The sequence below is a fragment of the Salmo salar genome, chromosome ssa08 (assembly GCF_905237065.1).
Source record: "Salmo salar chromosome ssa08, Ssal_v3.1, whole genome shotgun sequence".
NCBI classification, from domain to species: Eukaryota; Metazoa; Chordata; class Actinopteri; order Salmoniformes; family Salmonidae; genus Salmo; species Salmo salar.
This window is the reverse complement of record NC_059449.1, coordinates 25,522,559-25,578,051: the sequence shown is the minus strand read 5'-3', so window position 1 is coordinate 25,578,051 and position 55,493 is coordinate 25,522,559. Positions and strand designations below refer to the sequence as shown.

At 42.7% G+C, this 55,493-nt stretch overlaps 1 protein-coding gene and 1 long non-coding RNA gene across 2 annotated transcripts; both read right to left on the bottom strand.

Moving 5' to 3' along the window:
• Positions 1-9,497: 9,497 nt before the first annotated feature.
• Positions 9,498-34,140, bottom strand: LOC123744258 (CD209 antigen-like protein C). Its single transcript, XM_045723111.1, has 2 exons — positions 34,128-34,140; positions 9,498-10,385 (listed from the first exon to the last, which is right to left on the bottom strand). Exons 1-2 carry the CDS (start codon positions 34,138-34,140, stop codon positions 9,715-9,717), a joined length of 684 nt encoding a protein of 227 aa, XP_045579067.1. The 3' UTR covers positions 9,498-9,714.
• Positions 34,141-34,299: 159 nt separating this feature from the next.
• On the bottom strand, positions 34,300-43,638 carry LOC123744247 (uncharacterized). Its single transcript, XR_006770842.1, has 4 exons — positions 43,604-43,638; positions 43,244-43,380; positions 36,017-36,126; positions 34,300-35,583 (listed from the first exon to the last, which is right to left on the bottom strand). It is a non-coding gene; the product is annotated as an uncharacterized lncRNA (long non-coding RNA).
• Positions 43,639-55,493: the final 11,855 nt, after the last annotated feature.

Below are 55,493 nucleotides of genomic sequence, written 5' to 3'. Positions count from 1 at the left end.
TTATCCCAGATAGCAATAAATGTCCCCCGCTTGCTGTTTTCCGATGGTGTAACGTCCAAGGCTATAAATTCGTACCGCCAGCGGTGAGTGGAGTTTGTCTTTCAAGACCTGATTTGCATTCAGGGGACCGCTATAGGCCCTCGGGAGACCGCTTTTGCATCTCTGGCGTTTAGCCTCCGCTCAGAGGACAGCTGTAAGGCCTAGAAAAGCCATTTAGCCATGAGTCAATTTGAAAGACAATAGCCAAGAATTTCTCTAATATCAAATTCGGCCTTCCTCCTTCCAGCAAATCACAGCCAGCCAGAGTCCGCAAGCTGTTTTTGTTGTTTCTATAAATATCATACATTTGTTGGGATTTTAGTTTGATTTAATTTATTTGCTCATTTAAAAACAATACAACCACATCCATTTACAATCATTGCCGATGACACACAATTGATAGGCCAACATGTAATCATTTAGAGTTTAAGTAGATTAATGATATATTGATTATGCTCCAAAATAGCCTACATTTTACCATTTCATTTAATGTAAGATATTATATATTTGAGGCAGTACAAACGGTTCCCACCCAGCAATAAATGAATAAACTCCCTAAACCGCCTCACCCACTTCAGGAAAAGCGCTGATGACAAAGGCCAGTAGGTGGCGCCACCGCTTAAACAAAAGCTGAAGAACATACGCACATCCAGGTCCTTTCCTCAGGTGCTGGAGTTGTAGACAAACTCATGGAAGAAAACAGAAAGGAAAAAACACAGAACACTGCTCCTCGTGATCCCAGGTGATTTATCATAACAACGGTTTCAACCCTTAGCTTGAATATAGGACCAGGTGGGGGAGGAAGGTCCTATATTAAGGGGAAGTACTCAGTGACATCACTTCCTGAAACAGGAGGTAAAACATATATAACATAGGTTGACAATAATAACATTGAATGTAATATAACATTCATAAACCCATAGAAGCCTTAAAACCTGGATCAGTACCGCTGCAATATATGGACAGGTGAGACAACAAAACAAACAGTTGCTGTTCATTTTGTACACGCTGGGACATTCTGTTACTTCTACATTTACATTAACATTTACGTCATTTAGCAGACGCTCTTATCCAGAGCGACTTACAAATTGGTGCATTCACCTTATGATATCCAGTGGAACAACCACTTTACAATAGTACATCTATATCTTTTTTTTTTTGGGGGGGGGGGTTAGAAGGATTACTTTATCCTATCCCAGGTATTCCTTAAAGAGGTGGGGTTTCAGGTGTCTCCGGAAGGTGGTGATTGACTCCGCTGTCCTGGCGTCGTGAGGGAGCTTGTTCCACCATTGGGGTGCCAGAGCAGCGAACAGTTTTGACTGGGCTGAGCGGGAACTGTGCTTCCGCAGAGGTACGGAGGCGAGCAGGCCAGAGGTGGATGAACGCAGTGCCCTTCTTTGGGTGTTCTTTGGGTGTTCTTTGGGTCTTCTCTGAGACATATTGGAGCAGAAATGGTCATGATGTCATGGAGGGGAGGGGACATTGAGAGGAAACTTCTTCAAATGGAATATTTCTGAATCCACAGAGCCAATGAAAGCCTTAGAAAATGTCACGTTACACCAGAGATGCTGTATTTTTGTTAGAGATGCCCTAGAAGGACAAGAAATGGTCAGACAGGGCACTTCCTGTATAGAATCTTCTCAGGTTTTGGCCTGCCATATGAGTTCTGTTATACTCACAGACACCATTCAAACAGTTTTAGAAACTTTGGAGTGTTTTCTATCCATGCATATTGCTATATGCATATTCTAGTTTCTGGGCAGGAGTAGTAACCAGATTAAATCGGGTACGTTTTTTTATCCGGACGTGAAAATACTGCTCCCTATCCCAAACAGGTTAAAGTAATGATGGACTGTCGTTTCTCTTTGCTTATTTGAGCAGTTCTTGCCATAATATGGACTTGGTCTTTTACCAAATAGGGCTATCTTCTGCATACCACCCCTACCTTGTCACAACACAACTGATTGGCAAAAACGGCACACCTGTTAATTGAAATTGTAAGGTCTGTCGTCAGGAATGGACCAAGGCGCAGCGGGAATGTGGATACTCATATTTTTAATAAACACAAGTAAAGCATCCACAGGAAAAAACAAACATGACAGGAACAGTTTTGCAGGCACACAAAACGCAAAAACAACTACCCACAACCCCAAAGGAAAACACACTGTTTATAGGACTCCCAATCAGAGGCAACTAGAACCACCTGCCTCCAATTGAGAGTCCAACAACCAATCTACACATAACACAAAATCTCTGCCACGTCCTGACCAAAACGAATACAATTGCTCCCTCTGCTGGTCAGGACGTGACAGTACCCCCCCCCCAAAGGTGCAGACCCCGGAATGCACCTTAAAACAGAAAACACAAAAAATCCCCAATACCCCAACAAAACCAATAAACAATAACACCTAAACAATAAGGGAGGGAAGGGAGGGTGGCTGCCGTCACCGACGGCACTGTGCTACACCCTCCCTCCCCAAACCACCTATCCTGGAGGAGGCTCAGGTGCGGGACGTGGACCTCGCTCCACCTTCGGCGTCGCCCACTTCGGTGGCGCCGATGGCTGCACCGGGCAGACGGGTCACTCGGGCTGACCCGGGCAGTCGGGCCACTCTGGCTGACCCGGGCAGTCGGGCCACTCTGGCTGACCCGGGAAGTCGGGCCACTCTGGCTGATCCGGGCAGTCGGGCCACTCTGGCTGATCCGGGCAGTCGGGCCACTCTGGCTGATCCGGGCAGTCGGGCCACTCTGGCTGATCCGGGCAGTCGGGCCACTCTGGCTGATCCGGGCTCTGGCGACTCCTGACTGGCCGGCGGCTCTGGCGACTCCTGACTGGCGGGCGGCTCTGGCGACTCCTGACTGGCCAGCGGCTCTGGCGACTCCTGACTGGCCGGCGGCTCTGGTGACTCCTGACTGGCCGGCGGCTCTGGCGACTCCTGACTGGCCGGCGGCTCTGGCGACTCCTGACTGGCGGGCGGCTCTGGCGACTCTTGACTGGCGGGCGGCTCTGGCGACTCTTGACTGGCGGGAAGCTCTGGCAGCTCCTGACTGGCGAGGCTGGGCTGACGCACTAGACGCCTGATGCGTGGGGCTGGTACTGGACGTGCCAGCCTGGAGACACGCACCTCAATGCTAGTGCGTATAGCAGGAAAAACCGGACCGTAGTGGCGCACTGGCGGTCTTGAGCGCAGGGTTGGCATCACCCCTGCAGGCTCGATGCTCACTTCGCCCTGGCACATGCGGGGCGCTGGTACTGTGCGTGCCGGCCTGAAAATCCCAGGCCTCACCACAGCCCCTACCCCAAAGCACGGGACCTGTCCAGTCTATCTCTGCCCCACAAGGGTACGGGGAGCTGGCCTGGGGCTCCAATCTCGCCCCGCCAAACAGCCCTTGTGCCCCCCCCCAAATAAATTATTGGGGCTGCCTCTCGGGTTCCCTTAGCTCCCTTAGTTTGTCCTCACAGAATCGTCGTTCACTCTGCCAAGTCCATTCATCAACCCGATGCTCCCTCCTCCTCCGCTGCTTGGTCCTTTTGTGGTGGGTAGTTCTGTAAGGTCTGTCGTTAGGAATGGACCAAGGCGCAGCGGGAATGTGGATACTCATATTTTTAATAAACACAAGTAAAGCATCCACAGGAAAAAAAAACAATAAACACGACAGGAACAGTTTTGCAGGCACACAAAACGCAGTGCAAAAACAACTACCCACAACCCCAAAGGAAAACACACACCTGTTTATAGGACTCCCAAATCAGAGACAACTAGAACCACCTGCCTCCAATTGAGAGTCCAACAACCAATCTACACATAACACAAAATCACTGCCACGTCCTGACCAAAACTAATACAATTGCTCCCTCTGCTGGTCAGGATGTGACAGAAATGCATTCCAGGTGACTCAAATCAAATGTTATTTTTCACATGCACCGAATACAACAGGTGTAGACCTTACAGTGAAATTATGAATACAACAGTGAAATGATTACAAGCCCTTAACCAACGATGCACTTTCAAGAAAAATAAGTGTCTCGGGCCTTAACAACACCCGTGCCAGTATATCCAACAAACACCGGCTTCTCAGACATTATCACTTAAATAATGACCATGGAATCCAATCCACCTTCAATAATAAAAAGTAATAAATATATATCAAAATAAGTGGCGATAGGGAGTAGGCTGCTGGCTTAACGCTGAACAAGACTCTTGCCTTGGACTAGCTGTAGTGTCGCTGGCCAGGAGTCTGGAGGATGATAAGTTGGGTGGGCTGTGTGAGGAAAGTGAAAGGCAGGAGCACGGCTGCCGCTTGACAACGCGACATATCGGGGGCGCTCTGTGAATGAGGCGATGGGCAACAAAGCTGTGGCATGGCGCATGACCACACTGGAGGGACACCGGCCTCCCAATTGCTCATTGCTAACTAGGATATTGCTGCACTTACAGTACTTTATAGTTTGACTAAGGTCTCATGAGTTTCTAAAGGGAAAACAAACAAGTTGGAATGTATTTCACTGTGGCTTCTCAGGGTGGTATGCCAGCAGTATACCACCCTGCATCCCACTGCTGGCTTGTTCAGAACTAGCATACCCACCCAAAACTTCCGGTAAATTGACTAAATTACTCACGATAAAAGTTGACAAAAAACATAACAATTATTTTAAGAATTATAGATACAGAACTCCTTCATGCAATCGCTATGTCAGATTTTAAAATAGCTTTTCGGCGAAAGCACATTTTGCAATATTCTGAGTACATAGCTCAGCCATCAGAGGCTAGCTATTCAGGCTAGCTATTCAGACACCCGCTAACGTCAGGGCTTACTGAACTCAGAAATAATAGTAGAAAAATTGGATTACCTTTGCTGTTCTTCGTCAGAATGCACTCCCAGGACTGCTACTTCAACAACAAATGTTGTTTTTGTTCCAAATAATCCATAGTTATGTCCAATACCTGCGTTTTGTTCATGCGTTCAGGTCACTATCCAAACGGTGACGCGCGAGCGCATATCGAGACAAAAAAAAATCTAAATGTACCTTTACCATACTTTGAAGCATGTCAAACGCTGTTTAAAAGCAATTGTTATGCTATTTTTCTCATAAAGTAGCAATAATATACCAACCGGACAACGTTGTATTCATTCAAAAAGGAAGAGAAAAAATGGCGAGGACTCATGAACGCTCATCTCCAGATTCTATGTCATCAGGCAGTCCACTGACAAAGTGTGCTCCTGTGATCTGCCCAGAGGCAGGAGACGCCTCAATCCGGTTTCTGAAGGCTTTAGAGAGCCAATGGAAGCCTTAGAAAGTGTCATGTAACAGCTTAGATGGTGTAAATTCGATAGAGATGCAAAAGAATGACAACAAATTGGCTGACAGGACACTTCCTGGTTGACATCTTCTCAGGTTTTCGCCTGCCATATGAGTTCTGTTATACTCACAGACACCATTCAAACAGTTTTAGAAACTTTAGAGTGTTTGCTATGCACATCTACTAATTATATGCATATACTAGTTTCTGGGCAAGAGTAGTGACCAGATTAAAACAGGTACGTTTATTCATCCGGCCGTGAAAATAGTGCCCCTAAAGTGAAGAGGTTATTAACAGGCTTTTAAACAGCTTCTACCCCCAAGCCATAAGACTCCTCAACAGCTAATCAAAATGGCTACCCAGACTTTTTGCATTGCTCAATTTAACTCTACCTACATGTACAAATGACCTCAATTACCTCGACTAACCTGTAACCCCACACATTGACTCGGTACCGGTACCCCCTGTATATAGCCTCCTTATTGTTATTTTATTGTGTTACTTAAAAAATGAATAAATGTTTGTTTATTTAGCAAATATTTTTATATCTCTATTTTCTTCAAACTGCATTGTTGGTTAAGGGCTTGTAAGTAAGCATTTCACTGTAAGGTTCTACACCTGTTGTATTCAGCATTTCACTGTAAGGTTCTACACCTGTTGTATTCAGCATTTCACTGTAAGGTTCTACACCTGTTGTATTCAGCATTTCACTGTAAGGTTCTACACCTGTTGTATTCAGCATTTCACTGTAAGGTCTACACATGTTGTATTCAGCATTTCACTGTTGTGTTCGGCGCATGTGACAAATAACATTTGATTTGATTATTCCCCACCACCTGGGACCTGTAACACATGCGTAATACAATAATAGGAGAAAGCTTGTCACTTTAATACCACTCACCTTGAATTAAGAATCATGAAAGTCAGTGAAGAGGACCATGCTTAGAAGACAGAACAAAGAATAAACATGGGTAATGTAGTTGACAAAACCCCAGTGAAAAGAAACAACAGCAAAGTAGGGGTTATAAAACAGCATTTTATTACTGCTACCTCACACCCACAGTGACTTATAACACTTTACTTTAAGACATGGAGTAGCAAAGGGTTGTTATCATCATTCATTTGTAAGCGTGGTTTTTATTCAAGCAAAAGACTTAAAAAGTAAAAGCCACACACACTTCACTTTCTCCAAAGATACATTTAATCTGGAACGTTATATTCCTTTACTACAAAAACATACACAACCTTAATAAAATAATAGTAATAATATAATGTGAAACATACACAACCTTAATAAAATGATAGTAATAATATAATGTGAAACGAACACAACCTTAATAAAATAATAGTAATAAAATAATGTAAAACATACACAACCTTAATAAAATAATAGTAATAAAATAATGTAAAACATACACAACCTTAATAAAATAATAGTAATAATATAATGTAAAACATACACAACCTTAGTAAAATAATAGTAATAATATAATCTAAAACATACACAACCTTAATAAAATGATAGTAATAATATAATGTAAAACATACACAACCTTAATAAAATGATAGTAATAATATAATGTAAAACATACACAACCTTAATAAAATAATAGTAATAATATAATCTAAAACATACACAACCTTAATAAAATAATAGTAATAATATAATGTGAAACGAACACAACCTTAATAAAATGATAGTAATAATATAATGTAAAACATACACAACCTTAATAAAATAATAGTAATAATATAATGTGAAACGAACACAACCTTAATAAAATGATAGTAATAATATAATGTAAAACATATACAACCTTAGTAAAATAATAGTAATAATATAATCTAAAACGTACACATCACCACTATGTAGATGGTTTGTTTGCTCCAATCCACATCAGTACAAGTTATTCTCTGCACTCCGGAACTGCACATCCCACACCAGACAAGAGTTATTATGAAACAATCCAGATATTATCCTACAGTAGCATGGGAGAGTAACCTACAGTAGCATGGGAGAGTAACCTACAGTAGCATGGGAGAGTAACCTACAGTAGCTTGGGAGAGTAACCTACAGTAGCATGGGAGAGTAACCTACAGTAGCATGGGAGAGTAACCTACAGTAGCATGGGAGAGTAACCTACAGTAGCTTGGGAGAGTAACCTACAGTAGCTTGGGAGAGTAACCTACAGTAGCATGGGAGAGTAACCTACAGTAGCATGGGAGAGTAACCTACAGTAGCATGGGAGAGTAACCTACAGTAGCTTGGGAGAGTAACCTACAGTAGCATGGGAGAGTAACCTACAGTCATATGGGAGAGTAACCTACTGTAGCATGGGAGAGTAACCTACAGTAGCATGGGAGAGTAACCTACAGTAGCATGAGAGAGTAACCTACAGTAGCATGGGAGAGTAACCTACAGTAGCATGGGAGAGAGTAACCTACTGTAGCATGGGAGAGTAACCTACTGTAGCATGGGAGAGTAACCTACTGTAGCATGAGAGTAACCTACAGTAGCATGGGAGAGTAACCTACAGTAGCATGGGAGAGTAACCTACAGTAGCATGGGAGAATAACCTACAGTAGCATGTAGCTGAAAAGTCAACTCAGCCATATGGGAGAATAACCTACAGTAGCTGAACAGTCAAGTCAGCCATATGGGAGAGTAACCTAAAGCAGCTGAACAGAACTTAGCCGTATGGGAGAGTAACCTAAAGTAGCTGAACAGAACTCAGCCATATGGGGGAGTAACCTACAGTAGCATGGGAGAGTAACCTACAGTAGCTTGGGAGAGTAACCTACAGTAGCTTGGGAGAGTAACCTACAGTAGCATGGGAGAGTAACCTACAGTAGCATGGGAGAGTAACCTACAGTAGCATGGGAGAGTAACCTACAGTAGCTTGGGAGAGTAACCTACAGTAGCATGGGAGAGTAACCTACAGTCATATGGGAGAGTAACCTACTGTAGCATGGGAGAGTAACCTACAGTAGCATGGGAGAGTAACCTACAGTAGCATGAGAGAGTAACCTACAGTAGCATGGGAGAGTAACCTACAGTAGCATGGGAGAGAGTAACCTACTGTAGCATGGGAGAGTAACCTACTGTAGCATGGGAGAGTAACCTACTGTAGCATGAGAGTAACCTACAGTAGCATGGGAGAGTAACCTACAGTAGCATGGGAGAGTAACCTACAGTAGCATGGGAGAGTAACCTACAGTAGCATGGGAGAATAACCTACAGTAGCATGTAGCTGAAAAGTCAACTCAGCCATATGGGAGAATAACCTACAGTAGCTGAACAGTCAACTCAGCCATATGGGAGAGTAACCTAAAGCAGCTGAACAGAACTTAGCCGTATGGGAGAGTAACCTAAAGTAGCTGAACAGAACTCAGCCATATGGGGGAGTAACCTACAGTAGCATGTAGCTGAACTCAGCATCTACCCCTACTCCCTCAAACCCTCCCATCCTCCACCCCACCAAACACCCTTAGCGTCCACCCCTACTCCTCCACAGTCTTACCCCAGCCTCCACCAAACCCAACAACCCCAGCATCCACCCCTCCATCCCATCAGCACCCCTGGTATTGATCCCTCCTTCCCTCCAACCTTCACATAACCCTTGGCCTCCACCCAGCCTTCCCCTAGCCATCATCACCACTTAACCCCCTGGATCTCAACCCAGCCTACACCTTAGCCCAGAGGTAGGTAACCCTGGTGCTGGAGTGCCGCAGGCATTTCATGTTTTTGGATTTCCAGCAATCAATGAACTGATCAATTAGCTCAGTTGGTCAGGTTTGCTGCCCTTGCCATCCCCAACCCCAACCCTCCCCAACCCCTCCCCTCCCCTGCCCAGCCCTCCCCAAGCTATTCCCAACCCCAGCCCTCCCCAAGCTATTCCCACCACCAGCCCTCCCCAAGCTCTACCCAACCCTCCCCAACCCCTCCCCTCCCCTGCCCAGCCCTCCCCAAGCTATTCCCAACCCCAGCCCTCCCCAAGCTATTCCCACCACCAGCCCTCCCCAAGCTATTCCCAACCCCAGCCCTCCCCAAGCTCTACCCAACCCTACCCAACCCCAGCCCCAGCCCCCCAAGCTCTTCCCAACTCCCAGCCCTCCCCAAGCTCTTCCCAACCCCCAGCCCTCCCCAACCACAGGAAATACTTTTGTAAATTAAACACATTTCAGAGCAGTCAAACGTAACAAATTAAGAGTAAAACAAGAATTTAAGCGATGGAACTGTTAGAGGGAGTGAAAGCGAGAGAGAGAGAGAGAGAGAGAGAGAGAGAGAGAGAGAGAGACAGAGTGGTCAGAGAGAACATTATTTTATAAATGTGGGTCATGCTTTTCTCCAAATTAACTGTTAATGATAGCCTTAACACACCTGCCTTTCACAGATCCAACTATTGTTGTGGTTACATGACACATCATTCCAAGCCAGTACTGGGTCCTGTTGAGTGTTGTCAACCAAAGCGCAGTCTTCTCCTTGCAAATCATTTGGCTCCCCTTTGTTCCAGTAACTTGTGGTCAGTGGTGTGCCGTCCACCCATCTCCAGGTTCCCTCAACTTCTATGTCAGTCAGACCAAACCAGGCTCTTTTGTTGAATGCTTTGATTAAAGCCTGTTCCTCTCTGCTGTCGATGATCACCAGGGTTGCTCCTCTCGCCTGACAGTCCTTTCTGCTCTCATCCCACGTTTTCTCATCAGGGGAGATGTAGTAACAACTGCAGCCAGACTTCTTCCAGACTTGGGGACATATTCTGTATTTATTAATAATGGCCAGTAGCTGGTCTCTCTCTTCAGTCTGGTTGTTGTAGCTGGTCTGTAGCTGGTCTCTCTCTTTAGTCAGGTAACTATAACTGCTCTGTAGCTGGTCTCTCTTTGCTGTCAGTGTGTTATAACTGGTCTGTAGCTGGTCTCTCTTTGCTGTCAGGGTGTTGTAGCTGATCTGTAGCTGGTCTCTCTCTTTGGTCAGGGTGTTGGAACTGGCCTGTAGCTGGTCTCTCTCTGCAGTCAGGGTGTTGTAACTGTTCAATAGGTTTCTCTCTGTGAAATAATACGATCAACAACAAGTTAATCAGTCATTACCAGGGTTGGGGTCAATTCCATTTAAATTCCAGTCAATTCAGGAAGAACACTGGAATTCCAATTCCATTTATCTTCAATGCTTTTCAATGAGGAACATTGGGAATTTGGTTTACATTCTGAATTGACTGGAATTGAAATGGAATTGAACCCTGGTTGTTACACCACTGATGATGAAGAATGTTTGAGTGAGAACATATCAAACTCACGGTAGAGTAAGAGGCCTATGATCCCAGCCAGTAGGAGAACACACAGCAGCCCCAGACACACTGCAGCAGCTAGGAAACGTCTCTTCCACACTGAAGCACAAATTATTATTATAAGAACTTTATCATGTATATGCGTTTATTTGTTAGAGTTGCTCTTTCAAGCACTGAGGAAAATACACAAGCTTGACTTGGTCCACAACACAACAACTGAGTTCCGGCACCTCAAATGTTCTGCTGCTTGAGTTGCAGCCCCTGCTGAAAAAACAGCATAGACCAGCATAGGCTGGTGAACAGACTTCATTGTGTTTTTTCAGGTGAACAGCCTTCGTTGTATTTTTTCAGGTGAACAGCCTTCGTTGTATTTTTTCAGGTGAACAGCCTTCGTTGTATTTTTTCAGGTAACCTGCCTTCGTTGTATTTTTTCATGTAACCAGCCTTCGTTGTGTGATGTTAATGGGATCAGTGTCCCTTCCATGGGATGGTGGAGCTAATGTAGGCTAATGAGATTAGCATGAGGTTGCAAGTAACAAGAATATTTCCAAGGACATAGACATATCTGATATTAGAAGAAAGCTTAAATTCTTGTTAACTACACTGTCCAATTTACAGGAGCTATTGCAATGAAAGAATGCCATGCTATTTTTTGAGGAGAGTGCACAATTTTGAAGATGAAAAGTTATTAATAAACAAATTAGGCACATTTGGGCAGTCTTGCATCAAAATGTTGAACAGAAGTGCAATGGTTCATTGGATCAGTCTAAAACTTTGCACATACACTGGTGCCACCTAGTGGGCAATATATAAATTGCACCTGGGCTAGAATAATACATTATGACCTTTCTCTTGCATTTCAAAGATGATGGTACGAAAAAAATACAAGAGAGCAGTTGGTTTTTTCTTTGTATTATCTTTTACCAGATCTAATGTGTTATATTCTACTACATTCCTTTCACATTTCTATAAACTTCAAAGTGTTTCCTTTCAAATGGTACCAAGAATATGCATATCCTTGCTTCAGGTCCTGAGCTACAGGCAGTTAGATTTGGGTATGTCATTTTAGGTGAAAATTGATTAACCTCTCTGGGCAAGGCGGGACGAATTCGTCCCACCTACGCAACAGCCAGTGGAATCCTGTGGCGCGATTTTCAAATACCTTAGAAATGCTATTACTTCAATTTGTCAAACATATGACTATTTTACAGCATTTTAAAGACAAGACTCTCGTTAATCTAACCACACTGTCCGATTTCAAAAAGGCTTTACAACGAAAGCAAAACATGAGATTATGTCAGCAGAGTACCCAGCCAGAAATAATCAGACACCCATTTTTCAAGCTAGCATATAATGTCACAAAAACCCAGAAGACAGCTAAATGCAGCACTAACCTTTGATGATCTTCATCAGATGACACACCTAGGACATTATGTTATACAATACATGCATGTTTTGTTCAATCAAGTTCATATTTATATCAAAAACCAGCTTTTTACATTAGCATGTGACGTTCAGAACTAGCATACCCCCCGCAAACTTCCGGGGAATTTACTAACAATTTACTAAATTACTCAAGATAAACGTTCACAAAAAACATAACAATTATTTTAACCTGTTATGGCTAGGGGGCAGTATTTTCACAGCTGGATAAAAAACATAACCGATTTAATCTGGTTACTACTCCTGCCCAGTAACTAGAATTTGCATATAATTATTGGCTTTGGATAGAGAACACTCCAAAGTTTCTAAAACTGTTTGAATGGTGTCTGTGAGTATAACAGAACTCAAATGGCAGGTCAAAACCTGAGAGATTCCTTTACAGGAAGTGGCCTGTCTGACCATTTATTGTCTTTCTTTGACATCTCATTCAATTACAAAGGATCTCTGCGGTAACGTGACACTTCCCACGGCTCCAATAGGCTCTCAGAGCCCGGGAAAAACCTGAATGTCGTCATTCCAGCCCCAGGCTGAAACACATTATCGCCTTTCTCAAGTGGCCGATCAAGGTACTGTGGCCTTAGGCGCGTGCACTGGCCGCCCCCGTCTTTGTGTTTTTTCCTCTGTTTGCCGAAAAGGAGATTCCCGGTCGGAATATTATCGCTTTTTTACGAGAAAAATGGCATAAAAATTGATTTTAAACAGCGGTTGACATGCTTCGAAGTACGGTAATGGAATATTTAGAAATGTTTTGTCACGAATTGTGCCATGCTCATAACCCGGATTTACCATTTCGGATAGTGTCTGGAACGCACAAACAAAACGCCGCTATTTGGATATAACGATGGATTATTTTGGACCAAACCAACATTTGTTATTGAAGTAGCAGTCCTGGGAGTGCATTCTGACGAAGACAACAAAGGTAATCAAACATTTGTAATAGTAAATCTGACTTTGGTCAGGGCTAAACTTGGTCGGTGTCTAAATGGCTAGCCGTGATGGCTGGGCTATCTACTGAGAATATTGCAAAATGTGCTTTCACCGAAAAGCTATTTTAAAATCGGACACCTCGATTGCACAAAGGAGTTCTGTATCTATAATTCTTAAAAGGGGCTAATCCTTAAAGCTATTGGCCGATAGCTTGTTGGCCTTGTTGGGTCCTTCCCTGTCTTCCTGATTGGTTCCACATTGCATTCATTGCATTCATCATTCCACATTGCATTCATCATTTACATCATCCCTCCTATCCAGTACTCTAAGATGCTCCTCTCTAGTTCTCTCTCTCCCCCTCTGCCCCTCCTCTGACACATTTTCCAAGCTATGCACTTGGACAAATGCTTTGGCCATCATCATCTGGTGTCCCCCAGGGCTCTGTTCTAGGCCCTCTCCTATTCTCGCTATACACCTGAAACCCCACCTCTTTAAGGAAAACCTAGGATAGGATAAAGTAATCCTTCTAACCCCCCCCCCCCCTTAAAAGATTTAGATGCACTATTGTAAAGTGGTGGTTCCACTGGATATCATAAGGTGAAGGCACCAATTTGTTAGTCGCTCTGGATAAGAGCGTCTGCTAAATGACTTAAATGTAAATGTAAATGTAAATCTCTGCCTTCTCCTCATCTGTTACTGCCACATCCTACCACCTCGTTAACACTGGATAATCCCACTCCCTTCTGACCCCACCCATCCTCTTAATCATCCCCCACACTTCTCCCACAGGTGTCGTCCTTCCAATGGTGTCACAGAACGGACGCCAACACAGCTCCCCTTCAAACCCCTCCTCCCTTTCTCTCCTCGGGAATAGTTGTTACAATAGAATGAGGAAGTGAGGTCACGATCACCAGTGTAAAGGCCACCAACCGACAGATCTACTGGCTCCACCTAGTGGTACCAATACCTTTCAGGGCCTTTCAACTAATCCAATCTGTTAGTAGGACTTATTGCACCCGTTAGTGGAATGTTTTTTTCTTCATTTTAGATGGTTTAGGTCAGGGATCATCAACTAGATTCAGCCTCTGGCTGATTTGTTCTCGAGTGGATGGTCGGGGGGTTGGAACATAATACGAAATCATTTGGAGACTGCAAATTGACCACAAGAAGCCCAAACATATATAATACTTCACTAAAACATAATCAATTCAAAATTTGCTTATTTTTATATTTGATCGCGTGTCTCTCTATTATGCGTGGAAATACTTGGCAACAGATTTCCAGAATTAAAATCACTTGGAGCTGATTTCCTGAAAATGAGAATGCTCAGAAAACTTGAGCGGCCAAATTAAACCACATGCGGTCCAAATTCGTCCCTTGGGCCAACATTTGGGGAAGCCTGGTTAAGACAGTCTCATTCATTCATCATTTCTAGCCCTGGCAGTCATTCTGAAAATAGATTTTAAGAATCCACTCTGGCTGGATTCCAATAGGAATTATACGTCACTTTGCAAGCCAGCATACTGTGTCCAAAACACAGCAGAGACTGGTCACCAGCAAAAACACAATGAAGCCTGGTCGGCCATCATAACACGCTAGACCAGTATCGGACCAGCACTGACCAGCATGCATCAGCTTGAAATTGATGCTGGTCTATGTTGTTTTTTTCAGCACTCTTATAGAATATATATTGGCCTTAACATATGGTGGAGTTCAAGGTAGCAGGTAGCCTAGTGGTTAGAGTTTTGGACAAGTAACCGAAAGGTTGCAAGATCAAATCCCTGAGCTGACAAGATAAAAATCTGTTAAATACATTTTTTTAAATGAGCACCGGCTGTTACCTGAATGTTGATCACTAACTCAATCCTTCTTGCAGGGCATGATGGATCTTGGGTTTGCATATATACAATCATCGATATCCATGGTATTTATTGAATTAGGTTCTTCGTCTTCAAATTGTAACTTCTAGTCTTGTAACTTCTACTCTTGTAATTTCCAATACTGTAACTTCTACAGCAATGATCAACAACCAATTTGACAGAGCATGAAGAATTTTGAAAAGAATAACTGGCAAATATTGTCCAGGTCTACAAAGCTCTTAGAGACTCACCCAGAGACTCACAGCTGTAATCGCTGCCAAAAGGGATTCTAACATGTATTGACTCAGGGGTGTGAATATTAATTTAAATGAGAAATGTCTGTATTTATATTTATATGTGTGTGTGTGTGTGTGTGTGTTTGTGTGTTGGGGTGTAAGTGTGTGTGTGTATGTCTAGCATTATAACAGGATAAACTGTACCTGAATGTTGATCACCCACTCCATCCTTCTTGTGGGGCTTTATGGGTCTTTGATTGGCATATATACAATCATCAATATCCATGGTATTTATTTAATTAGGTTATTTGTCTTCAACTCGTAACTGCTAGTCTTGTAACTTCTGTTGTAACTTCTCCTGCTGTAACTTCTACTGTTGTAACTTCTACTGTTGTAACTTCTACTGTTGTAACTTCTACTGTTGTAACTTCTACTGCTGTAACTTCTACTGTTGTAACTTCTACTGTTGTAACTTCTACTGCTGTAACTTCTACTGCTGTAACTTCTACTGCTGTAACTTCTACTGCTGTAACTTCTACTGTTGTAACTTCTACTGCTGTAACTTCTACTGTTGTAACTTCTACTGCTGTAACTTCTACTGTTGTAACTTCTACTGCTGTAAAGTCTGCTGTTATCTCAGTTGTTGGTTTGTGTCTGTTCTCTGCACAGCTGGAGCCTCTGTGTGACTCAGTCTAATGTAAGAGACAGTTTTAACTGTCAACCTCATTAAAGGGGAAACTGTCTAACCAATAGTATGACACTAACCACCACCATGTGACGACAGACTTATTTTCAGAAAACCACGTTTGTTTCTCACAGTGAAGATTAGTTTGTATATTTAGTTTATATTAGTTTAGTTTACCACAGTGTAGATTAGTGTGTATATTTAGTTTATATTACTTTAGTTTACCAGTGTAGATTAGTTTGTATATTTAGTGTATATTAGTTTAGTTTACCACAGTGTAGATACCTTTTACCATGTGATTAAAGAATTGAAGTGACAATATATTTACATGGAGTAAAATGGGACCCTGTGAATTCACACACACATCACAGAGCATGACTGTAGTTCTGTGAGGTTATGTATCACTACACAGTGGATTCTACTAATCACAGCTTGATGATGAAGAGTTAATTATTATCTTTGTATTGTTGTGGCAAAAACTAAAACATGCAGACCTTGGGGTTCCCAGGACTGAGTCTGGCCAGCTGTGGTCGACCATCAATGACCATGTAGAGTTGTATCATTCTATACTGTCTCCTGTGTGACATGGACACTAGAGAGAATAGTTATTCAGAGATGTCTCTGTCTTTCTCGGAGAGGGCCTGAGGTCTATATTTACTGTATCCTGTGTGACATGGACACCAGAGTCAAGAGTTATTCAGAGACATTTATACACACTTCTTCTTTCTTCTTCTGTGGATGGGAGGAGGGGGGAGGGCTAAATATGTAAGGTTCTCAGAAATATTTTCTCTCCCTCTCCATATCTGTCTCACTCTGTATCTCCCTCTCTTTCCCCCACTCTGTCTATCTGTCCTGTGAAACATTGAGACCAGAGATATTAGTTATTCAGAGATGTCTCTATCTTTCTCAGAGAGGGCCTAAGGACCACATGTACTGTCTCCTACATTCTCTATCTACATCAAAAGAAGTTGGAGAACAATAACTGCACTGCACACTAACATCTCCCTGTTTATCAAAGACTGTATGGTGTCACAAAGTACAGAAGTGATAATGGGTATAAGAACAGCTATCTGTCACATGTTTCTTACTGGAAAAAAGGCAAACCACTTACTGTAAATTGCATGTTGATCATTTGCATAAGACCTGGCTCAGAATAGAGCACTACATTTCTCAAGGGCTGTGTCTGGGGAGTCCTGTGTGTAATTCCTCCCTTCCTTCACCAGTAATAAGGGGTGTGTCTGAGGAGTCCTGTGTGTAATTCCTCCCTTCCTTCACCAGTAATAAGGGGTGTGTCTGAGGAGTCCTGTGTGTAATTCCTCCCTTCCTTCACCAGTAATAAGGGGTGTGTCTGAGGAGTCCTGTGTGTAATTCCTCCCTTCATTCACCAGTAATAAGGGGTGTGTCTGGGGGAGTCCTGTGTTTGCATTGACCTCAAGACACCGATTCACCACCTGTTATGATAGTGGACAGTTAGTTATTGATCCTGTCATCAGATAGAGGACAGTTAGTTATTGATCCTGTCATCAGATAGAGGACAGTTAGTTATTGATCCTGTCATCAGATAGTGGACAGTTAGTTATTCATCCTGTCATCAGATAGTGGACAGTTAGTTATTGATCCTGTCATCAGATACAGGACAGTTAGTTATTTATCCTGTCATCAGATAGTGGACAGTTAGTTATTGATCCTGTCATCAGATACAGGACAGTTAGTTATTGATCCTGTCATCAGATAGTGGACAGTTAGTTATTGATCCTGTCATCAGATACAGGACAGTTAGTTATTGATCCTGTCATCAGATAGAGGACAGTTAGTTATTGATCCTGTCATCAGATAGTGGACAGTTAGTTATTGATCCTGTCATCAGATAGTGGACAGTTAGTTATTGATCCTGTCATCAGATACAGGACAGTTAGTTATTGATCCTGTCATCAGATACAGGACAGTTAGTTATTGATCCTGTCATCAGATACAGGACAGATAGTTATTGATCCTGTCATCAGATAGTGGACAGTTAGTTATTGATCCTGTCATCAGATACAGGACAGTTAGTTATTGATCCTGTCATCAGATAGTGGACAGTTAGTTATTGATCCTGTCATCAGATAGAGGACAGTTAGTTATTGATCCTGTCATCAGATACAGGACAGTTAGTTATTGATCCTGTCATCAGATAGAGGACACTTAGTTATTGATCCTGTCATCAGATACAGGACAGTTAGTTATTGATCCTGTCATCAGATACAGGACAGTTAGTTATTGATCCTGTCATCAGATAGAGGACAGTTAGTTTTTGATCCTGTCATCAGATAGAGGACAGTTAGTTATTGATCCTGTCATCAGATAGAGGACAGTTAGTTATTGAGCCTGTCATCAGATAGAGGACAGTTAGTTATTGATCCTGTCATCAGATAGAGGACAGTTAGTTATTGATCCTGTCATCAGATAGTGGACAGTTAGTTATTGATCCTGTCATCAGATACAGGACAGTTAGTTATTGATCCTGTCATCAGATAGTGGACAGTTAGTTATTGATCCTGTCATCAGATACAGGACAGTTAGTTATTGATCCTGTCATCAGATAGAGGACAGTTAGTTATTGATCCTGTCATCAGATAGTGGACAGTTAGTGGACAGTTAGTTATTGATCCTGTCATCAGATACAGGACAGTTAGTTATTGATCCTGTCATCAGATACAGGACAGTTAGTTATTGATCCTGTCATCAGATACAGGACAGATAGTTATTGATCCTGTCATCAGATAGTGGACAGTTAGTTATTGATCCTGTCATCAGATACAGGACAGTTAGTTATTGATCCTGTCATCAGATAGTGGACAGTTAGTTATTGATCCTGTCATCAGATAGAGGACAGTTAGTTATTGATCCTGTCATCAGATACAGGACAGTTAGTTATTGATCCTGTCATCAGATAGAGGACAGTTAGTTATTGATCCTGTCATCAGATAGAGGACAGTTAGTTATTGATCCTGTCATCAGATAGAGGACAGTTAGTTATTGATCCTGTCATCAGATAGAGGACAGTTAGTTATTGATCCTGTCATCAGATAGAGGACAGTTAGTTATTGATCCTGTCATCAGATAGAGGACAGTTAGTTATTGAGCCTGTCATCAGATAGAGGACAGTTAGTTATTGATCCTGTCATCAGATAGAGGACAGTTAGTTATTGATCCTGTCATCAGATAGTGGACAGTTAGTTATTCATCCTGTCATCAGATAGTGGACAGTTAGTTATTGATCCTGTCATCAGATAGAGGACAGTTAGTTATTGATCCTGTCATCAGATAGAGGACAGTTAGTTATTGATCCTGTCATCAGATAGTGGACAGTTAGTTATTGATCCTGTCACCAGATAGAGGACAGTTAGTTATTGATCCTGTCATCAGATAGAGGACAGTTAGTTATTGATCCTGTCATCAGATAGAGGACAGTTAGTTATTGATCCTGTCATCAGATACAGGACAGTTAGTTATTGATCCTGTCATCAGATACAGGACAGTTAGTTATTGATCCTGTCATCAGATAGAGGACAGTTAGTTATTGATCCTGTCATCAGATAGAGGACAGTTAGTTATTGATCCTGTCATCAGATAGAGGACAGTTAGTTATTGAGCCTGTCATCAGATAGAGGACAGTTAGTTATTGATCCTGTCATCAGATAGAGGACAGTTAGTTATTGATCCTGTCATCAGATAGAGGACAGTTAGTTATTGATCCTGTCATCAGATACAGGACAGTTAGTTATTGATCCTGTCATCAGATAGTGGACAGTTAGTTATTGATCCTGTCATCAGATACAGGACAGTTAGTTATTGATCCTGTCATCAGATAGAGGACAGTTAGTTATTGATCCTGTCATCAGATAGTGGACAGTTAGTGGACAGTTAGTTATTGATCCTGTCATCAGATACAGGACAGTTAGTTATTGATCCTGTCATCAGATACAGGACAGTTAGTTATTGATCCTGTCATCAGATACAGGACAGATAGTTATTGATCCTGTCATCAGATAGTGGACAGTTAGTTATTGATCCTGTCATCAGATACAGGACAGTTAGTTATTGATCCTGTCATCAGATAGTGGACGGTTAGTTATTGATCCTGTCATCAGATAGAGGACAGTTAGTTATTGATCCTGTCATCAGATACAGGACAGTTAGTTATTGATCCTGTCATCAGATAGAGGACAGTTAGTTATTGATCCTGTCATCAGATACAGGACAGTTAGTTATTGATCCTGTCATCAGATACAGGACAGTTAGTTATTGATCCTGTCATCAGATAGAGGACAGTTAGTTTTTGATCCTGTCATCAGATAGAGGACAGTTAGTTATTGATCCTGTCATCAGATAGAGGACAGTTAGTTATTGAGCCTGTCATCAGATAGAGGACAGTTAGTTATTGATCCTGTCATCAGATAGAGGACAGTTAGTTATTGATCCTGTCATCAGATAGTGGACAGTTAGTTATTGATCCTGTCATCAGATACAGGACAGTTAGTTATTGATCCTGTCATCAGATAGTGGACAGTTAGTTATTGATCCTGTCATCAGATAGAGGACAGTTAGTTATTGATCCTGTCATCAGATAGAGGACAGTTAGTTATTGATCCTGTCATCAGATAGTGGACAGTTAGTTATTCATCCTGTCATCAGATAGTGGACAGTTAGTTATTGATCCTGTCATCAGATAGAGGACAGTTAGTTATTGATCCTGTCATCAGATAGAGGACAGTTAGTTATTTATCCTGTCATCAGATAGTGGACAGTTAGTTATTGATCCTGTCACCAGATAGAGGACAGTTAGTTATTGATCCTGTCATCAGATACAGGACAGTTAGTTATTGATCCTGTCATCAGATACAGGACAGTTAGTTATTTATCCTGTCATCAGATACAGGACAGTTAGTTATTGATCCTGTCATCAGATAGAGGACAGTTAGTTATTGATCCTGTCATCAGATAGTGGACAGTTAGTTATTGATCCTGTCATCAGATAGTGGACAGTTAGTTATTGATCCTGTCATCAGATACAGGACAGTTAGTTATTGATCCTGTCATCAGATAGTGGACAGTTAGTTATTGATCCTGTCATCAGATACAGGACAGTTAGTTATTGATCCTGTCATCAGATAGAGGACAGTTAGTTTTTTGATCCTGTCATCAGATAGTGGACAGTTAGTTATTGATCCTGTCATCAGATAGAGGACAGTTAGTTATTGATCCTGTCATCAGATAGAGGACAGTTAGTTATTGATCCTGTCATCAGATAGTGGACAGTTAGTTATTGATCCTGTCATCAGATAGAGGACAGTTAGTTATTGATCCTGTCATCAGATACAGGACAGTTAGTTATTGATCCTGTCATCAGATACAGGACAGTTAGTTATTGATCCTGTCATCAGATAGTGGACAGTTAGTTATTGATCCTGTCATCAGATAGAGGACAGTTAGTTATTGATCCTGTCATCAGATAGTGGACAGTTAGTTATTTATCCTGTCATCAGATAGTGGACAGTTAGTTATTGATCCTATTATCAGATAGAGGACAGTTAGTTATTGATCCTGTCATCAGATAGAGGACAGTTAGTTATTGATCCTGTCATCAGATAGTGGACAGTTAGTTATTGATCCTGTCATCAGATAGAGGACAGTTAGTTTTTGATCCTGTCATCAGATAGAGGACAGTTAGTTATTGATCCTGTCATCAGATAGAGGACAGTTAGTTATTGAGCCTGTCATCAGATAGTGGACAGTTAGTTATTGATCCTGTCATCAGATAGTGGACAGTTAGTTATATATCCAACCTTGATGGCCTCTCAACGTGTGTGTGTGTGTGTGTGTGTGTGTGTGTGTGTGTGTGTGTGTGTGTGTGTGTGTGTGTGTGTGTGTGTGTGTGTGTGTGTGTGTGTGTGTGTGTGTGTGTGTGTGTGTGTGTGTGTGTGGAGAGAGAGAATAGGAGTGAGAGAAAGAGGAAGTGAGGTTGAAAATGTGTGTGTGTGTGTTCTTAGTTACCATCCATGTCTCAGTCATATCCCTTTAACTAGCTGTTATCAGGGAAGCCTCTAGTGGGGGGTAAAGGTATACATTACAGTCCACAAACCTCACACACTCACATACACACACACAGATATGAGCCTCCTGTAACGGTTGTCGTCGGGAATGGAGGACCAAAACGCAGCAGGAATGTGGATGCTCATCTTGTATTTTATTTTAAATAAAGAGAACACCAAAATAACAAACGAAGAACGCACGAACAACAAAACAGTCTTGTCAGGCACACTCAGCAAAACAAGAAACAATCTCCCACAACACTACACCAAACAATTACCCATATATAGGACTCTCAATCAGAGGCAACAAGAAAACACCTGCCTCCAATTGAGAGTCCAACCCCAATAAACTAGACAAAGAAATACAAAAGACTAGAGACCACAGAAATACAAACCTAAAACATAACCCCAAAAACCCGGAAATAATAAATCAAACACCCTACTACATAAAACACCACCCCGAACCACATAAACAAAATACCCTCTGCCACGTCCTGACCAAACTACAATAACGAATAACCCTTATACTGGTCAGGACGTGACAGTACCCCCCCTAAAGGTGCTAACCCCGGATGCACCTCATAAAATAAAAAAAACAAAACAACAACAACAATAACAATAATCCCCCTAAACTAAAGGGAGGGAAGGGAGGGTGGCTGCCGTCACCGACGGCACTTGTGCTACACCCCCCCCCTCCCCAACCCACCTATACAGGAGGTGGTTCTGGCTCCGGCCTACTGTCCTCCAGAATGCAGACAGACTTGATCAGTTTCGGGCCGTAGGCAGACTCCCATCGTTCCAGATCGTAGGCAGACCTCTTCCGTTCCACACTGTAGGAAGACTCATTTGATACATAGTTAATCCTATTTAGTTCTGGATCGTCAACAGACTTACTTAGTTCCGGGTTGCTGATAGACTCCCTTGGTTCCGGGTCACAGGCAGACTCCCCTCGGTTCCGGGTCGCAGGCAGACTCCTCGGTTCTGGGTCGCAGGCAGACTCCCTCGGTTCCGGACTAGACACTGTTGCCGGATACTCTGGACTGCACATTGGTGCCGGATACTCTGGACTGCACACTGTTGCCGGATACTCTGGACTGCACACTGTTGCCGGATACTCTGGACTGCACACTGTTGCCGGATACTCTGGACTGCACACTGCTGCCGGATACTCTGGACTGCATACTGATGCCGGATACTCTGGACTGCACACTGTTGCCGGACACTCTGGACTGCACACTATTGCCGAACTCTCGAGGCTGGGCTGACGCACTGCAAGCCTTATGCATGGTACTGGTACTGGATGTGCCAGTCTGTGGACACGCACCTCAGGGCTAGTGTGGGGAGCGGGAACAGGCCGAGTCGGACTGGGTTGACGCACTGGAAGCCTGATGCGTGGTGCTGGTACTGGAGGTATCAGCCTGGGAACACGCACCTCAGGGCTAGTGCGGGGAGCGGGAACAGGACGAGTCGGACTGGGCTGACGCACTGGAAGCCTGATGCGTGGTGCTGGTACTGGAGGTATCAGCCTGGGAACACGCACCTCAGGGATAGTGCGGGGAGCGGGAACAGGACGAGTCGGACAGGGCTGACGCACTGGACCGTAGAGGCGTACTGGCGGTCTCGAGCGCAGAACTGGCATCACTCTTACTGGCTGGATGCCCACTTCCCCCTGGCAAATGCGGGGCGCTGGTATTGCGCGTACCGGCCTAAAAATACTTGGCCTCGCCACAGTACCCATTACCCCGAAGCACGGGACCTGTCCAGTCACTGGTTGCCCAGAAAAGGTATGGGGATTTGGCCTGGGGCTCAATCCTCGCCCAGCCAAACTACCCATGTGCCCCCCAAAACATTCTTGGGGCAGCCTCTCGGGCTTAAAAGCCAGTCGTGTTCCCCTGTAGCGTTCCCTGTCATCGCTCCACTTCCTCCATGGACCTTCTCCTGCCATAATCTCCTCCCACGTCCACTTCTCACAATCGTCCATATAACCCCAAAAACCCGGAAATAATAAATCAAACACCCTACTACATAAAACACCACCCCGAACCACATAAACAAAATACCCTCTGCCACGTCCTGACCAAACTACAATAACAAATAACCCTTATACTGGTCAGGACGTGACACCTCCAAAGCCTGGCTCAGGGGAAAATTAATGTATAATGGGGGGGGTCTACTTGCGTGTGTGTGTCTTATCCAACCGAAGACCTCCACTCACTCAACGGGAGAAATTCTGGTCACATCCCGCCCCACCCACCGACCCTTTGAATCAATCAAACCCTCCCTGTCTTCGCCCCTCTTCCCCTGGAAAACCCAGCGTTTAATTATTTTACAGTGAATGAGAACGTGAAAGCAGAGGATGTTTCCTCTTTCTATAGCAACGGTCATCTAAATTACTTTAAGGTGTTAAAACAATTCTAATAAATTAAGTAATTGTTTTATTTTTAGAATACATCAGTTATTTACTGAGTTATAGAACATGGCAATGACAAAGTTCAGAGATTGAGGTAGGATGTACATGTATTGTGAAATGTCACAACAAATGTTATGTATTCATATATAAATGTTATGTATTCATATATAAATGTTATGTATTCATATATAAATGTTCTTATTCTATCAGGTATTTTTTTTAAATTTGTATTAAAAGAAAGAAAATTATATGTGCCTAATTTATATAAATATACTTGGCGGAGTTGCATATATGAATAAATTAACATAAAGGGGAGGGGTATGACTGCAACCTCCAAACACTTGCTCTATCTACCCTAACTGCACTCGCCTGCGCCGTCTAGACTGTCTCAGTCATTAAAGTGTTGTCACGCTCTCTTGCATAATTCAACAAGTGTGTCAGTGAGGAGATTTGTTTATCTGGCCCGGGTTACCCCGGTGGGAAGAATTTGAACTGGGGGAAAAGTGACTGCATTCGTTCTGGAGCAGGGCTGCCTCCTGGGCGTGAGCCAGGTGCTCCGCTTTGGAAGACGGTGAAATTGGCTCAAAACAAAAAGTTAGGTAATTAAGCTCGAGGAGTAATGAGTAGCATTCTGTGTTTTCACATGCAAAGGTTATTGATTTTGATAAGAACGATTTATCTGCCTTCCCAATGAATTAAAACATTTATTTCATGGAAAAGAGATGTTTCTGGATGATGCACCTAGCTGCCTTGATGACAACATGACCGATTACAGTTTGAGTTGAGTAAAGCGTTCCTCCCTCGCCCGTCGTCGCCGATTCAACCCGGGCCAGCGTAATATAACTTTTCAGAAGTTGCTTTCATTTCAGAGCATCTAGTTTGTAAACATTTAAACCGTATTAAAATCCCCCCAAAAATGAACACCGATCAAAAAATAAAGTTATCTTTCTTCTCTTTCTCGTGATGCACGTGTCGAGACGGTGGGTTAAATTCCAGACTAAGATTTAGCCTTTGACAGGTAATTACAAACCTTTTACGGTCGTAATGCTGCCGGGGGAAAACTATAGGCACAAGCAAGAATATGGAAGAGTCACAGGAGTACGATGAAAGCAATCAAACCAGAGAGATTTAAGTGACAAGTGGAAGTCCCACCCCTCAAATACAGGAAATAGATGGTTGAAAAGACAGATCCTCAGGTGGATGGGGCATGCACATTGCTACTTTCTATTTTTGTATACGCATGTCATAACATAGTTAACAGGGTCTCAGTCCATCATAACATAGTTAACAGGGTCTCAGTCCATCATAACATAGTTAACAGGGTCTTCAGTCCATCATAACATAGTTAACAGGGTCTCAGTCCATCATAACATAGTTAACAGGGTCTCAGTCCATCATAACATAGTTAACAGGGTCTCAGTCCATCATAACATAGTTAACAGGGTCTCAGTCCATCATAACATAGTTAACAGGGTCTTCAGTCCATCATAACATTAGAGAGCCAGAGCACCAATCACGAATCCTGTCTCCCAGACACATCTTTGTCTAGTCTGTCCATCCTCCTGTTATGGTGGAGCAGAACAACATACTGTTCTGTAATGGAACATGTCTAGTGTGTCCATCCTCCTGTTATGGTGGAGCAGAACAACATACTGTTCTGTAATGGAACATGTCTAGTCTGTCCATCCTGTTATGGTGGAGCAGAACAACATACTGTTCTGTAATATAACATGTCTAGTCTGTCCATCCTCCTGTTATGGTGGAGCAGAACAACATACTGTTCTGTAATGGAACATGTCTAGTCTGTCCATCCTCCTGTTATGGTGGAGCAGAACATCATACTGTTCTGTAATGGAACATGTCTAGTCTGTCCATCATGTTATGGTGGAGCAGAACAACATACTGTTCTGTAATGGAACATACTAGTCTGTCCATCCTGTTATGGTGGAGCAGAACAACATACTGTTCTGTAATGGAACATGTCTAGTCTGTCCATCATGTTAAGGTGGAGCAGAACAACATACTGTTCTGTAATGGAACATGTCTAGTCTGTCCATCCTGTTATGGTGGAGCAGAACAACATACTGTTCTGTAATGGAACATGTCTAGTCTGTCCATCATGTTAAGGTGGAGCAGAACAACATACTGTTCTGTAATGGAACATGTCTAGTCTGTCCATCCTCATGTTAAGGTGGAGCAGAACAACATACTGTTCTGTAATGGAACATGTCTAGTCTGTCCATCATGTTAAGGTGGAGCAGAACAACATACTGTTCTGTAATGGAACATGTCTAGTCTGTCCATCCTCCTGTTATGGTGGAGCAGAACAACATACTGTTCTGTAATGGAACATGTCTAGTCTGTCCATCATGTTAAGGTGGAGCAGAACAACATACTGTTCTGTAATGGAACATGTCTAGTCTGTCCATCCTCCTGTTATGGTGGAGCAGAACAACATACTGTTCTGTAATGGAACATGTCTAGTCTGTCCATCCTGTTATGGTGGACCAGAACAACATACTGTTCTGTAATGGAACATGTCTAGTCTGTCCATCATGTTAAGGTGGAGCAGAACAACATACTGTTCTGTAATGGAACATGTCTAGTCTGTCCATCCTGTTATGGTGGAGCAGAACAACATGCTGTTCTGTAATGGAACATGTCTAGTCTGTCCATCATGTTAAGGTGGAGCAGAACAACATACTGTTCTGTAATGGAACATGTCTAGTCTGTCCATCCTCCTGTTATGGTGGAGCAGAACAACATACTGTTCTGTAATGGAACATGTCTAGTCTGTCCATCATGTTATGGTGGAGCAGAACAACATACTGTTCTGTAATGGAACATGTCTAGTCTGTCCATCCTCCTGTTATGGTGGAGCAGAACAACATACTGTTCTGTAATGGAACATGTCTAGTCTGTCCATCATGTTAAGGTGGAGCAGAACAACATACTGTTCTGTAATGGAACATGTCTAGTCTGTCCATCCTGTTATGGTGGAGCAGAACAACATACTGTTCTGTAATGGAACATGTCTAGTCTGTCCATCATGTTAAGGTGGAGCAGAACAACATACTGTTCTGTAATGGAACATGTCTAGTCTGTCCATCCTGTTATGGTGGAGCAGAACAACATACTGTTCTGTAATGGAACATGTCTAGTCTGTCCATCATGTTAAGGTGGAGCAGAACAACATACTGTTCTGTAATGGAACATGTCTAGTCTGTCCATCCTCCTGTTATGGTGGAGCAGAACAACATACTGTTCTGTAATGGAACATGTCTAGTCTGTCCATCCTGTTATGGTGGAGCAGAACAACATACTGTTCTGTAATGGAACATGTCTAGTCTGTCCATCATGTTAAGGTGGAGCAGAACAACATACTGTTCTGTAATGGAACATGTCTAGTCTGTCCATCCTGTTATGGTGGAGCAGAACAACATGCTGTTCTGTAATGGAACATGTCTAGTCTGTCCATCATGTTAAGGTGGAGCAGAACAACATACTGTTCTGTAATGGAACATGTCTAGTCTGTCCATCCTCCTGTTATGGTGGAGCAGAACAACATACTGTTCTGTAATGTAACATGTCTAGTCTGTCCATCATGTTAAGGTGGAGCAGAACAACATACTGTTCTGTAATGGAACATGTCTAGTCTGTCCATCCTCCTGTTATGGTGGAGCAGAACAACATACTGTTCTGTAATGGAACATGTCTAGTCTGTCCATCATGTTATGGTGGAGCAGAACAACATACTGTTCTGTAATGGAACATGTCTAGTCTGTCCATCATGTTATGGTGGAGCAGAACAACATACTGTTCTGTAATGGAACATGTCTAGTCTGTCCATCATGTTAAGGTGGAGCAGAACAACATACTGTTCTGTAATGGAACATGTCTAGTCTGTCCATCCTCCTGTTATGGTGGAGCAGAACAACATACTGTTCTGTAATGGAACATGTCTAGTCTGTCCATCATGTTAAGGTGGAGCAGAACAACATACTGTTCTGTAATGGAACATGTCTAGTCTGTCCATCATGTTAAGGTGGAGCAGAACAACATACTGTTCTGTAATATAACATGTCTAGTCTGTCCATCATGTTAAGGTGGAGCAGAACAACATACTGTTCTGTAATGGAACATGTCTAGTCTGTCCATCATGTTAAGGTGGAGCAGAACAACATACTGTTCTGTAATGGAACATGTCTAGTCTGTCCATCCTCCTGTTATGGTGGAGCAGAACAACATACTGTTCTGTAATGGAACATGTCTAGTCTGTCCATCATGTTAAGGTGGAGCAGAACAACATACTGTTCTGTAATGGAACATGTCTAGTCTGTCCATCATGTTAAGGTGGAGCAGAACAACATACTGTTCTGTAATGGAACATGTCTAGTCTGTCCATCCTGTTATGGTGGAGCAGAACAACATACTGTTCTGTAATGGAACATGTCTAGTCTGTCCATCATGTTATGGTGGAGCAGAACAACATACTGTTCTGTAATGGAACATGTCTAGTCTGTCCATCATGTTATGGTGGAGCAGAACAACACACTGTTCTGTAATGGAACATGTCTAGTCTGTCCATCCTGTTATGGTGGAGCAGAACAACATACTGTTCTGTAATGGAACATGTCTAGTCTGTCCATCCTCCTGTTATGGTGGAGTAGAACAACACACTGTTCTGTAATGGAACATGTCTAGTCTGTCCATCCTGTTATGGTGGAGCAGAACAACATACTGTTCTGTAATGTAACATGTCTAGTCTGTCCATCCTGTTATGGTGGAGCAGAACAACATACTGTTCTGTAATGGAACATGTCTAGTCTGTCCATCCTGTTATGGTGGAGCAGAACAACATACTGTTCTGTAATGGAACATGTCTAGTCTGTCCATCCTGTTATGGTGGAGTAGAACAACATACTGTTCTGTAATGTAACATGTCTAGTCTGTCCATCCTCCTGTTATGGTGGAGTAGAACAACATACTGTTCTGTAATGGAACATGTCTAGTCTGTCCATCATGTTATGGTGGAGCAGAACAACATACTGTTCTGTAATGTAACATGTCTAGTCTGTCCATCCTCCTGTTATGGTGGAGTAGAACAACATACTGTTCTGTAATGGAACATGTCTAGTCTGTCCATCATGTTAAGGTGGAGCAGAACAACATGCTGTTCTGTAATGGAACATGTCTAGTCTGTCCATCATGTTATGGTGGAGCAGAACAACATACTGTTCTGTAATATAACATGTCTAGTCTGTCCATCATGTTATGGTGGAGCAGAACAACATACTGTTCTGTAATGGAACATGTCTAGTCTGTCCATCCTGTTATGGTGGAGCAGAACAACATACTGTTCTGTAATGGAACATGTCTAGTCTGTCCATCATGTTATGGTGGAGCAGAACAACATACTGTTCTGTAATGGAACATGTCTAGTCTGTCCATCATGTTAAGGTGGAGCAGAACAACATACTGTTCTGTAATGGAACATGTCTAGTCTGTCCATCCTCCTGTTATGGTGGAGCAGAACAACATACTGTTCTGTAATGTAACATGTCTAGTCTGTCCATCATGTTAAGGTGGAGCAGAACAACACACTGTTCTGTAATGGAACATGTCTAGTCTGTCCATCCTCCTGTTATGGTGGAGCAGAACAACATACTGTTCTGTAATGGAACATGTCTAGTCATGTGTATTACTTTCACTCCCTGATCTGTTTCACCTGTCTTTGTGCTTGTCTCCACCCACGTCCAGGTGTCGCCCAGCTTCCTCATTATCCCCAGTGTATTGATACCTGTGTTCTCTGTTTGTGTGTTGCCTGTTCGTCTTGTCTTGTCAAGCTTACCAGCGTGTTTTTCCATGCTCCTGCTTTCCTAGTCTCTGTTTTTCTAGCCCTCCCGGTTCTGACCCGTTCTGCATGCCCTGACACTGAGCCCGAATGCCTGACCATTCAGCCTGCCTTGACCTCAAGCCTGTCTGCCCTGACACTGAGCCCACCTGCCTGACCATTCAGCCTGCCTTGACCTCGAACCTGCCTGCAGGGAGTCACCATTCAAAAACATGAGGAGCTATTTCAGAACCTTACGGAAGGTCTCCAGGGGCTGAACTACAACAGTTGCCTGTATTGTGATGCTACAGGGCATTACATATCCACCTGTCCAGTAAAAGAGCAGACTCATCAGCTAGGTAAGAGTACCATGGTGGGTCATACTGGGAGTTTTCTAACTCACGTTACTCATACTCTCTTCCGTGTTATCCTGCTGTTGGGTGACTGGTCTAAATCTCTCCTGTTGCTTATTGACTCTTGTCATCATGTGCCTTTGGGTGGATGGGTGGGGGGGAGTCATAGGCTGCCAACCCCCCTTTTCTCTCTCTCTTTCTCTCTCCACAGTTTTATGGCGTAAACACCAGGTAGGAACTTTGGGTTTGGCAGGTTTGAGGGGAAAGAAACCTCTTTGAGACAAAGGATCTTCTCCTGCCAAAACTCCTACGTCCCCAAATGTGGAGAATTAAACAATATTTCTATTTTTGAGAATGTGGAACCGGTCGGTGGGAAATTAAAGAAAGATCCTGTTGAAGTTGTTTTATTTTGTGACATCATGAAAGACAGTAGACCAATATAACTGTAATTTTGGAAGTGTACATTCGTCACGTCCTGACCAGTAAAGGGGTTATTTGTTATTGTAGTTTGGTCAGGACGTGGCAGGGGGGTGTTTGTTTTATGTGGTTCGGGGTTTGTTAGGATGTGTGTTTATGTAGAGGGGTGTTTGTTTAGAGTATTCCGGGGTTTTTGGTTATGTTCTATGTTTTGTATTTCTATGCTCTGTCTATGTTGTGTATTTCTTTGTGTTGGCCTGGTATGGCTCTCAATCAGCATCGTTGTTGCTGATTGAGAGTCATACTTAGGTAGCCCTGTTTTCACATGTCCCTTGTGGGAAGTTGTTGTTGCACTGCTGTGTTAGCTTGCAATATTGTTCGTTCGTACGTTTTCTTGTTTTGTTTATTAAGTGTTCTAATAAAAGATAAAATGAGCACTCAACCCGCTGCGCCTTGGTCCAGTATATACGACGACCGTTACAGAACTTCCCACCACCAATGGACCAAGCAGCGGGCCCAGGAGGAGCAAGGATCCTGGGCCAGGGAGAGAAGGGAGTGGAGGACATCTTGGGCATGGGAAGAGGTAATGGCAGGGGACAAGACCCTGCCATGGAAACAGGTGGAGACAGCGAGGGAGGAATGGCGAAAATGGAGCGAAGAGGACTGGGACTGTTAAATTGGTACACGGTTGGCATTTAAGCCTGAGAGGCAGCCCCAATAAATGTTTTGGGGGGGGGCACACGGGTAGTTTGGCTGGGGCAGGGTTAAGTCCCAAGCCAACTCCCCATGCTTACCGGAGGCAGCATGTTACTGGTCAGGCCCCATGCTATGGGGAGATGCGCACGGCGTCGAGGCCGAGCATTCATAGGCCGGTGTGTGCGGTGCCAGCGTCCCGCATTTGCCAGGGGGAAGTGGGCATCCAGCTAGTAAGGGTGGTGCCAGTACTGTGCTCGAGACCGCCAGTGCGCCTTCACGGCCCAGTGTATCCTGTTCCCGCTCCTCCCACCAGTCCTGAGGTGCGTGTATCCAGTCTGGCGTATCCAAAGCCAGCACCACGCATTAGGATTCCAGTGTTTCAGCCCAGTCCAACTCGTCCTGTTCCTGCTCCTCGCACTAGCCTTGAGGTGAGTGTCTCCAGTCTGGTACCTCCACTACCAGCCCCACGCATCAGGCTTTAAGTGCACAGTCCTCGTCCAGAGCTTCTGATGACAGTACCCCGTCCAGCGCTTCCGGCAATAGTGCCCCGTCCAGAGTGTCCGGCAACAGTGCCCCGTCCAGAGTGTCCGGCAATAGTGCCCCGTCCAGAGTGTCCGGCAACAGTGCCCCGTCCAGAGTGTCCGGCAACAGTGCCCCGTCTAGAGAAGGCCCACAATCCAGAACTGAGAGAGAGACGACCTACAGTCCGGAACCGAGTGAGACGGCCTACAGTCCGGAACCGAGAGAGTCGGCCTACAGTCCGGGACCGAGTGAGACGGCCTACAGTCCGGGACCGAGTGAGACGGCCTACAGTCCGGAACCGAAAGAGACGGCCTACAGTCCGGAACCGAGAGAGACGGCCTACAGTCCGGAACCGAGAGAGACGGCCTACAGTCCGGAACCGAGAGAGACGGCCTACAGTCCGGAACCGAGAGAGACGGCCTACAGTCCGGAACCGAGTGAGACGGCCTACAGTCCGGAACCGAGTGAGACGGCCTACAGTCCGGAACCGAGTGAGACGGCCTACAGTCCGGAACCGAGAGAGATGGCCTACAGTCCGGAACGGGCGCAGCCAGAGTCGCCCTATGGTCCGGAGCTCCCAGAGTCGCACTACGGTCCGGAGCTCCCAGAGTCGCCCTTCTGCCCGAGGTCTACAGCGAAGCGCTTCAGCCCGAGGTCTACAGCGACGCGCTTCAGCCCGAGGTATTCAGCGGGGGTGGACAGGTTAGGTGGGGAACTAAGGCCAGAGCCTGAGCAACCTCCACAGTAGGAGTATTGGGGAGGGGGGGTGTAGCACGGGAACCGTCGGGGGCTTTATTTTGGGGTTTATTTTTTGTGTGAGGTGCATCCGGGGTCTGCACCTTTGGGGTACTGTCACGTCCTGACCAGTAAAGGGGTTATTTGTTATTGTAGTTTGGTCAGGACGTGGCAGGGGGGGTGTTTGTTTTATGTGGTTCGGGGTTTGTTAGGGTGTGTGTTTATGTAGAGGGGTGTTTGTTTAGAGTATTCCGGGGGTTTTGGTTATGTTCTATGTTTTGTATTTCTATGCTCTGTCTATGTTGTGTATTTCTTTGTGTTAGCCTGGTATGGCTGTCAATCAGGAACAGCTGTACATCGTTGTTGCTGATTGAGAGTCATACTTAGGTAGCCCTGTTTTCACATGTCCCTTGTGGGAAGTTGTTGTTGCACTGCTGTGTTAGCTTGCAATACTGTTCGTTCGTACGTTTTCTTGTTTTGTTTATTAAGTGTTCTAATAAAAGATAAAATGAGCACTCAACCCGCTGCGCCTTGGTCCAGTATATCCGACGACTGTTACAACATTCCTCAGTTATTAGATTTCTACCTGAATGTTGCATAAAATGAATAAGTATGACTACTTTTGAAAAGATAGAAATGTGACTTGAGTCTTCTAAATGAGATAATGTTTTTCATGTTAAGTTTATCCAGTCAGGAACCACACCCACGTGAGCACAGACATTACGACAAAACGTCATGGAACACCCCTTTTCACAGAGTTAATAAAAGGACTTGGGACAAAATTAACATTAGATCGGAGAACGTGAGGATCATCCGCACGTTGAAATGGCTACCACTCCAGAGACCAGAGAGCATGGAGCAGTAGCTACATGTTGAAATGGTTGGCAATTTAAATACAGACCAGTTACGTGCAGCGCCAGCTGAATACGAAACAAATGGTTAAGAAGAAAATCTCGACAAGACTACACATTTAGTCGCCAGCTGTATATGTACAATAGTCTAGGAAACTCGACCGAAGACGAGAGGAGAACATTTCCCTATTGAACGACCATTGGTACGCCTGACAAATCCATTATAACAAACTACAACTACAAAAGACTTTGATCTCTGGTGGACAAACCAGAGACTTTCTGTCGACTGACTCTCCAGCAGACGGACAGGCCACAAAGGTCTACACTCGTAAATATGTAACTTGCAATTTATTTTCGAATGAGCGGCCGTTTATGTGCAAAGGGTTAGCATTTCCATGAGCCTAGATAACAGATGTGTGTACGATAGTGGAGTCCTTCGTCTGTTCTCCTGCTCTTTCTTACCTGCCCCTCCCATTCTATTGTCTACCAAGCCGTCATATCGATTTAGTCCACTAGGGACATTTCATGGCTTTGTGTTAGTAACCAATGAATAATCTATCCTGTGTGTTTTTATGTAATTCTGTGTGATTATTTAGTTAGTTAGTAAATAAATAATGAAGACAATTTGTAAATCCCTGATTCATCATTTATGCTAGGCTTCGTACACATATCCAAGGGTTTGCGACATTCAGAATATGACTGATGAGGTAATAATACATTAAGTTGTGAAGGTAATCGATAAGATATGAAAATATCTGAAGAGAGTTAAAATTTTCAAAAATGTAACTCTTTAAATAACATTTTCACCTGGTTCCCCGACTTCCTAGTTAATTACTGTTTACATGATTAGTTTAATTGTGCAGTAATTACACAGAGAATTGATTTGATAACATAAGTGTTCCCATTAATGATCGTCCACAGACACGAACGATAGAGAGTCAGCCAACGTTATGACATCTCCATGTTAGATCAACTATTATACAGTAGAGAACAGTCCTTCTAGACTCCATGTTTGATCAACTATTATATAATACAGTGTGACATTTTCTCTGTGTTTATCCACTCGTATGTTTAGAATAATGCTGCTTCTCTAATAACCAACTTTGTTGGGTTCATGTGTGTAACTGATTGACTGTACATGGGAGGAATCCACACTATCACTGAATAAGCAATTTCCCAGTACAGCCAGAACATTGCTCTGGGAACCAAAAGGAGTATCTCAGTTTCAAGGTAAGAAGCCTGGTGTGGTATCAGTCAGTCTCATGCAGGAACCAACCGTGCTTATATGACTTGTTTGTGTCGCAGTTTAAAGGGTCTCAAATCAAATCAAACTTTATTAGTCACATGCTCCGAATACAAGAAGTGTAGACTTTACCGTGAAATGCTTACTTACAAGCCCTTAACCAACAGTGCAGTTCAAGAAGAGTTAAGAAAAATATTTAGCAAGTAGACTAAACTAAAAAGTAATAATAATAAAAATTAACATCAGGCTTGTGTTGAGTCAGTGAACCTCGATGACTGAGATAATAAAGATGGATTCATTTCCTTTGAATTTGAGTCCTTAGTGGTGAATTTCCACAACAACAGAGAGAACAGTTATTCTGTTATCAATTCATTGTATTGTTATTGCATATGTTTTGTTGGTTTGATTATAATGTATTATTCATTTGCATTGTTATATATTGTATGTACTTGACAAGGTAAATAGAATGAGCAGAAAATAGTTTACGATTGATAGTACTTATCATAATCCTATTTAGCAGTTCAGAGTACCGAGGATGAATCCTATTTCTCACAGATCCATCTGTATTTATAGGAACAGTCATAGTCCCACCATTCTCCTGTGTCTGATGACCTGGAGTAGAAATACACACAGTTCTCAGCTCTTCCACCATTAGGATCTCCACTGTTCCAATACCTGTAGAAGAAACAACACACAGAATCAGGCTGTCCACTATTCCAATACCTGTAGGAGCAACAACACATAGGATCAGACTGTCCACTGTTCCAATACCTGTAGGAGAAACAGCACATAGCATCAGGCTGTCCACTTTTCCGTTACCTGTAGAAGAAACAACACATAGAATCAGACTGTCCACTGTTCCAATAACTGTAGAAGAAACAACACATAGAATCAGGCTGTCCACTGTTCCAATACCTGTAGAAGAAACAACACATTGAATCAGGCTGTCCACTGTTCCAATACCTGTAGGAGAAACAACACATAGAATCAGACTGTCCACTGTTCCAATACCTGTAGGAGAAACAACACATAGAATCAGACTGTCCACTCTGAACCTACTTCTCCAGACATTGATGTCATGGTGAAAAATAATTCATTTATGTCTTACTTTGTGGTCAGTGGTGTGTCGTCCACCCATTTCCAGGTCCCCTCAGAAACAGAGTCAGTCAGACCAATCCAGGCATAGTTCTTTCGTCCACATAACCAATTGACTAATGTCTGTCATTGTGGAAGAGATTCAACATTGTTAATACATAGCCATTACTACTCGTTATCTCTCTCTCTGTCTCTCTCTCTCTGTCTCTCTCTCACTGTCTCTCTCTCTTTCTCTCTGTCTCTCTCTCTCTCTCTCTCTCTCTCTCTCTGTCATTTAATTTCAATTCAATTTAAGAGCTTTATTGGCATGGGAAACATATGTTAACTGTCACGTCCTGACCATAGAAAGCTGTTATTTTCTATGGTAGAGTAGGTCAGGGCGTGACAGGGTTTTTTTCTTGTTTAGATTTTCTATGTTATGTTCTAGTTTTTGTATTTCTATGTTGGGCTTTTTTGGGATGATCTCCAATTAGAGGCAGCTGGTCATCGTTGTCTCTAATTGGAGATCATACTTAAGTAGTTGTTTGTGGGAGGTTGTTTTTGAGTTAGTGTATGTTGCACCGCTTCGTCACGGTTTGTTGTTTTTGTTCTTTAGTTCATTTGTGTATCTTGCATAGTTTCACAGTTCAATAAAATATGTGGAACGATACACAAGCTGCACTTTGGTCCGCTCCTTCCGACGAACGATGGGACATTAACATCGCCAAAGAAAGTGAGCTAGATAATAAACAATACAAGTAAACATTACACTTACAAAAGTTCCAAAACAATAAAGATACTACAAGTGTCATATTATGAGGAAGTAGATAAAGTACAAAAGGGAAAATAAATATGGGTTGTATTTACAATGGTGTTTGTTCTTTACTGGTTGACCTTTTCTTGTGGCAACAGGTCACAAATCTTGCTGCTGTGATGGCACACTGTGGTATTTCACCCAGTAGATATGGGAGTTTATCAAAATTGGCTTTGTTTTCAAATTCTTTGTGCATCTGTATAATCTGAGGGAAATATGTGTCTCTCATAGAGTCATACATTTGGCAGGAGGTTAGGAAGTGCAGCTCAGTTTCTACCTCATTTTATGGGCAGTGTGCACATAGCCTGTCTTCTCTTGAGAGCCAGGTCTGCCTCTCTCAATAGCAAGGCTATGCTCACTAAGTCTGTACATAGTCAAAGCTTTCCTTAAGTTTGGGTCAGTCACATTGGTCAGGTATTCTGTTTAGGGCAAATAGCATTCTAGTTTGCTCAGTTTTTTTGTTAATACTTTCTAATGTGTCAAGTAATTATCTTTTTGTTTTCTCATGATTTGGTTGGGTCTAATTATGTTGCTGTCCAGAGGCTCTGTGGGGTCTTTGTGTTTTTGAACAGAGCCCAGGACCAGCTTGCTTAGGGGACTCTTCTGCAGGTTCAACTCTCTGTAGGTGCTGGCTTTGTTATGGAAGGTTTGGGAATCGCTTCCTTTTCGGTGGTTGTAGAATTTAACAACTCTTTTCTGGATTTTGATAATTACTGGGTAATAAGCCGCAACTTTTTTCCCACGCTATGAACCTCGCGGCTTAATATATGGATTTTTCCCGCTTTCAATTTTTTGGGGGAAATTCTTTTTTTTAAAATACTTCACTAAAACGGGCCGCATGCGAAGAGCAACTTATGGTCAAGTCTGCCAGTGGGTCCTGACAGCGTGGAGCATTGTCAAAAAATCCACTATCATCAACGGGTTTCGAAAGGCTGGACTGCTGCGTGTTGAAGAGGGCTCAGCGGGGGATTTGCCTCAGGATGAAAGTGACGAGAGCGACAATGAAAACGATCCAATATCGGATGAAGCAATTCTGAGGCTATTCAACTCCGACACCGAAGGAGATGACTTCAGTGCACAGGAGGAGGAAGATAGTGACCAATGACTTTCTTGGTAGGCTACTGTTTACTGCAAATTATTTATCTTTGTTACAAGCCGTGTTTCGTTAAAGCCTATTTATTTTTGTTACAAGCCGTGTTTCGTTAAAGCCTATTTATTTTTGTTACAAGCCATGTTTCGTTAAAGCCTATTGATAGGGTGACCATACGTCCTCTTTTTCCCGGACATGTCCTCTTTTTGGACCTAAAAAATGCGTCCTGCCGGGATTTCTAAATCGCCCAAAATGTCCGGGATTCGGCTTTTGCTTTCTACTGTCTACGCACATTCATTGTGTGCGTTTTGAGGGTTTTTGCATTGCTTTGACCTTTCTCTTTAGGTCCCGCCTTCTCACACGCCACCATTGGTGGGTCATGTAGGCCTACGCAAACATTGGTCAAACTGCATCTCAATCATTACCCTCACCATGGCAACAGCCAAGAGACAGCAGCAGCTTGCTTGTCAACAGTGGCACATGGCTCCAGAACAGCGTAAAAATGCCCAAACGCAAATGTAAATTCACAGACGATTTACAGAGAAAGTTCCCGTGTTTTCGTCTTGGTCGGGATAACGTGTGAAGCAGAATGCATGACCTGCAAAGCTGGCAGGTACGTGTCAGTGTCAAATAAAGGTCCTAGCGACCTAGAAGCCCACATAAGCTCCGCAAAACACAAAATTGCAGCTAAAGGAGAGAGTTCGTTCAGGTAAATTAACTGACTATTTCGTGAGAGCAGGTAAAACAGAAGATGCTGTTACTGCTGTGGAGGGAGTTTTTGCATTCCACAACACGAAGCATCACATTAGGTACAGATCAATGGACTGCACATCTGCCTTGTTAAAAAGGCTTTCCCTGATTCTGAGACTGCGCGAAAATGTTCAAGTGCTCGTACTAAGACCGAAGCAATTGTTAACTTGTTATGGATAGGGGGCAGTATTTTCACGGCCGGATAAAAAACGTACTCGATTTAATCTGGTTATTACTCCTGCCCAGAAACTAGAATATGCATATAATTATTAGCTTTGGATAGAAAACACTCCAAAGTTTCTAAAACTGTTTGAATGGTGTCTGTGAGTATAACAGAACTCAAATGGCAGGCCAAAACCTGAGAAGATTCTGTACAGGAAGTACCCTGTCTGACCATTTCTTGGCCTTCTTTGCCATCTCTATCCAAAGCAGAGTATCTCTGCTGTAACGTGACACTTCCTGAGGCTCCCAAAGGCTCTCAGAAGGCGGCAGAACGTTGAATGATGACTTTGCTGTCTCTGGCTGAAAAACAGTAGCGCATTTGGTAAGTGGTCGATCTGAGAACAATGAGACAGGTGTGCGGCGCGTATGCGAGACGACTCCATGTTTACATTTTCAGTCTTTGAACGAAAACAACGACTCCCGGTCGGAATATTATCGCTTTTTACGAGAAAAATCACATAAAAATTGATTTTAAACAGCGTTTGGCATGCTTCAAAGTACGGTAATGGAATATTTCGAATTTTTTGTCACGATTCGCGCCGGGCGCGTCACCCTCGTTACCCTTCGGATAGTGTCTTGAACGCACGAACAAAACGCCGCTATGTGGATATAACTATGTATTATTTGGAACCAAAACAACATTGGGTGATGAAGTAGAAGTCCTGGGAGTGCATTCTGATGAAGAACAGCAAAGGTAATCCAATTTTTCTTATAGTAAATCTGAGTTTGGTGAGTACCAAACTTGGTGGGTGTCAAAATAGCTAGCCATGATGGCAGGGCTATCTACTCAGAATATTGCAAAATGTGCTTTCACCGAAAAGCTATTTTAACCTGTTATGGCTAGGGGGCAGTATTTTCACGGCTGGATAAAAAACATACCCGATTTAATCTGGTTACTACTCCTGCCCGTAACTAGAATATGCATATAATTATTGGCTTTGGATAGAAAACACCCTAAAGTTTCTAAAACTGTTTGAATGGTGTCTGTGAGTATAACAGAACTCATATGGCAGGCAAAAACCTGAGAAGATTTCATGCAGGAAGTGGCCTGTCTGACAAGGTGTCGTTCCTCTTGTCTCTGTTTATTGAAGAGTGAGGATCTTAGCTGTCCCGTGACACTTCCTACGGCTGCCATAGGGTCTCAGAAGGCGGTAAAAAGCTGAATCATGGCTTTGCAGGCTCTGGCTGAAACAAAGTAGCGCGTTTGGGTAGTGGCTGGTTACAGTACTGTGAGACTCAGGCTCGTGCCCGCGTCGACCGTTTAGCTAAATGGACATTCCCGGTCGGAATATTATCGTTTTTACCAGAAAAATGGCATAAAAATGGATTTTAAACAGCGGTTGACATGCTTCGAAGTACGGTAATGGAATATTTAGATTTTTTTGTCACGAATTGCGCCATGCGCGCGACCCTTCTTTACCATTCGGATAGTGTCTGGGACGCACGAACAAAACGCCGCTATTCGGATATAACGATGGATTATTTTGGACCAAACCAACATTTGTTATTGAAGTAGCAGTCCTGGGAGTGCATTCTGACGAAGACAACAAAAGGTAATCAAACTTTTATAATAGTAAATCTGATATTGGTGAGTGCTAAACTTGCCGGGTGTCTAAATAGCTAGCCCGTGATGGCTGGGCTATGTACTTACAATATTGCAAAATGTGCTTTCACCAAAAAGCTATTTTAAAATTGGACATATCGAGTGCATAGAGGAGTTCTGTATCTATAATTATTAAAATAATTGTTATGCTTTTTGTGAACGTTTATCGTGAGTAATTTAGTAAATTGTTAGCAAATTCCCCGGAAGTTTGCGGGGGGTATGCTAGTTCTGAACGTCACATGCTAATGTAAAAAGCTGTTTTTTGATATAAATATGAACTTGATTGAACAAAACATGCATGTATTGTATAACATAATGTCCTAGGTGTGTCATCTGATGAAGATCATCAAAGGTTAGTGCTGCATTTAGCTGTCTTCTGGGTTTTTGTGACATTATATGCTAGCTTGAAAAATGGGTGTCTGATTATTTCTGGCTTGGTACTCTGCTGACATAATCTAATGTTTTGCTTTCGCTGTAAAGCCTTTTTGAAATCGGACAGTGTGGTTAGATAAAGGAGAGTCTTGTCTTTAAAATGCTGTGAAATAGTCATATGTTTGAAAAATTGAAGTTTTTGTATTTTTGAGGAATTTGTAATTCGCGCCACGCCTATCATTGGATATTGGAGCAGGTGTTCCGCTAGCGGAACGTCTAGATGTAAGAGGTTAAAATCGGACACCGTGATTGCATAAAGGAGTTCTGTATCTATAAAATAATTGTTATGTTTTTTGTGAACGTTTATCGTGAGTAATTTAGTAAATTCACCGGAAGTGTTCGGGGGGTATGCTAGTTCTGAACGTCACATGCTAATGTAAAAAGCTGTTTTTTTTATATAAATATGAACTTGATTGAACAAAACATGCATGTATTGTATAACATAATATCCTAGGAGTGTCATCTGATGAAGATCATGAAAGGTTAGTGCTGCATTTAGCTGTGGTTTTGTTTTTCGACCGGGAGACGTTGTTTTCGTTCAAAGACTGAAAGAAGAAAATGGTGTCTTCACGTGCACGCGTGCGCCCGTGTCATTGTTCTCAGATCGACCACTATCCAAATCCCCTACTGTTTTCCGCCCAGGGACTGCAGAGTCATCATTCAACGTTTTGGCGCCTTCTGAGAGCCTATGGGAGTCTTAGAAAATGTCACGTTACAGCAGAGATCCTCTGTTTTCCATAAAGAGGCTATAGAAGGCCAAGAAATGGTCAGAGAGGGCACTTCCTGTATGGAATATTCTCAGGTTTTGGCTGCCATATGAGTTCTGTTATACTCACAGACACCATTCAAACAGTTTTAGAAACTTTAGGGTGTTTTCTATGCAAATAAAATAATGATATGCATATTCTAGTTTCTGGGCAGGAGTAATAACCAGATTAAATCGGGTACGTTTTTTATCCGGCCGTGAAAATACTGCTCCCTATCCTAAACAGGTTAACGCTGTGATAGCACCACCTTCTGTCGACATAGTTCTGAAAGCACTAGAAGACATACCTTACTGTGGTGTTTCTACTGATGGGAGCAAACACGGTGCTGTGAAAATATTCCCTCTGCTTATTCAGTATTTTGATTGGAAGAATGGTGGCGTGCAAAGTAAATTAGTCGAAGTTAAAAACACTCCAAATGAGACAGCTGATACTAGGGTGACCATACTATTTTTCTGTAGCTGGTCTCTTTTTCCCGGACATGTCCTCTTTTTTGAAAACTATAATATGGTCACCCTACTATTTATTTTTGTTACAAGCCGTGTTTCGTTAAAGCCTGTGTAACGTTCATTTGTTTCAATGTACCGGTAGGCACCTGCGGCTTATAGACGTGTGCGGCTTATTTATGTTCAAAATAATATTATTTTTTAAATTCAGTGGGTGCGGCTTATATTCAGGTGCGCTTAATAGTCCGGAAATTACGGTAATTCTGCTCTGCGTGCATTATTTGCTGTTTTACACAGAGGATATCTTTTAAGAATTCTGCATGCAGAGTCTCAATTTGATTTTTTGTTCCATTTTGTGAATTCTTGGTTGGTGAGCGGACCCAGACCTCACAACCATAAAGGGCAATGGGTTCTATAACTGATTCATTATTATTTTTTGCCAGATCCTATTTGGTATGTCAAATTTTATGTTCCTTTTGATGGTATAGAAGGCCCTTCTTGCTTTGTCTCTCAGATCGTTCACAGCTTTGTGGAAGTTAACTGTGGCGCTCATTTTTAGGCCGAGGTATGTATCGTTTTTGTGTGCTCTAGGGCAACGGTGTCTAGATGGAATTTGTATTCATGGTCGTACTGAGATTTACTGTCAGGGCCCAGGTCTGACAGAATCTGTGCAGAAGATCTAGGTGCTGCTGTAGGCCCTCCTTGGTTGGGGACAGAAGCACCAGATCATCAGCAAACAGTAGACATTTGAGTTCAGATTCTAATATGGTGAGGACCGGGTGCTGCAGACTGCTCTAGTGCCAATTCGTTGATATATATGTTGAAGAGGGTGGGGCTTAAGCTGCATCTCTCTCTCTCTCTCCCTGTCAATTTCTCTCTCTCTCTTTCTCTGTCACTCTCTCTCTCTCGCTCACTCTCACACTCTCTCTCTCTCTCCCTGTCAATCTCTCTCTCTCTTTCTCTGTCACTCTCTCTCTCACTCACTCTCACACTCTCTCACTCACTCTCACACGCTCTCTCTCACACACACACACACACACACACACACACACACACACACACACACACACACACACACACACACACACACACACACACACACACACACACACACACACACACACACACACACACACACACCTGTTTCTCTTGGCTGTTGATGACCACCAAGTGTGCTCCTCTATTTCTGCAGTCCTGTCTGCTCTCCTCCCAGGATTTGTAGTCAGTAGAGACGTAGTAACAACTGCTACCAAGCTTCTTCCATCCTTGAGGACACACTATAAATTGAACATTTCTTGCTTTAGTCACTTTAATACAACATTGAATTAAGTATCAATCACACACTCAAGGAAGACAGGGCACTAACTAATGGATGGTTTGGAAGTCATACATTTTTTCTCACATTTTTAATTTAATATAAGTTAAATTCCTGTCTGTAAGTGACATGTGAACTGATACAGAGACTGTCAAACAGAACAGTCATGAGACTATTTGACTCACCTTTCTGAACTAAAGATTGTAGCTGGTCTCTCTCTGGTCAGTGTGTTGTAGCTGGTCTGTAGCTGGTCTCTCTCTTTGGTCAGTGTGTTGTAACTGGTCTGTAGCTGGTCTCTCTCTTTGGTCAGTGTGTTGTAGCTGGTCTGTAGCTGGTCTCTCTCTTTGGTCAGTGTGTTGTAGCTGGTCTGTAGCTGGTCTCTCTCTTTGGTCAGGGTGTTGTAACTGGGCTGTAGCTGGTTTCTCTCTTTGGTCAGGGTGTTGTATCTGGTCTGTAGCTGGTCTCTCTCTTTGGTCAGGGTGTTGTTGCTAGTCTGTAGCTGGTCTCTCTCTTTGGTCAGGGTGTTGTTGCTAGTCTGTAGCTGGTCTCCCTCTTCAGTCAAGTTGTTGCCGCTGGTCTGTAACTGGTCTCCATCTTTGGTCAGGCTGTTATAACTGGTGAATTGGTTTCTCTCTGTGAAATAATTTGATCATTGAACAAGATAACAGTGGAAATGTTAATCAGACATTACCAGGGTTGGAGTCAGTTGCATTTCAGGAAGTACACTGGAATTCCAATTGATTTCCAAATCTTGGAATTGGAATTTGGTTTACTTTCTGATTTGACTGAAATGTAAATGTAATTGAACCCTGGTCATTACATCACTGATGATGAAGAATGTTTGAGTGAGAACATAAACTCACGGTAGAGTAACAGGCCTATGATCCCAGCCAGTAGGAGAACACACAGCAGCCCCAGACACACTGCAGCAGCTCCAGAGTATCTCTTCCACCACTGACAAAACACTGAAGCACAAATTATTACCATAAGAACTCGTTGTATTTGGTGTCTACATATGTGTCCAGTTTCTCTTTGAAAAACGTATGGTTGACATGGAACAGAACACCAGAACTGAGTTCCAGAACCTCTAACAGATTATTGGCTTGAACATAATGCAGAGTCCAGGTACCCAAATGACTGGGACAGAACACCAGAACTGAGTTCCAGAACCTCCAACAGATTATTGGCTTGAACATAATGCAGAGTCCAGGTACCCAAATGACTGCCAACACCTATTTCAATCAAAATCTAATTTCATTTGTCATTTGCTTCGTAAACAACAGGTGTATGCTAATAGTAAAATGCTGAATTACGGGTCCTTTTCCAACAATTCTGAGTTGAAGATGCAACATTTAAAATAGTGGCACAATAAATAAATACACAGTGAATAACAAAGAAGAATAACCTGTAAAAATATGACTACAGTGCATTTGGAATGTATTCAGACCCTTAGACTTTTTTCACATTTTGTTACGTTACAGCCTTATCCTAAAATTGATTCAATTGTTTTTTTCCTCAACAATCTAGATACAATACCACATAATGACAAAGCAAAAACAGATGTTTTGAAATGTTTGCTTCTTGGGTATGACGCTACAAGCTTGGCACACCTGTATTTAGGGAGTTTCTCCCATTCTTCTCTGCAGATCCTCAAGCTCTGTCAGGTTGGATGGGGAGCGTCACTGCACAGCTATTTTCAGGTCTCTCCAGAGATGTTAGATCGGGTTCAAGTCCGGGCTCTGGCGGGGCCACTCAAGGACATTCAGAGACTTGTCTCAAACCCAATCATGTGTTGTCTTGGCTGTGTGCTTTGGGTCGTTGTCCTGTTGGAAGGTGAACCTTCACCAAGTCTGAGGTCCTAAGCACTCTGGAGCAGGATTTCATCAAGGATCTCTCTGTACTTTGCTCTGGTGGTGGCAGGTTGCCTCCAGACGGGATGCTGGGCATTCAGGCCAAAGAGTTTAATCTTGGTTTCATCAGACCAGAGAATATCATGGTCTGAGAGTCTTTAGGTGCCTTTTGGCAAACTCCAAGTGGGCTGTCATGTGCCTTTTACTGAGGAGTGGCTTCCGTCTGGTAACTCTACCATAAAGGCCTGATTTGTGGAGTGCTGCAGAGATGGTTGTCCTTCTGGAAGGTTCTCCCATCTCCACAGAGGAACTCTAGAGCTCTGTCAGAGTGATCATCACCTCCCTGACCAAGGCCCTTCTCCCCCAATTGGTCAGTTTGTCCGGATGGCCAGCTTCAGGAAGTCTTGGTGGTTCGAAACTTCTTCCATTTCAGAATGATGGAGGCCACTGTGTTCTTGGGACATTCAATGTTGCAGACATTTTTTGGCACCCTTCCCAAGATCTGTGCCTCAACAAAGTCCTGTCTCGGAGCTCTACGGACAATTCCTTCGACCTCATGGCTTGGTTTTTGCTCTGACATGCACTGTCAACTTTGGGACCTTATATAGACAGGTGTGTGCCTTTCTAATCATGTTGAATAAATTGAATATTCCACAGGCTGACTCCAATAAAGTTGTAGAAACATTTCAAGGATGATCATTGGAAACAGGATGCACCTGAGCTCAATTTTGAGTCTCATAGTAAAGGGTCTGAATAATTATGTAAATAAGGTATTTCTGTGTTTTTCATATATATACATTTGCAAAAATGTCTAAAAACCTGTTTTTGCTTTGTTATGGGGTATTTTGTGTAGATTGATGAGGAAAATGTTTTATTTAATACATTTTAGAATAAGGCTGTAATGTAACAAATTATGGAAAAATACTTTCCGAACACACTTTATATACTGGGAGTACCTACCGATGTGTAGGGGTACGAGGTAATAGAGTTAGCTATGTACAGGGAGTACCAGTACCAAGCTGATGTGTAGGGGTACGAGGTAATAGTGGTAGCTATGTACAGGGAGTACCAGTACCAAGCTGATGTGTAGAGGTACGAGGTAATAGTGGTAGCTATGTACAGGGAGTACCAGTACCAAGCTGATGTGTAGGGGTACGAGGTAATAGAGGTAGCTATGTACAGGGAGTACCAGTACCAAGCTGATGTGAAGGGGTACGAGGTAATAGAGGTAGCTATGTACAGGGAGTACCAGTACCAAGCTGATGTGTAGGGGTACGAGGTAATAGAGGTAGCTATGTACAGGGAGTACCAGTACCAAGCTGATGTGTAGGGGTACGAGGTAATAGAGGTAGCTATGTACAGGGAGTACCAGTACCAAGCTGATGTGTAGGGGTACGAGGTAATAGAGGTAGCTAGTGCCTTCAGAAAAGTGCATTGTTCCACATTTTGTAGTTACTGACTGAATTTTAAATGATGTTTTGTTACTGACCTGCACACAATACCCCATAATGTCAAAGAGGAATTATGTTTGTTATATACATATATAAAAAATGTAAATATGAAATGTCTTGTTTTAATAAGTATTCAACCACTTTGTTATGGCAAACCAAAATAATTATAGTGTTTAACCATCTAGAGTCTGAGCCCTGTCTAAGCTGGGTGGGGGGTTCTAAACTAACATATGGAATTGTTTTAAGATGGTCATATTTAGTTATTTGGTTTAGAATTTTAAGTAAATAATTTCAAAAAATTATTGGATGAAACATTCAATTTGGCATTTCTGCTATTAGCCAATAGAAACGGATTGAATAACATACAGTGGCTTGCGAAAGTATTCACCGCCCCTTGGCATTTTTCCTATTTAGCAGCCTTACAACCTTAAAATAGATTTTTGGGGGGTTTGTATCATTTGATTTACACAACATGCCTATCACTTTGTAGATGCTAAATATTTTTTATTGTTTAAACTTCTTAAGGCTAGGCCTCTCGCTAGCGGGACACCTGTCGACAACATCCCGTGAATTTGGAGGGCGCGCAATTCAAATAAATAATCATAAAAATTATGGATATTAAACATTTATGCTTTAGCAGTATGCTTAGGGTCAATGTCCTGCTGGAACGTGAACCTCCGTCCCAATCTCAAATCTTTGGAAGACTGAAAAAGGTTTCCCTCAAGAATTTCCCTGTATTTAGCGTCATCCATAATTCAATTCTGACCAGTAGCCCAGGCCCTGCCGATGAAAAACCTCCCCACAGCATGATGCTGCCACCACCATGCTTCACTGTGGGGTAGTGTTCTCGGGGTGATAAGAGAAGTTGGGTTTGCGCCAGACATAGCGTTTTCCCTGTTGGTCAAAAAGCTAAATTTTAGTCTCATCTGACCAGAGTACCTTCTTCCATATGTTTAGGGAGTCTCCCACATGCCTTTTGGCGAACACCAAACGTGTTTGCTTATTTGTTTCTTTAAGCAATGGCTTTTTCCTGGCCACTCTTCCTTAAAGCCCTGCTCTGTGGAGTGTACGGCTTGAAGTAGTCCTATGGACAGATACTCTAATCTCCGCTGTGGAGCTTTGTAGCTCCTTCAAGGTTATCTTTGGTCTCTTTGTTGCCTTTCTGATTAATGCCCTCCTTGCCTGGTCCGTGGTGCCATATTCTTTCCATTTTGTAATATTGGATTAAATAGTGCTCCGCGGGATGTTTAAAGTTTCGGATATTTTTTTATCTGTATTTCTCCACAATTTTGTCCCTGATCTGTTTGGGGAGCTCCTTGGTCTTCATGGTGCCGCTTGCTTGGTGGTGCCCCTTGCTTAGTGGTGTTGCAGACTCTGGGGCCTTTCAGAACAGGTGTATATATACTGAGATCACGTGAAAGATTAATTGGCACTTAGATTGCACACAGGTGGACTTTATTTAACTAATTATGTGACTTCTGAAGGTAATTGGTTGCACCAGATCTTATTTAGGGGCTTCATTGCAAAGGGGGTGAATACATATGCACACACCACTTTTCCATTTTTATAAGTCATTTTTTCATTTCACTTCACCAATTTCGACTATTTTGTATGTGTCCATTACATGAAATCCAAATAAAAATCTATTTCAATTACAGGTTGTAATGCAACAAAATAGGTAAAACGCCAAGGGGGATGAATACTTTTGCATGACACTGTATTCACTACATGGAACAGATTGTCATTACTGCTATTAGCCCATAGAAACACATTGAATAACAGATTACTGCTATTAGCCCATAGAAACACATTGAATAACAGATTACTGCTATTAGCCAATAGAAACACATTGAATAACAGATAGTCATTACTGCTATTAGCCAATAGAAACACACTGAACAACAGATAGTCATTACTGCTATTAGCCAATAGAAACACATTGAATAACAGATAGTCCTTACTGCTATTAGCCAATAGAAACACATTGAATAACAGATAGTCATTACTGCTATTAGCCCATAGAAACACATTGAATAACAGATTACTGCTATTAGCCAATAGAAACACATTGAATAACAGATAGTCATTACTGCTATTAGCCAATAGAAACACACTGAATAACAGATAGTCATTACTGCTATTAGCCAATAGGAACACATTGAACAACAGATAGTCATTACTGCTATTAGCCAATAGAAACACACTGAATAACAGATAGTCATTACTGCTATTAGCCAATAGAAACACATTGAATAACAGATAGTCATTACTGCTATTAGCCAATAGGAACACATTGAATAACAGATAGTCATTACTGCTATTAGCCAATAGAAACACATTGAATAACAGATAGTCATTACTGCTATTAGCCAATAGAAACACACTGAATAACCGATAGTCATTACTGCTATTAGCCAATAGAAACACATTGAATAACAGATAGTCATTACTGCTATTAGCCAATAGAAACACATTGAATAACAGATTACTGCTATTAGCCCATAGAAACACATTGAATAACAGATAGTCATTACTGCTATTAGCCAATAGAAACACATTGAATAACAGATTACTGCTATTAGCCAATAGAAACACATTGAATAACAGATAGTCATTACTGCTATTAGCCAATAGAAACACACTGAATAACAGATAGTCATTACTGCTATTAGCCAATAGAAACACATTGAATAACAGATTACTGCTATTAGCCAATAGAAACACATTGAATAACAGATAGTCATTACTGCTATTAGCCAATAGAAACACACTGAATAACAGATAGTCATTACTGCTATTAGCCAATAGAAACACATTGAATAACAGATTACTGCTATTAGCCAATAGAAACACATTGAACAACAGATAGTCATTACTGCTATTAGCCAATAGAAACACACGGAATAACAGATAGTCATTATTGCTATTAGCCAATAGAAACACACGGAATAACAGATAGTCATTACTGCTATTAGCCAATAGAAACACATTGAATAACAGATTCACTACATGGAACAACAGATAGTCTCCCAAAATATCAAAAGGAAGTTTGTTCTGAAGTGTCTGTCCTATATCTGAGAGATATTAGAAAGATCAGGAAACATTTTACTAATATTTTTTACATGTATTTATCCCTTTATTTTAGGCACTAAACTATCTCCATATATACATCCATAAATGTTTTAAACTGGTACTGGGGACCTTCAGAGTCTTGTGAGGCTTGTAGACGTCCTAAATGGAGAACCCCATCACGTTTGTGAGAGTCTCATCTTTCAATAGAGGGGTTATAATAGTTTGTAGGCCAAACCGTTCGGACGCTACGTAAGATTTTGAGAGAAGACCGATTTTCAGGATGTCTCATGGTCTGACAAACATCGCTCCTTCTCTGCCACATTTCACCACATATACGGAAGGGTGATATCTGAGGATGGATCAACATTGTAGTTACTCCGCAATACTAACCTACTTGACAGAGTGAAAAGAAGGAAGCTTGTACAGAATAAAAAATATTCCAAAACATGCATCTTGTTTGCAACAAGGCACTAACGTAATACTGCAAAAAAATGTGGCTAAGCAATTCACTTTTTGTACTGAATACAGGGGGGCAATCCAACACAACACATTACTGAGTACCTCTCAATATTTTCAATCATAGTGGTGGCTGCATCATGTTATCGGTATGCTTGTAATTGTTAAGGACTGGGGAGTTTTTCAGGATAAAAAAATTCTACAACGGAGCTAAGCACAGGAAAAATCCTAGAAGAAAACCTGGTTCAGTCTGCTTTCCACCAGACAACCTACAACACAAGGCCAAATCTACACTGGAGTTTGCAGAGTTACAGTTGTGATCTAAATCTGCTTGCAAATCTATGATAAGACTTCAAAATGGTTGCCAAGCAATGATCAACAACCAATTTGACAGAGCTTGAAGAATTTTGAAAAGAATAACTGGCAAATATTGTCCAGGTGTACAAAGCTCTTAGAGACTCACCCAGAGTCTCACAGCTGTAATCGCTGCCAAAAGGGATTCTAACATGTATTGACTCAGGGGTGTGAATATTAATTTAAATGAGAAATGTCTGTATTTATATGTGTGTGCGTGTGTGTGTGTGTGTGTGTGTGTGTGTGTGTGTGTGTGTGTGTGTGTGTGTGTGTGTGTGTGTGTGTGTGTGTGTGTGTGTGTGTGTCAGTGTCTAGCACTATACCAGGATAAACTGTTACCTGAATGTTGATCACCAACTCCATCCTTCTTGCAGGGCATGATGGGTCTTTCGTTGTTGTATATTTGATCATTAAAATCCATGGTCTCTATTTTATTTATTTTTTTGCCTCTAAATCCATCGCTGTTTTCATAGATTTCCTCTGACATCTTTACACACGTGTGTTCAAATGCAGTAACTTCTACTGTTGTAACTTCTACTGTTGTAACTTCTACTGCTGTAACTTCTACTGTTGTAACTTCTACTGTTGTAACTTCTACTACTGTAACTTCTACTGCTGTAACTTCTACTACTGTAACTTCTACTGCTGTAACTTCTACTACTGTAACTTCTACTACTGTAACTTCTACTGCTGTAACTTCTACTGTTGTAACTTCTACTGCTGTAAAGTCTGCTGTTAACTCAGTTGTAGGTTTGTGTCTGTTCTCTGCACAGCTGGAGCCTCTGTGTGACTCAGTCTAATGTAAGAGACAGTTTTAACTGTCAACCTCATTAAAGGGGAAACTGTCTAACCAATAGTATGACACTAACAACCACCATGTGACCACAGACTTATTTTCTGAAAACCATGTTTGTTTACCACAGTATAGATTAGTTTGTATATTTAGTTTATATTAGTTTAGTTTACCACAGTGTAGATATGTTTTACCATGTGATTAAAGCATTGACGTGACAATATATTTACATGGAGTAAAATGGGACCCTGTGAATTCACACACACATCACAGAGCATGACTGTAGTTCTGAGAGGTTACGTATCACTACACAGCGGATTCTACTAATCACAGCTTGATGATGAAGAGTTAATTATTATCTTTGTAGTGTTGTGGCAAGAACTAAAACGAGCACCTCTTGGGGTTCCCAGGACTGAGTTTAGGAAATGCTGCATTAAGTCTTGCACTCTGTGGTCGGCCATCAATGACCATGTAGAGTTTTATACACTATGCTGTGTCCTGTGTGACATGGACACTAGAGAGAATAGTTATTCAGAGATGTTTACTCACACTTCTCCTTTCCTCTTCCGGGGAGGGAGAGAGGGAGGGGGGTCTAAATGTCTCTCTCTCCATATCTGTCTAGCTGTGTCTCTTTCTGTATCTCCCTCTCCCCCCCCCACTCTGTCTGCTGTGTCTCTTTCTGTATCTCCCCCCCACTCTGTCTATCTGTGTTTCTCTCTGTATCTCCCTCTCTCCCTCCCCCCACTCTGTCTAGCTGTGTCTCTCTCTGTATCTCCCCCCCCACTCTGTCTAGCTGTGTCTCTCTGTATCTTCCCCCCCCACTCTGTCTAGCTGTGTCTCTCTCTGTATCTCTCCCCCCACTCTGTCTAGCTGTGTCACTCTCTGTATCTCTCCACCCCCCCCACTCTGTCTAGCTGTGTCTCTCTGTATCTCTCTCCCCCCACTCTGTCTAGCTGTGTCTCTCTCTGTATCTCTCCCCCCCACTCTGTCTAGCTGTGTCTCTCTCTGTATCTCTCCCCCCCCACTCTGTCTAGCTGTGTCTCTCTCTGTATCTCCCCCCCCACTCTGTCTAGCTGTGTCAGAGAGGGCCTAAGGTCTACAATTACTCTCACTTCTCCTTCCCTCTTCCTCATTCTCTATTTACATCAAAACAAGCAAAACACTACCAACTCTCTGTTTATCAGAGGACAGTATGGTGTCACTAAGTACAGAAGTGTGATGGGTGTAACAGCAGCTCTGTGTGAGAGTTCGCGTGACACATGTTTCTAACTGGAAAAAAGGCAAACCACTTACTGTACATTGCATGTTTGATCATTTGCATAAGACCTGGCTCGGATTAGAGTACTACACTTCTCAAGGGGTGTGTCTGGGGAGTCCTGTTTGTAATTCCTCCCTTCCTTCACCAGTAATAAGGGGTGTGTCTGGGGAGTCCTGTGTGTAATTCCTACCTTCCTTCACCAGTAATAAGGGGTGTGTCTGGGGAGTCCTGTGTGTAATTCCTCCCTTCCTTCACCAGTAATAAGGGGTGTGTCTGGGGAGTCCTGTGTGTAATTCCTACCTTCCTTCACCAGTAATAAGGGGTGTGTCTGGGGAGTCCTGTGTGTAATTCCTACCTTCCTTCACCAGTAATAAGGGGTGTGTCTGGGGGAGTCCTGTGTGTAATTCCTACCTTCCTTCACCAGTAATAAGGGGTGTGTCTGGGGAGTCCTGTGTGTAATTCCTCCCTTCCTTCACCAGTAATAAGGGGTGTGTCTGGGGGAGTCCTGTGTGTAATTCCTCCCTTCCTTCACCAGTACTAAGGGGTGTGTCTGAGGAGTCCTGTGTGTAATTCCTCCCTTCCTTCACCAGTAATAAGGGGTGTGTCTGGGGGAGTCCTGTGTGTAATTCCTCCCTTCCTTCACCAGTAATAAGGGGAGTGTCTGAGGAGTCCTGTGTGTAATTCCTCCCTTCATTCACCAGTAATAAGGGGTGTGTCTGGGGAGTCCTGTGTGTAATTCCTCCCTTCCTTCACCAGTAATAAGGGGTGTGTCTGAGGAGTCCTGTGTGTAATTCCCCTGTTTCTTCACCAGTAATAAGGGGTGTGTCTGGGGAGTCCTGTGTGTAATTCCTACCTTCCTTCACCAGTAATAAGGGGTGTGTCTGGGGAGTCCTGTGTGTAATTCCTCCCTTCATTCACCAGTAATAAGGGGTGTGTCTGGGGAGTCCTGTGTGTAATTCATCCCTTCCTTCACCAGTAATAAGGGGTGTGTCTGAGGAGTCCTGTGTGTAATTCCTACCTTCCTTCACCAGTAATAAGGGGTGTGTCTGGGGAGTCCTGTGTGTAATTCATCCCTTCCTTCACCAGTAATAAGGGGTGTGTCTGAGGAGTCCTGTGTGTAATTCATCCCTTCCTTCACCAGTAATAAGGGGTGTGTCTGAGGAGTCCTGTGTGTAATTCCACCCTTCCTTCACCAGTAATACGGGGTGTGTCTGAGGAGTCCTGTGACATTGGAGTGAATTCCCTGTATGCCCCGCCCATCTGACTCCCATTGACCCCAACACCTCTGGATGTTTGACATTACCATTTGTATCAAATTGTATTGACCTCAGGACTCCGGTTCACCTCCTCAGGACTCCGGTTCACCTCCTCAGGACTCCGGTTCACCTCCTCAGGACTCCGGTTCACCTCCTCAGGACTCCGGTTCACCTCCTCAGGACTCCGGTTCACCATCACACAGTGATTTCAGAAAGTATTCAGACCCCTTGACTTTTTCCACATTTTGTTACCTTATTCCTCTCCATCTCTTTCTCTCTCTTAATTAAATTACATTCAAAGGGATTGATTGGCATGGGAAACACATGTTTACATTGCCAAAGCAAGTGGAATGTAAAAAAAACTAAAGGGAAATGAACAACTGAAACATTAGTAAACATTACACTCACAAAAGTTGTAAAAGAACATAGACGTTTCAAAAGTTATATTATTGACTAGGTACTGTGTTGTAACAATGTGCAAGTAGTTGAAGTATGAAAGGAAACAGATAAAAATAGGTTGCGATGGTGTTTGTGTTCCACTGGTTGTCCCGTTCTGGGTCACAATTCTTGCAGTTGTGGTGACACACACCTAATAGATATGGGAGTTTCTCTCTCTCTCTGTGTGTGTGTGTGTGTGTGTGTGTGTGTGTGTGTGTGTGTGTGTGTGTGTGTGTGTGTGTGTGTGTGTGTGTGTGTGTGTGTGTGTGAGAAAAGGAGAAAGAGGTAGTGAGAGGTTGAAAATGTGTGTGTTCTTAGTTACCATCCATGTCTCGGTCATATCCCTTTGACTAGCTGTTATCAGTCATATCCCCAGACTAGCTGTTATCAGTCATATCCCCAGACTAGCTGTTATCAGTCATATCCCCAGACTAGCTGTTATCAGTCATATCCCCAGACTAGCTGTTATCAGTCATATCCCTTTGACTAGCTGTTATCAGTCATATCCCTTTGACTAGCTGTTATCAGTCATATCCCCAGACTAGCTGTTATCAGTCATATCCCCAGACTAGCTGTTATCAGTCATATCCCCAGACTAGCTGTTATCAGTCATATTCCCAGACTAGCTGTTATCTGTCATATCCCCAGACTAGCTGTTATCAGTCATATCCCCAGACTAGATGTTATCAGTCATATCCCCAGACTAGCTGTTATCAGTCATATCCCCAGACTAGCTGTTATCAGTCATATCCCCAGACTAGCTGTTATCAGTCATATCCCCAGACTAGCTGTTATCAGTCATATCCCCAGACTAGCTGTTATCAGTCATATCCCCAGACTAGCTGTTATCAGTCATATCCCCAGACTAGCTGTTATCAGTCATATCCCCAGACTAGCTGTTATCAGTCATATCCCCAGACTAGCTGTTATCAGTCATATCCCCAGACTAGCTGCTATCAGTCATATCCCCAGACTAGCTGTTATCAGTCATATCCCCAGACTAGCTATTATCAGTCATATCCCCAGACTAGCTGTTATCAGTCATATCCCCAGACTAGCTGTTATCAGTCATATCCCCAGACTAGCTATTATCAGTCATATCCCCAGACTAGCTGTTATCAGTCATATCCCCAGACTAGCTGTTATC